This window comes from Rhinolophus ferrumequinum, chromosome 7 (genome assembly GCF_004115265.2).
Source record: "Rhinolophus ferrumequinum isolate MPI-CBG mRhiFer1 chromosome 7, mRhiFer1_v1.p, whole genome shotgun sequence".
In the NCBI taxonomy this organism is placed as follows: domain Eukaryota; kingdom Metazoa; phylum Chordata; class Mammalia; order Chiroptera; family Rhinolophidae; genus Rhinolophus; species Rhinolophus ferrumequinum.
Window position 1 is genome coordinate 30,665,152 of NC_046290.1, and position 72,089 is coordinate 30,737,240.

Sequence of the window (72,089 nt, forward strand, 5' to 3'; positions counted from 1 at the left end):
TTAGATATTGAGCCAGTTATGGACACGGGAAACCAGGTATTAAGTCAAAGATGCTGGGAAACCATGAACCACAGAAGCATCCTTGTAGCAGTGCTGTATTATGACTGTATGGACCTGCACCCTACATTATTACTAGACATAACAAGAAATCCAAAACCCATGGCTTTTTAAAAAAAAAACCATACTCTACATAAAAGACTAAGAATCACTTTAGACTGATATATGGGAAAGCAGTGGAGATGAGTGGAATAAAGATTGGGAAATTTGCTTTTGTGGTGATGGAGCTATGAGGCAAGTTGCATGGTTTTATTTCCTTAAGCCAGTACTTTTTGCAGGAAAACGGAAAACTATGTTTTTCTTGTGGAGATTGTAGAGACTGACCATCGATATCAAAGGCAGAAAGCAAGTGTTCATTTCCTAGTAAAGCCACACATTTTTTTCAATATGACAGAAGAATGAACTTCACATGAAAATTATTACAAATACTTCTATATATAGTAAGCATGCTTGGGAAAAAAAAACTTTTAAAGATAAATAGCAAAGACTTCCTTTTTCATGAATTCTTTGGTTATAAACAGGTCTTGAGCGACATTAGCTCTATGAACTATTAACTGGTTTTGCTGGTGTCTGTTCTGTGTGCCTCTTGAGGACCAGGATGAAATTAATTATCCTGGGTTATAGCCCACAGAACATATTTAATACAGTTTACCTTGCTTTCGTGTAAAGTAATTACAAAATGAACATAACATCTTTAGATCTGAGATAGCATATATTATTTACAAAGCTACTGCTGAGCATGTTGCATCAACTTTTTCTTCTTCTAAAAATAAAAACGCAGATGTTCTTAATAGGAAGCATAACAAAGCAGAAATAGAAACTCTTTGTCCATCTTCCCATGACTCTGGACATGATGCTTCTCATTCATTGGCCCACAGATTCCTGAGTTAAATGAAACATCGTGAAACATAATTAGCATCTCCTGGTTATTCTGTAATGACTTATGATCAATTTAGCAAAGCAAAAATTGCTGAGAAGGGGTGATCCAAACTACTGTTAAAACCAACCTTATTCTAAATACTCAGGAAAAATATGCCGATGAACTATGAAAATGTTGATTCTAATCAGTAAAGAAAATAAGCCAATATGGACCAAATACATGGGAATATATGAGAATAAAATAGGTGAATCCAGAAAAATTGAGAGAAGGGAATAGTAAGACCACATGAAAAGTTATAAAAGAAACTAACCCGTGGTGACAAAAGAAAAAAAATACATAGGCAGTGCAATAGATTTACTTGTAGATTGGTTGCTACCTGTTTTCTGGTGGAAAAAAGATGACATTTATTTTTGTATAAGTATATGTTTTCTCCTGTAATATTGTAAACAAGCATATTCAAGTACATAATGATGGACTAGGTCTTTTATGAAACAAAAAAAGTAGCTGGATTGATAGACAGCCTATGTATATTGGACTTCACTGTTTATTTGGAATAACATTTGGAAGTAACTTACATTTTTTCTGTGCCTGGAGGCATTATTTTCTATACCATTGCTGTCGTCTGATTTCCTGTATGGAAAATAAAAAGGAAAATAACTAGATGTTTACATTGCATAAAATTAAGTCAGTATACCATCTACATCATGGCTCTCGGGTTAATGTGAAAAGGCAACCTAGACAGAATTCACTCTTTCTAAAAATGTTTTACTCATAATGTTGATTTATTTATTTTTCATTTTTTATTGTGTGTGTGTGGGTGTGTGTGTGTGTGCGCGTGCCATTGCTTGGAGAGGAACTGTTACCCCAGTTGCTTCTCCCTAAGCATGTGTGGGGGTTTGGGTATATGGCTGTACTTGTGTGTTGTTTTGACACATGCAAGACAATAACCAATCAGGATCTCAGCCAGTATGCTAGATAACAAGTGCTGTAATTTGACATGTTATTACATTGAATTAGAGGCTAAACATGGTTTTTATCTACCTAATATGCATCAAAGCAAAAATACAAAGCTGGCCTTCAGATTCTTAAGACAAGAGTGACTAAACTACATAATAAGGGTATATAACTAATGACCTTCTAGGTTAGGGGCAGCTTAAGCCCATTAAGCTATTATCACCAGAGGATAAATTCAACCACCTATTCAACTATCAGTTAAGTCAAAATTTGGGGGAGGAGGGCAGGTAGGTGAGATTTTATGGATTATATATTTGAGTGGATGAGATCATGAGTGAGCTTCTTGTTGAACAATTTGAAGTGAGTAGCTTGTTTTGATGTTATACATTTAATACTATTTGTAAGAATCATTTTCACCAAGAAACTGTGAATTGCTGATATCTAAACACATATATAAACATTATATATAAACTATATTAATAAATTGCATTTATTCTCTGTCAAGAAAAATTCATCTCCTAACTAACAAATCTAAAGTAGCATAGGTAAAAGGTTTGTGTAAATGCATTCAAATACCCTTGATACTTGTATGAAATCTAAAAATATTGCTGAATAATTAAAGATGAGAAAACTGAAACACTCTCAGTGATCTCTGCAGAGTAGTATAGGATGGAGAAAATGATGTACAATATCCAAATTTTCCAAAAATAAAAAAGTTAATTCATTATACTAGAGATTGAATCTGTTTGACATTGCTCCTAAGGTATTCTAGAAAAAAATATTTTAAAAATATATTTTTAAAATAAAGTAAGCTACATAAATGAAAATTAAATTATTAAGAATTGACAGTCTGCTCCATATTGTTCTGGCACCATCCTTTCAGAGTGTGTTTTTAACAAGCCAGGGTGCACTGAGACCAGACCAACTCCCAACCAAATGTGACAGCAAGAAAATGGTTGGAAACACTGGGGAGGCGAAGCTGGGAGAATAGGAGAATCAGGCAAGGCTGTCATTGTTTCAACTATTGGAATGACTGTCACGTATTTTATAAGGACTCCATACATGGGAACCAGACAGATAAAAAATTCAAATCAATATAAATAAGGTGTCCAAGCTGTCCAGAAAGAGGTGCAACTGTGATAGTCTGTGATTCTGAGACAGCACTGTGTTTTTCCTATCTGGGGTTATGGAACTCCTGTGGAAGCTCCTATTGTGTTGATTTATTTTACCCGCCATATGTGAACTGAGTAAACTAATTATTTTGAATAATGTCTACAAACATCTAAATGACACCTGTGCACCCCAGTCCTGCTTTTTAACCGTGGCTATAGCACTCACACTTCACAGCTCCTGTTGGAGGATAAAGATAAACTTAATTGCCATGTTTCGTTGGAGCAGTTTTGCTCAGGCCTCCAATTTCCTAGTTTTCTCTTGGCTGCTTTCATCTGTCCTTATGTTCCTGGTCCCCAACCCTTGGCTCTGTTATTCAGATATTTGTTTTTCTGAAGTATCACTGACATAGAATGTTATATTAGTCTCAGGTGTACAACATAGTGATTCAACATTTGTATACCTTACAATGTGATCACCACAATAAGCCTAGTAACCATCTGTCATCATACAAAGTTATATTGCTGACTATTTTCCCTATGCTACACATTATATCCCGTGGCTTATTTATGGATATTATGTTAAATAAAATAAGTCAGACAGAAAAAGACAAATACCAAATTATTTCATTTATATGGGAATCTGAAAAAAACACACACAAAATAAAACAAAACAAATGAACAAACAAAACAGAAACAGATTCATAGATACAGAGAACAGATGGTTGCCCCGAAGGGTGGATGAAAACGATGAAGGGGAGTACGTGCAAACTCCCGGGTATAAAGTAAATGTTACTCAGATATTAATCCCAGTCTTGGCCACCTCCACCACTGGACTCCACACTCTGTTCTCTAGTTTGAAAGAACTAGCATCTCCCAGCTTCACCAAAACAAATTGCATCCCTGGTAATTTCCTTCCCAGCCCTCCTCGTGCTCAACTCTAAACAAAGGTGGGGCGGGAGCTATAAGAGAACTAGTGACACAATTTGTGTGCTTTCAAAAATAATGACTAAAACGAATTCTGGGCCAGTGATTTTCAACATAACACAGAATCAGAATCAGTGATAGACATTTTGAAGAAATACAGATGGCCACGCACCAATCCCAGAGGTTCTAACCCAGAGATCCACTAAGGTCTGAGTAACTGTATTTTTAAGGAGCATCCTAAGTGATCAAAAATATAGCCAGGGTTAAGAATCAGTGCTTTACACAAATTATACTTCCTTATGGTACTGAACACCTTCTGTGCATCAAAGCCCATGCTAAGCATTTTTGCATATATAATATCATTTAATCCAAAAGCCTTATGTCATACGTACTATCCCATTTTTTGAGAAAACTGAAGCACAGAGAAGTAAAAGTAGTACGTGATGGTGGGAGACTCCCACGCGGGCAGGCAAACTCCGGATGCTTTCACCACAATATGGACATGTACAGAAAATAACACATAATATACTCTCATGATTATTTTCCCTAAATGTAAACATTTTATTCTATTTTATTTTTATCTGTATTTTACTCAAATGAAAATTAATTTGTAGAAACTAATACTTACAGCTGTTCAATTTGTTCAAACTCTTTCCCATCATCTGTGTAACAAAAGAAGAATATAAATATTAAGATTGGTTTATGATTCTTACAGAGCATATATGTTCGGTTCAACTTTCCCCGAGTTAAGAATTCACTGTGATGTTTCCCCTTTTTGGAAGGAAAGAGAGACGTGCTACATTAGACAGCTGCACCTCCATCACATCTTCTCCTGCTCTCCAGACCTTACCTACAATTTCAATCAAGCATAGTCTAGTGCCTGGAATTTTCACAAACAGGATTGACTTAATGGTTACAAAATTACTTAAGTTATAAGTAACCAAAGTCAGAAGAGAATACAGAATTTAAGATAAGTTTTCCTAAGGGAACCATTGGTTTCTCAACCCATAATCCATCAGGTACAAGCTATTAATATAAAAACAGGAAACTGACAGGACAATGTCTCTTTTACGAGAACTCCAGAATGTTTTATAAAATATTTTTTGAATGAGTTATCAAAGTGAAATAATAACTGTTTGCCTTTAAAATCTTTTATATTAAGCTGTAACAGAATTTTCCCATATTCTAGTACAAAGCATATATTAATTGGTGTATCAGTACCAGTAACACAGAAGAAGAGGGGAGGGGAGATCTAGTTTAGTAAGTTGAAATAGAAAGACCATCCATAGAAACTCATAGCTCACTGTAACCATTGAAATTAACATAAATACCACTCCAAATAACAAAGACTAGATTTTCCCCCACAACTCTAAAGTCCCTGTAATGTAGAATCATAACATGAGAATGTTATCTAAAAAAACAAATGATACCTGGCTGCTTCTTCTTCTGGAAGTACATTTCACAAAGCAGAATAATAGTCACTAAAAGAACAACCTCAGCAGCAATTGCAAGAAATGGTTTGAGGGGCACCAAATAACTCAGCACAACCAGTTCAACATGATCTTCACTCTCGCCTAACTGGAATATCGCATGGCACCAGTAAGAGCCCTGATCTTCCTCTGAAAGATGCATTATCTTCAGCCTTGTTTCATTATGTTTTCCACTGATCACGTACTTATCCTTCATTTGAACATCAAGAGGAACCTAATATAAGGAGACATGAAAATCCTGTCATATCGCATAAAAGATGTATGTCATAAATGAGCTACAGTTTTGAGTGAAAGCTGTAAAAAAGTTAGTGCCAAGAAAACTGCTTACCAGGAAAAGGCATATTAAAATTTGTGAAGCCTTATACATAACAGAGCTCAAGTCTTACAAGAGTTTGATCTCCCAGAGGTAGTAAACAGAGGAAAAGTGTACTTTGCTTTCAGTACTTAACACTGAACGTTTGAAACTACAGCATGTAGGTCATTGTGGATAAATATTATATGAGAATTAAACATACAAAAAAAGTCCAGCCATCTGTGTTTCATAATTCCTTATTAGCTGTTCAAGAACTTCCTTGTTCACAAGCACAGGCCTACATTAAATCAACTATTAAATTAATGACGCTATTAAATCTGATCACTCTTATAAAGGAAGATCACTAAATCCTGACATTGCAAGTTTCTTTGACTGGAACGGAAGATGAAATCTTCAGGCCTTTGAAGCTGATGTCAAAGGAACGGCAGAAATCCCCAGTGAGCCTCGTGTATGTGGTCGTCTGCCCACCTTCTGTCTTCTCATATCTGAATTTCTCTCTCTCTCAGGCAAGCGGGCTTCTGAGATTTATTCAGTGTGGTTCTCAGGAACCATACTAAGCTATTTGGAGGCTTATTTATTTAATCCATTTAAATTAAATTTTATTCTCAGGCCATTTGTTGCCTTCACTGTTCTATCACTCAACTGCAATGCTCAATAAATGCTAATCTGCATACAAATATTCTCAGAGGTTATCTGATAATGAATAATGCCTATTACAAATGTACCCTTTCTAACTCAAGAGCTGATCAATTGAAGTACTGCATGGTTAATAGGCATCCCCGGTGATTCTGATGCAGATGGTTGATCTACATTTTGAAAAAACCCTTGACCTGAAGTTTTGACCTGCACTCCCTTCCCTGCACTTTTCTCACTTCCTAATATTACCCATGCTTAAGGCGAAAGTATGAGAAAATTGGTAGCAAATGGAGAGAAGCACAGACTACATTCTAAAAAGTTTAATATAAATTAGATTTAGGCTATTTTTTCTCTAGTATCACATATGCATAAATAAATTATTTCAAATGCTACAGTTGATATATTTCTCCAAATTAATGTGTTTTAAAGAATATTTACATACACAAAATTATCCCCTTTCCTAATCAATAAGAAGATAAGCAGAAATATTAATGGTTTAAGTCTACTCCTAAATGATTTTGAGCTACTTCTTTGAAAACAATCACAGAATCAGTCACTCTCCCTTTTAAGTCCTTCGTCTGTTTCCTTCAACAGTCTATGATAGCATCAATTTTGTCTAAGAAGTAATTTAATATTTCATTGTGAGATGTACACCGTCTCATCCCCGTTCCTTTTAGAATTACAGCTTGCCTTTACGGGACTTTAATTACAATGATGATTAGCACCAGGGCAATAGAAAGGTTTCCCCGAAAGGGCAATTTCCTAAATTTCCCTGCTATTAGAGGCTGTTTGGGAGGAGGACAGAGAGCCGGAAATGAATTCTTGAATACTCATGTTTTTCTTAATATCAGCTCTTTAAATAGTTATTAAATCCTTAATAGGAATTTTAAGTATTTGGCGTTCCTTAAGTCTCTGGAAGGCCAAAAGAGGCCAATGACACTTACTAAGAGAACATAAGACCTAAGTTTAAATTACCAAATTTTCATTCTTCTCTCAAATGGTGCCATTGTATTGCATCCTATCAAAATGTTTCCAGAGGCAGAAGCAAAAAACTTTTTTTCCAGTTACTTTCATGCAACTGTAGGAAAAAAAGAATCTTTTTTTGTTGGGGTTATTTCTAAACTCACCCACTAAAAATGAATTGTAACTTCTTTTCAAAGAATTTAAATAAATTGCTAAATCTAAAAAACAAAGTACCAGCTAATGAAACATTAAGAGTATCTTCAGATGTATAATATGCTAAAATCATCAAATGACAACTTCATTTATTACTGTTCTTCATGAAGACATACTAAAGAACAAAATAACAGAAGTACAAATAGTCCTAGGAATTCTGAGTCTGTTATAATCTTATTATTTATGAATTTTGTTTTCTTCAAATCAAATATGATCTTACCTGTACACTCTCATTACTACTGTACCAGGTCCAATTTAAAGGAAAACACTCTTCACATTTACATGTCAAGACAGTTGAATCCCCCACATAAGTGATCAATGGTTTGTTTTTTCCATGAAGTTCAGGGACTAAGAAAAATTTGGAGAAATGTATATTAATGAAGGAGTCTGAATAGGGGAGGATGTATTCAAGTTGATAATATTTTCTTTCAGTTTCTCATTAACATATGATATTACGTAGTTTTAGTTTAGTTCTATACAATTTATAGTAGGATGCATAGCAGTAACAGTAATAGTAGTAGATAGCTCAATATAATTGTCTGTAATGTAGACATAGATAAATGATGTTCTGTTATTCAAACTAATATAATAGCAATTACAAGGATTGTAATAAACTGTTACATACTTTGGATAAGATAATTTACATTTTAGGACTATTTCTTCCCACCTACTAAGTTACTTTAGTACTCTTTTTCCCAAACTTTTGCCCTTAGATGGCATTTGAGTGAGGAGACATATTTTAAGGATATAAATTCTTTAGTCAATACAGATTTATGAAAAGCCATCAAAGAGTTGGAGAAGGTGGGAACGTGAGTAGGGAATATACAAAAATTAAGAGGAGGAAAACAGAGCAGGAAAGAAAATGATATAAAAAAACCTTCATGTGGTTTTGTAAAAACTCATATTAATAATCATTACAATAAATTTATTTAGAAAGTTTGAAGTAGGTACCATTAGTAACAAAATTAAAATGAGCACTGAATTTAGAAAAATTAAGTTTTAAGGATGTGACTAATTTGGTCAATAAATTAAAACATAAAGAACATAAGCAAAGTAATAAAAAGCCAACCAAAAGCTTCCATGGTGAAACCAGTTTCTTCTGATTGACTCAAAGGACATATGTATCTACTTTTACATTCAAGATACAGATTGATCAACAAAGATTACTTTTGTTGATTTCGTTTCTTTTACTAACTTTAGCAGGTTTTTGGTTTCATATTTTTTTGTTGTTTTATTTGCCAACAGGGAGGATGTATGAAATAATTTTTAATACTATGTTGACAAATTTTATAGATATTATTTGATATTCACTTATCCTATTTTTAGATTTTATTTTTGAGAGGGTCAGATTGGGGAATGAAAAGATCGATTTTTATTACTAAAACTAGGTTTCTAGATTAAATGCATTTTCTAAATGTTCTTGGCTTTCTACTACCCAAAGATAACTAAGCATTTGCTGAACATATGAATTTAAAGATGAGGAAGGGGGAAATAATTGGTAATAACTAGAATTGCTAAATAACTAGAATAATTGTATAACTACCAGAGAAGGGGAAAAAATAGAGTTGGAGAATATTTCTTTATGGGTTCTGTCCTTAGGTGATTATTACAATGATGAGCGTGGGGAGTCTTCTTTTCTCCTTATTGTTTAAAGTAGACTTAAATATAATTACACATATCACCCTGTCCGTCATCAGGACTTTGGAGCAACAGAGTGTTGAGTGAGGCACTGTTAATAATAAAGAGATGCAAGTAAGACGAAAGCATGTCACCCATGAAAGCATAAATGCTGCGAGGGATCATAAGATGACAGAGCAATCTGTAAGTCAATGGTTCTCACACTTTTCGTAACTTTATCAAAACATGTTTTGATAAAATTGAATGGTCTACAATTTTACATCAACCAAAGATGTTAATTGCCAAGCAGCATTTATAATCACCCCACTAATAGTTTATGAAAACCTGGTAAGGTACCACGAGGGTGCTCCTGAGGGAAGAGAGAGATGAGTACAAGGGACAAGCTTGACTGAAGTCATCCAGCCAGAAGAAACTGGTGAGCTCACTTTGCCAGAGGTGTTCTGAGCGCTCCTTTTGAGAGGCTATTAGTGTCCCACCTTCTATTGGTCACCATTAGGCTGAGGGACATTAAGGGACATGTAGTTAATATGTGTCTATTTCAAAGGCCAGATCATATGTGTTTGAAAGAGACAGCACAGTGTGACAATGATGTAACAAAGATAAGATTTGGGTCCAAGAAATATTTGGATTAGAATTATAGCTTCAGTGTTACTGATACTGAGGACAAAGGCAGGTTATACCCATCCTACAGTGTTGCTGTAAAGAACTAAATACAAGAACATAATACATAACGTGCTTGGTGCAGAGTAAACATCACAAAGTTCAAATTTTCGTTGTGATCATGTAATGATACTGCTTTTTTTAACTGAGCCATTTGTAACGCACGTGGTCTTTCTCCATAGTGGTCGTTAGCCAGTTTTATTAGGTGGATTATCATCATATGCAAGAATGACTAGGCCAGCTGTCCAGGTGAAACAGAGAAGAAATAAGACCAGCTCAATATCGCTTTCTAATCACATTTCATTCTGATACACCCAACACCTGGCGTAGTTTTATTATTAAGTGAAGTATATGTTGGGTATAGTTTTATTATTATATGAAGTATGAGAACATAGAAGTACCTGAAAGATAAAGGCCCACTTGGAAAGATCAACCACACTTTAGGAGAGGCCTCAATTAAAGACCTGCAGAATCAGCAGAGACTGAGCTTGGCTAAAATAGGAATTCTTTTCCAAAACTACAAGGTTCCTTCTAAACCTCAGATGGAGCAGAGCCACACCGGCGTACCACTTGGAGAGGTACAATATGAACATACTTGGCACTGCTCTTTAATAATGCAGCTGTGATGCAGTTACTTCTAGAGCCAGGCTAGGCTCACCGTAAAACAAACACTGCTTTGGAGGCAGACTTTGAAACTTGTAGTGTTGGGCACTAGTCAAGGGCACAGTTTCTGTTTTCTCATTTTGCTGATCTCCCAGATACCAACCCTACATCTCAATCTCAGCATACTTCTTTCTGGAAATAAATTAGGTCATGTGTTAGCTGGAAAATATGTGTTGAAATATGTCCAAATTTTGAAATTTATTCAAACAGACTAAGAATCAAAAGTGGATGAAAAGCAACATTTGGGGGAAAACATGGCAGAAGACAGACACACTGTTTCTCAGTAAGCCTCTAGGAGGCACAGACTTGAAAAGCATAACTGCTCCCTGAAAGGGACTTTTCAAGAAAATCATGGCTATTTTTTGAGGTTTGGGTGGGGGACACATATCTATGCTATTAAAGCATCTCAGTTAAATGTTAAGATCAGGGTATAGACTGCAGATAGCTGACAGTGACAGTGATGCCAGAGGGAAATAAAACCCAATTCTATTTTCCTTTCATCTCTTCTGTTTTCTTTTTTTCATTTTGTTTTTGGGTTGCTTTTTTTTTTTTTACTATCTCCTAGATTAATGGCCAAGATGACATGAACCACTGCTCTGCTATGCTTTATATGGCTGATAAATTATAAAATGCACTATGTTCAGGGAAGATCAATTTGTTTGAACTGCTCCAGAGGTCATCGTTGGTTCTGGGCTGCTGCTTATGTTTGGAAGTATTTATGACTAGAAGGACAGTGATACAACATTATAATGTGTCCTGTTGACCTTTTGGAACTTTGGATAAAGCAGGACACGTGAGAGTCTTGGGACTGGAAGAATCCATATTTGAAGATGGTGAAATTGCTGATTCAGACTAGTGTCTAGGAAAGTGTCTAGGATCTACCCAATGAAAGTGAAAGTCCTTTGTAGGTAAGATTGGAGCTTTCTATCTGCATATCCAGGGACTAGAAAAAAATCAACCTGTGTCATTTTTGGTTCAAGAATATTTATGTGTTTTCAAATTAAAGAAAATATTCTTCCATATGGTCAAAGACAGCTAACTTCAACACCTGGGTTTGAAGCTGAAGTTCCAACTGATTCTATGATGTTGCACTTCCATACTTTGACTCCTTAGGTACCTCCCAATGAAGACAGATGGCTGGGCCAAAACAGATTTCATAGACTTGTTACTATCAAAATCTCACCATGATTTCCCAAAAGTCCTATGTCCTATTACTTGTGCTTTACTAACCACATTTCTGCTAAGATATTTTAACATTGATGAATAGTGTAGTTTTTAGCAACTACCTCAGAATATTTGACTCACTACCGAGAAATACTGTAGACTATCACTTGTCTTTCTTGGATGAAAAGTATTCACCCACACATTGCTCAGTCGCAAGCTTCCAGTGTGACTTTTGCTATCTCCTCTGTTACTGGCATCAATAGCCAAACACACAGTCAGCAGGTTTCTTTGCATCGTATTAATCAGTTACGTGGAGGCCCTTTTACAATCTTGTAGTAATAAATCAACCAGCTTCCACAAAGGCAAAAGCAGGAACTTTGCTGATGAATTGTTCTAAGAACTCAGGCTCATGCACTATAATTGACTCATATAGTCAATAGCAGACTTTTTTTTTTCTTTTTGCTCAATTTAAAATAGAGGATAAAACAGGCTTTTCATCCACACTCAGTTATAGTACTGCTAAGGAAAGATAATCCTTCTCCTTCGGAAAAACCACAAGCAACCTATATGGAGAAAGAGTATAATAGGATATTGGAAAAAATATATACCATTCTATAAGCCCTACAGATCTAATCATATAACTATAATATGAGTTGTTCTGCAGATGCCAAACGTCTTTAAATTGTAATCAAACAAAATTGTTTCTCCAAACAACGTTCAATTTCAATGAATTACAAAGAATTATTTTACTAAAAAAGATCTGGAAGAGCCCAATTTATTAATTTTATAAATATCTTCCCAATATTATACATACTTAAAAGTTACAATAATGTTAAGCAGGGTTGGAGGGAGAAAGAGAAAAAGAGAAGGAAAAGAAAAAAAAAGAAATGGAAGGAAAGGAATAAAGAAAGGAATTGTATATGGTGTATCTATACTTCACTAAGTTAAATTAGGCAAATGGAGGAGAGAAGGTTAAGAGAAAATGTACATGATCGAAATAATCAAAGAATGATAATAGTTTCTGCCTTTTCAGAGACCAAATTGCGTAAACACAAGGATTTATTATATTTACCAAGAGGAACATTTGTAAAACCACATGAAGGAAACGAGTCTGAGTGTAGAGGGAACATGGGAGAGATATAGGAGCTAACAATCTTAAATCATGGCAATGATGAAGTAGGCCATTCTGCTATGGGGCTTTGGGGCAGTATCCATATTTTGTCAGAATAGCTAGCCAGAGTTCACAATTTTCAGGAAAAGAAGAGCATGATTTCTCATGTACCCTGCGAAACTGATGTGAAGCAAAGCCCAAAATAGTTAATATGGCAATTGACCTCACTTCTCAAAGAGCATTACAAAGCTTGTGGTTCGGTAATCTATCGCAGAATATGAGTTTTTCCAGGAAGATAATCATCCAACTTGAATGATTAGTCTTTACTATGAGAGTGAGACCTTTAAAGTTTTGATTTAATGATGGTAAGAGTGAAATACTTTGATTAGTTTGTTTCCACAAGGGAGAGCTATGGATTATATTCTGGTGTTTTGTCCTTACTTGATGAGATCAAAAGCAGGCAACCCTTTGTTTCTCCATATTATTTTTAAATGTGATGTATCCCTAACATCCCAAATCCTGGAGCCACTGACACAGAACATAAAGCATATTCTCACAGTCTAGGAGTGCAATAACTCAGACACCTAGAGGACTATTATGATAGCTCTGAGTTTACAGAGAGAGAGAGAGAGAGAGAGAGAGAGAGAGAGAGAGAGAGATGATAGATGATAGAGAGATAAAACAGGTTGCTATGATCTACAAAGAACCCGGAAGCCTGGTCTTTGAAACTAAAACCTATGTTTTAAACTAGGGGAGGAAGGCAAGAGTGGGCATGGATTGGGAAATACAAATTCTATCACTGGGAAGACATTAGGAAGCATTATTTTCAAGGTTATTGGAAGCATATGATTTTCTTTCAACTGCATTATGTTTAGTATTATGATAAAAATTTTAAATTTGGGGGATTTAGAATTTTAATATAATACTGAAGTTATTAGTCTACCAATTATTAGTACTGACCTTTAAAATTAAATGTGCCCCTTTGTTCCTTTTCCTCTTGAAAGAAACAAGAGTAACTTCCCATTTGTTCACTATTAATGATGGTGAACCTAAAGATAATGTTATTAATATAGGTATAGTTCTCAAAACACTCATTAATGAAAATGAAGACTTAGCTATTAATCAAAATTTTAAAATAGAAAAAAAAAATTCTTGAAATATGCAAATTAGAATATTAGCATAACATTCATGTGACAGCAAAGGGAAGAATGCCAGTCAGCAAAAATATTTCGAATTTCACTAGTAATTTCATCTAGCCACACAGATTAAAATTTGGTATACTCACATGTACCGGGTATACAGGATGCTTCCTGTTGCATTGATGAGATAATTATTCTCAAGTAGTTCATCACCTTTTTTCCAAGTCACATTTACTGAATGCACATCCCCCGATGTTGTGAACTGGCATGTGAGTTCTATATTAGAAGGTCTTTGTAAAGTGATATTTTTTTCTACTGGAACATCAGAATGTTCTATTAGCCACAAAAGAAAACAACAACGAAACAGATGTAAAAGTTATATTTAGGGGAAATCCAATATATAAAAACAGTTTAAATCATCAACAATAGCACTCTACTGACAGTTTCTTAATGTAACATTCCTTTCAAGAATGATTTTTCTGTCAACATAGATTTGGTTCCCTTTATTCTTTCACAAACACAGCTGAAGAAAAGTTTTATTAAAACATTAACAGAATCACAAAAGCCTAATTTTAGTCTCTTAAAATCTCTAGTTGACACGAATATAAGGGAAAGAGAGCAGTATAGACATAATGCCATATGCACTGACAGTATAGAAACAGTGCAACTATAAAAACAAACAAACAAAAGCTAATGGGGAGAGAATGGAATGACTATGTTAAGTCCTTTCAGTAATCATGTTATTAGTAGTTAGTACAAGAATGTTTTGTGTATATTGTAGGTTTGTGTGATACACTAATTCTGTCATTCCCAGTTTTCTTAACTCCTTAAGAACTTGGAGGAATTGGGTAAAGATACAGATGTAAGAAGAATTTAAATAAAAATCCTGTAGTTTTGAATTTTTACTAAAAGTGAAATATCAGTATAAAGCCATGAGGTGATATATCTATATATATATGTATATAGATATAAATATACCACTTATGAAGGAAGCATAGACCCAACTTTTTTTTTCCAAACAGTGGTAAATAAAAAAAAGAAAAATCAAGCAAGTACATGCTCTTCCTATACTAAATGTACCACCGGTAACAAATAATAGAGAAGGAAAATTTTATAGAATTTCAGCAAACAAGTGAAGAAATGTAGTACAATGATGTTATAACCTCTAATAAATCATGGAGCTAGACATTTTGCATCAACTGCTACAAACATCTCGGAAACAGAATCGTGTGTTTTTTGAGAAGGAACATCCCACTACCTAAGAAGTAATCTGGCAGTAAAGGTCAGGGGTTCCTGAAACTAAGTCTCTAGATCCAATTGCTAGTTTACAGGGCATACAGAGGGTGGGGAAACATATGAAACTACATCCTATGAAAGCAATCAGCAAAATCCAGATTATGAGAAAACTGTAAGATAAATGATCTGGTTTTTCAACAGCTAAATTAGAAAAGGGAGAGAAATAAGCCTAAAAATATTAAGATATTTTTAAAACATGCCCTTTAAAAAAAAGTTAAAAGCAAATTATAATATTTAGAATGCATACCTGGGTAATAAAACAATTTCAAAAAGCAAGGACGTGACTATACAGAAATCAGCATAGCGACGGTTACTCTGAAGGGGAAGGAAAGAGCTGTTCTGGGGAGAATGACTTCATTGTATAAACACATTTCTCAACCTTGTGCACAATGGTATGGTATCATGAAAAGCAGAATGCAGAGCCAAAATGTACAAAGGAAAAAAAACCAGAACTTAAACAAAATAGTATCACTTTTGATTACATTCAAAATTTTACAAAAATGCTTCCGTAAGCAATGACCAGGTGCAAAGTTTGCAGACAGTTAAGTACAGCTAAGTGTGAAGTGCTTTGTGAGCACATGCTTGAAATAACTGTTCCATTAACTCCAAAATTGCTAAATTGATTTTATGCACAAAAAGAAAAAAAAGAAATACCTTAGGTATAGCAAGACCATAAGATACAATTATATGGGGAAAAAATTGAGTCAATAAAACTAAAAGGGTATATACATTTCAGTATATTTTCTGAGCATCTACTACATGTCAGAAATTATAGTAGGTACTAGTTATAGGAGAAAATGTCTCAAAATTTACTATATTTAGTCCTGAGTTTGTTTTCTGTCAATTTTCCTCACTTTACCTTTAGCTCTGGAGTACCATTAAAAAGGTAGTCCTGTCTCTCTGTCAAAGAAATGTACTTCCTTAGTCAATTTCATGAAGGAGTTCTCTACACACAGTCTCTGTCTTCACCCATGTTCTCATTTCAATATAGCATATTTTGGTATCTTACCATGTTACAGAAAGTGCTTTTTCCAGACATTGCCACAGACTACCTACTCCTTGAAATACCCTTAACTTTGCTTCTGTTTCATGTCTAACATTTTGTTAGTTACACTAACTCTTCCAACTACCTGTAAATGTTGATGTCTCTTTGGACTTTCTCTCTCTCTCTCTCTCTCTCTCTCTTTCTCTCTCTCTCTCTCTCTCTCTATCCTCCCCCCCTTTTTACTTTTCAATTTCACACCCCCATGTTGGATTCAGTGGTTATCTCTTATATCCTTTGTTTGTAAACCTCTTGGCTCCATTCAAGACTTCCTTCCTTCTCGATCCCCAGGTCTAGAGCTCCAGGTGTCTACTGAGTATCTAAACCTAGATATCCCACAGGTACTTCAATCTCAATATATCCAAGGGAGATGCATTAGACCTCTCTTCCCCTAGTCACATGCAGTAGAATTGTTGATTTTACCTCTGAAATGTGAAACCAATTCACCCAGTTTCAGGTCACACTACCCCCCAAATATGTCACCTTGGCATATTGAATGTTTTAAACTGAAGGAATTTGAGAAAACGGCAAAAGCAGAAAGGTCCATCTGACACCCCTCATCATTCTCCCCTGAAACAGGACATAAAACCCTCAGGTGAGAGGTACTTTCCTATACTTGGAGGAAAGAAGCATCCTTATCTCAGAAGACAAAAAGACACAGAGAAGAATCCTAACAAACAGGCCTTGCTAAGTTTCCCCCAGTTTATTACACTAATCTCATACTCTCTGACCTATCATATGCCTTCACAGCTGTCCACTCTTCATCAAACCTACCAAAAAAGACTCACGTCTGTTTATTTGGGTCTTCATTTCCTTATGAAGGATCCTGTGTTACATAAAACATATTAAATAAATTTGTATGTTTTTCTCCTGTTAATCCGTCTTTGTCAGTTTAATTTTCAGACCCAAGCAGGGACCCTAAGAGGATCTAGGAGAACTTTTTCCACCCTCACCTTCACTATCTTTCACCAGGACCAGACAATGACCTCCTAGCTTCTCTCGGCTACAGTTTTTCCTCATCTTCATATTTTCTATAACAACACCAAAGTTGTCCTTCTAAAGCAAAACTCAGATTAGGTTATTTCGCTGTCCTGATTACATACTTTTCATTTACAAATAAAGTATCTTTGTTCTTTTTTTTTTTAATTGTGGTAAGAACACTTAACATGAGTTCTATGATCTTGACATATTTTTAAGTGTACGATACAGTTTTCTTATCAGTGAACATATGTACAGATCTCTAGAACTTATTCATCTTGTACAACTGCGCCTTAGTACCTTTGACTAACATCTCCCCATTCCATCACCTCCCCTACCTCACCCCTACAGTTCCTGGTAACCACCATTCTACTCTTTGCTTCTATGAGTTTGACTATCATAGATACCTCATATGACAATAGCGAAGACTTGGAAACAATGCAAAGGACCGCTGATGGATGAATGGCCTGCAAAAATGTGGTAACATACACACAATGGAACATCATTCAGCCTTAAAAAATAAGGAAGTATGGCAACATGGAACAACATGGATGAACCCTAAGGACACCATTACAAGGGCAATAAGCCAGCCAGAGAAGGACAACCACACAATTCCACCCATATGGAGAGGTCTGCATGTCTGCAGTCTCTGCTCATAATAGTTCCTGTCTTTGTTGCTACTACATGGATCCTTGGAAGGCTGAACTGGTTTGATTTATCACTCTGCTGGTATGTAAAGGGAAATCTTAACTTACAGGGAAGAAAGGGGTCTCAGGAGCTCAAAATGTCTAAGACATGTCCACCAAAGTCTCCAGGAAACTCTTTGACATCCTGCAAAACTCAGCATGGACACTGTTTCAGGGGCAAAGTCTTTGGAGACTTCTGTGAGTCTTTTCCCCAGGTCCTATCTGATCGTCACTCATTACTGCTGGTTTCTGCTCAGCCTGAGTCTATTCTACCAGGACCACGGGACTCAGAATGAGGAGAATCGGGCCTCACTGCAGGCCCTGGACGTGTAGGAGGCTGTGGAGGCTGGAACACCCAGAAAAGACTACTTTGACTCTAGTTTTGATTATCTGGCACTTTCTAGAGCTGATGACAAACTATCTTTCTTGAGGGAGGACTGGCAAGGAGACGTGGCAGCATTATCACTCTTAGCAGGAGGCATTATAGACATATTTACATTCCAGAAGGTGATACCAGGGCATCATGCTCTTTTTGGTTAATGTGGGTCATTGAAGCCTCCTAACATAGCAGGAAGTTAGGATATGAATTATTAATATTACCCCTATTTCACAAGGGAGCAGCCCAATAGCTGAGGTTCTTTACCTGAGGCTATTCACAGGGCAAAACAACGTATCTTTATGTTGGACACTTCATTCTTTTCGTTTGTAAAATGGGACAATACATATTCATGAGACTGTAGAAAGGATTAGATGAGCTATCATAAGGGAAGTTTCAGTAATATATTAATTGCTGAATAATTACCACTTATTTCTTCTCACCATTTCTCTCACTGGCGAATGTAACAAAAGATATCACATATATTGCTAATAGTTATGTAGTGATTATATCACTTATTCTTCACAGCAGTTCTATAAGTACCATTATTATCATTCCTACTTCACGGATGAGGAAGCTGAGACAGAGAGGTTGACTATCTTGTGTCAGATCATATATCAAGATAAAGACAGAGGCGAATCTCAAATTTAGGTGAGGCTGAGCCCAGATTCTCATAACCAACAGTATATACCAACGCTCAAAGATGTGAAATTCTCCTGACAATGGAATTAACTTCATCACTTACAAACTATTGAATCAAGACTTTAAATGAAAGAAAATATTAATAGAAGATGAAATGAATGTATAATGCAGCAATCTAGCAATGTGATGATAGATGAATGGTATGATCAACATATTTTAAACATTCACACTTGCACCTAGATGCTTCTATTAGAACTGCAATGGAGCCTTTCTTTGTGACAGGCCTGATTGTTATCTCACTGTTTCTTATAATATTTTGCAGGTGTTTCTACAGCTTGCTTTCTTTCCTATCAGGAAATCACAAGCATCAAAATATGTAAATGTTTTACCTAGAACTTTAAAATATTTTATGGTTAGCCAACAAACTAATATGTCAGTTGAACTCAGTGTACAATGTTTCAACTTCCCCAAAACACCACAACTGCAGGGCATTTCTGCTTTTTCAGAGTGTTGCAAGAATATCCATGACATCTACATTTCCAAGACTATACATATTTGCTTAGTTACTGAACTATATTTTTAAAAGACTGTTCTTAAAATCATACAGTAATTTACATATCTATATATTCTCTTATTTTTATAATTAAATTTTTAAGCAGTTTGTTATTTTCAGAGAAATGACAACAAGTCGACCTTAATGGGTCCATTTAGGAATCATATCATGTGTAATAAAAGTCTAATTTGTTATTTTATAAAAAAATTTTAAAAATGGAAAAAGCCAATTAAAATTTCTTCCATAGGACAGTGTTTCCAAACATGCTTTAAAAGCAGAAACTCTTATTTAAAAGAGTTAAGTGCACTACAACATATAAAGCTGGTAAAATGGGACGACTCTAAGCAGAAGAGACAGGAAATAATTTTAATAATTTATTTAATAATTTCCTTCATTTTACCATGGAAGTCAATGAGGTCCCATATTACATCCTAAAATATAGATGGAACATCCAGAATGCTTACAGAAACAGTCAGAAGGCCCTTCTGACGTGGGGGCAACACCCTTTTAAAAATCGAAGCAATCAATCCCATTTTTAACATGCTATGGCTCCATTTATGTGATGTTTCTTACCATATGGAGTTGCACTGACTTTATAAAATAACTCCTCTAAGTAAGAATAAAACACAGTATCTTAAACTTCATATTTAATTTTTGTAAAATAACACAGGAACATCACTCCTTGATTCTTGTCATTTAGTACCACCTTCCCAAATTAAATCTCATATTGAAGCAAGAATCATGATCATTTCTTTTCACTGAATCTGTCAACAAGTTATTTATATCAGCCATCTAATCAATACTCATGTGATACAATCTAAAATACATGTGGCTCCTGAATTCTATACCATAAGCTTAAAAAGTAAAACTACCAACGTGCAGAGAAACTCAGAAGGATGTTAAGTCCCACTTGAGTACAAAAGTATATGATTAAGAAATTATTTTATACATACATACATATATATATACATATATATATGTGTGTATATATATATGTGTGTGTGTGTGTATATATATATATATATATATATATATATATATATATATATATATTCCCCGTCCCCCCGCCGCCTCCAAGTTCTGTATTTGGAAGCCCTCAAGACTCATGGACTATATGGCTGGTGTTATATAAGCACAGCTTATTCTCAAACTTTTGGGAATTTTATGCAGGCATCCTTAAAAATAAAGGGCAATAGTAGAAAATGTGGATGGGTTCTACACAAATGAAGCCAAGTTTACCAAACATAATTCATCAAAGATTCAGAAATATTATGGAAAATGTACTAAAATTAGCCAACAAAAGATGTTGGCTGAATTTTATTAGACCAAGTTCCTATGGTCACTGTTTCCCTCCACTTCGATCAGTACTAGCGATAATGGTTATTTCTCTACTTTCTAAACGGTTTTAAGATCATTGTAAAGAAAAAATTTAAAAGGTACATGGTTCCATTTGAATTTAAGGAAGGCATATTTCTTCTCACCTTCAACAATGTAATATAGATACAGGATTGAGTAATAATCCAACAATTAAATCCATTTTTCCACAGCATAAAGAACAGGACAGTAGTGCAACTACTGTTTACATCAATTATAGAGAAACTATAGCAAATGGTGAAACTGTGTTAGTAATCAAATAGGTTACTATTACTTTCAAATAATTAACACAAAGTTAATCCAACACTGCAGCAGTGGGTTATTATATTTTGGGTAGCCAGAATCCGAACACCCTTCCCCTCTGTAAATTGTGGTGAGAGGCAAAGCCCCCTCACTCACTGTGGACACTGAAAAGCCAGATATTCCTTCTCCTTCCCCATCTGAGAGTGAGGGCATGGCCATTTGACTAATCATATCCTCTCACCCAGGACTTTAAAGTAGGAGGAAGTGCTTTAGGCAGCATTGAGAAATTAATCACCATAGCAATGGCATATGTCTAACAATTATAGAACATCATTTATTCATTTACCCATTCATTCAACATTTATTTACTAAACACCTACTACATGCCTTTCATTCAAACATTCATTCAGTTTTACTAAAAATTTACTATGTACTTTTATTCTAGGCACTGATATTAAGAGTCCAGTGCTACTATCAATATCTTAACCAGACTATTTCAGGGTTCCTTGCTCTCTATCCTCCTTAGATCTTCGGCATATTCCAGAACTTGGTTTCCATCCTAACCATAAACTATTAGAAGAACACAGGGGAAAAGCTTCTTGACATTGGTCTGGGCAATTATTTTTTTGATATGACCCAAAAAGCACAGGCAACAAAAACAAAAATTAACAAGTGTGGGACTACCTCAAACTAAAAAGTTTGTGCACAGCAAAGGAAACACCACTGTGAAGAGAGAACCTACAGAATGGGAGAAAATATTTGCAATCTATCATCTGATAAGGGGTTAATATCCAAACAACTCAATAGCAACGAAACAAATAATTTTTAAAAATGGGCAAATGACCTGAATAGACATTTCTCAGAAGAAGAAATACAAATGGACAACAGATATGTGAAAAGGTGCTTAATGTCACTAATCATCAGGGAAATGCAAATCAAAACCACAGTGAGACATCACCTCACACCTGTTAAAATGGCTGTTATCAAAAAGACATAAGATAACAAGTGTTGGTGAGGATGTGGAGAAAAGGGAATTCCTGAACACTGTTGGTGGGAATGTAAATTGGTGCAGCCATTATGGAAGTACAGAGAGTCCTCAAAAAATTAAAAATAGAACTTCCATATGATCCAGCAATCCCATTTCTGGGTACTTACCTAAAGGGAATGAAATCAGAATCTCAAAGAGATATCAGCACTGCCATGCTCATTGCAGCATAGTCACAATAGCCAAGATATGGAGACAACCTGTGTCAATCAATAGAATAATGAATAAAGATGTCACACACACACACACACACACACACACACACACACAAACAGGAATATTACTCATCCATGACAAAGAAGGAAATCCTGCCTTTTATAGTAACATGGATGAAACTGGAGGCCATTATGCTGAATGAAATAAGCCAGACAGAGAAAGACAAATACTGTATTTCACTTACATGTGAAATCTGGAAAAAAAAAAAAAAAAAAAGTTGAACTCAGAGAAACAGAGAGTAGAAGTGTAGGTCACCAGTGACTGGGGGAGTGGGAGGAATGAGGCAATGTTTGTCAAAGGTACAAAGTTTCAGTTATAGGATAAAAAATAGAGAGCTAATGTACAAGCATGAAGACCATGCCTAATATTCTATTGAACACTGGAAATATACTCAGAGAGTAGATTTCAGGTGCACTCATCACATACAAAAATAACTATGAGTGAATAGGGTATGTTAATTAGTTTGGCTATATAGTAACATTTATATATATATATAAAATCATGTTAAGCATTTACACCTTAAGTACGTACAATTTTAATTTTAAAAATATATTTTAAAAAGGAAAAAAAAATTTGTGGAACCTGATTCCAAAAAAATCTATATGAAAGAGTAAAAGTCCAGGAAACAGGGAAACCTATTTTAAAAAAAAAAAAAAGTACAAAGATATAAAGCTATATCAAATGTTTCAAAAAGTTAATATTTATATTAATGATGCGAGAAAACTCCAGGGGACGAATAGAATAAAATAGGCAAAATTTTTTCAGATTTCAAGTCAGAAACTATTTGTGAGTCAGGAAGTCAATGTAATAGTTACCACCAGATTTTTTTTAATGTATTGGAGGAGAAGAGAAATTATCAGAGTGTTAACATACCTATTGGGGTGGGTGTTGCTTGATGAACATTTTATTTTGCGTGCATGCATGCATGGGTGGTGCATCAGGTTACAGGATAAATTCTTTGGCTAGCATTATAAAACGTTTGAAAAACATTGAAACAATACAGAAACAGAATAGCATATGGAAACCTGGAATATGATTAGGTTAGTATTTCAAAGCTGTAGGAAAAAGGAGAACCATTCAGTAAGGGTGTTGAGACATTAGTTAGCTATATATCTCAAAATAGTAATAAAGTTAGTGCCCTATCACACACAGTAAATAATACTATTTCAAATGGGTTAAAAACTAAAGGGTAAAGAACTATGAAAATAATAGAAGAAAAAGACTAAAGGAAACTTCTTCACAATAAAGAACACCAAACAGTTTAAAGACAAGTGGGAGACAATATTTGCAACTTCTATAAAAAGTACAGATTAGTATTCAAAATGTATAGCTCTCTAATTTACTTACATCAATTTAAAAATATATAAACCCAATAGGAAAATGGATAAAGGATATTAACAAACATGCACACATATATAAGTATGTCCAATTCCAAAATGCAAATTAAACCAACCATGATATAGCTTTTCACACTCATGCTGGCAAGGAGAAAAAAGTTTAATAATATCAAGTGCTGGTCAAGATCTAGAAAAAATTATACCCAAATATGCAGGTGGGAGGAAGGGATAAATTGTTAAGATGCTTTGGAGGGGCATTTCCAAGTATCTATTTTATGCACAGAATTTCTAATTCAGCAATTTTACTTTGTGGTATTTATCCAGGAAAACACACAATCATGCCCAGAGAGAGATATGTACAAGTGTTCATTGCTGCATGGTTTACAATAGAAAAAAGTTAAACAAATTAGAGTCCATGAAGAGAAAAATATCTAAGTAAGCTGATAAACTGTGTACACAAGTAAACGAAACATACTAGTTTTGTGTAATTTGGCTAGAGCTCCAAGAACTAACGTCGGATGATAACAAAAAGCAATTTTCAGAACAACAATATGGGTTGATACCACTCATATTAAAGAATGCAAAACAACACTATGTAGTACTATATAGTTTCTAAAGATACATACACACATTGAACACAATAAAAGAGAGAGAGCTGGAAGAGAGAGAGAGCACGCGGAGACATAAGTGGTGGGTAGTCCAAGGAGGTTTGACTTCCTCTGACAAGTTTAGTTTTTACCCCCAGAACTTCTAGTTGGCTATTTTTCAAACGTGTTTTATCCTTTTTTTTTTAATAGAATTTTCTTTTCTCATGTTTTACTATTTCATTTTTATGTCCCTATCTAGTATTTCTGCAGTCTGAAATTCTAGACTGTCTAATCCTACTGCTCCTTAGCTCACTCTCAGTGTTCGGGGCTGCTTCACCGCTTTCTATATGTCTGTCTTGTAAGCTGGTCCTTAGTAGAGATTGCATAGCCAGAGTGCACAATGCATCCTTCCATAGGTGTTTTTCATTTACTTTCCTGCGGACGCATCGCCTTCTATGGTCATTTTTGTTATCAGCTTGGAAGTTCCTGGATAATGCAGGTAATGTGAATTTGTGATCCAAACCTCCTTCAGCGCAGGCCCTTGTCATTGAACACTCAGGAGTTTTTGTTTTTGATGCAGAGGAAGGCTGAAACTGAAAATCCAACTTCTCATCGCCTTGAGCTGGTCAGCTAATTTTTTACCCCTAGGTCAAACCTTTCACTGTATTTATAGCTTAGGAAAGATCAGCTTTCTGGGAGTTTTCAGTTCCATCTCCCCTCTGCCTACATTCAAGGCTTTGTCCTTACCTCTGTGGCTCTTGAAACTCAAGTGCCTTGGCAACCAACACAAGGGAACCGAACAGGACATCAGTTCACTGACCTGATGTGTTGGTTACCAGTTTGGGTTCGTGGAAATTGTCTTTACTTTTTTGTATATTTAGCTATATATTTAAAAGAGATTTGCTGCGTTTTAGATTTTCTAGGTAAGGCAGGAGGATTTTCGGATTCTCTGATTTACTGTATTGCTGAAAATAAAATAATATTTCAGTATTTTTAATGAACTCATTTTTACTTATGCAATTAAAAATTAATAAAATATGCTAAATACATATCAGAGGAACAGAAACATTACTTCTCTATATGTACTTTATTGAAGATGTAGCTTTTGACTTAACTCTCAAAGATTGGAAAGGTTTGAACGTCAGTAGGAGGGGAGGAAAAAGATGGGATTATAACCCACCAGGTTCCCTGTGCCACTTATGCTAGGAGGTCCCATGTCTCCTACTCAGCACCATCATCTAACTTTTTGGTGAGACTCTTCATTAAATGTTAACAACCATGTGATTATTAAATCATTTGTCTTCCCATGTTGAGGGGCTGGGGCAGTCACACAGCTCTTCTTTTTTATTTGTAGAGCAGTGGTTCCCAACTGGGGTTATTTTTGCCCCCCAGAGGACATGTGGTAATATCTGGAAATGTGCTTAGTTGTCACAACTTTGTGGGTGCTACTTACCCCTAGTGGGTAGAGGCCAGGGATGCTGCTGAACACCTACAATACCCCCAAACACTCCCCCCAGAACAAAGATTTATCCAGCCCAAAATTTCAATATTCCTGCTAATGAGAAACCTTGGTGAAAAACAAAAGTTAATTGCAACTATTGCCACTTGTGTTACTACAATGGATCCATCTTCTATCTTCTCTCTCTCTCACTCTCTGTGAATGTTAGCACTCATTTTTTAGTCTGCCTCTGAAAAACATCATAAACATTTGCGCTCTGTGTGAATCATTCTAGGACCTTCTCTGCAGCAAAATATCTGAGCAGCCAAATGTAGGGGACTCTCGCTTCTTGTTTTTCTCAATCTCATTGACCAGTCATCTAGCCCTGGAGTCTGAGCGATCCTCACTCAGGCCGGTGGCCTGGCTGGCGCCAAGGCAACATGGCTACCTTTCCTGACCCCGACTCGTCTTCCCAAAGTTTACTCCGTACCTTAGTCTACATATCTGTACATCTAGTGACTGCTTTATCTACTTCTATGTATCACCAGGACGAACTCAGGCCAGCTGCTCACATGTCAACATGATAAATAAAATGTGCCATTGGGGAAAGCCTACACTGGCACCGCCAGGGTTGTCAAGAAAACTGCCAGCAGATGTTTGGATTTTAATTTCTTTGGTTAAATTATAACACACTGAACGTATCGAGATACCAAACAGTATAATATGCAGAGGAAGTGCAAAAAAAAAAAAGTAACAATAACGAAACACTCTACTGCTATAACACATAAAATGAATTCCAAATATTGACAATGGGAAACTTAGTACAGTGATATAGAAATAGTCCATTATCAAAAGATCAGGTTTAAAAGTCCAGTGATATCAGAAAGGAAAAAATAATTTTAGTTAAGTCAATTATACCTTCACAATATATTCATTCTCTCAGCAAATGCAATTTCTAACACAAAACTACTTAGAAATAAGGCAATTAAAATAGCTTTGTTTTCATTGTTTTTTGAAACTTACATAGTTTCAAACTAATGTAACTTTCCTTAAAATAGGTATAATTGTTTTAATGATGCTTTTGAAAGGAATTAGTAATTGGACATTAAGAAAGGCTGCATAATATAAGGGTTAATAACATGGCCCCCGTGCCAGACTACCTGGCTTCAAAACTGAATTCCTTGCCACCTGTGACCTTTATTGGTTCTCTTAACTCTTTTTGTGCCTCTTTTCCCTCATCTGCAAGTTAAAATAATAATAATACCCATTGCATAGGGTTGTTATGAGGATTATGTTAACTTTTATTTAGAAAGACATAGTCACGTACCACATAGTGAGTTTTCGGTCAATGATAGACTGCATGTACAATGGTGGTATGCCACATAGCCTGGGTGTGGAGTAGGGTACCATCTTAAGTTTGTGTCAGTGCACAAACTTAAGATCCACAATGTTCATATAACGATGAAATCTCCTAACCAGGGATTTCTCAGAACGTATCCCAGTCGTTGTCATGCAGGACTATACATGGTACATCGTCAACACCATGTGTCTATTCAGTAAATAATTAGCAACATTTTAAAAACATACTATAATAAACAACCAGGAATTCATGAATCAAAGGTCATGTATTTCATTCTCCCAGGCACAGGATCCTGTGCTTCCCAGTCTCAAGCATCTTTAAGGAAGTTAAGTATATGCTAAGAAATGGGACAATGTTGTCATGTTGGTCTAAAATTTGCCACTAATTCATTACATTTGAATTTCTCGATAAGGAAAGTTTTATCCTAAAAGAGAGATCAACTTCTAAAATGGCTAGAGAGAAAGAGAAAATAAATTAAGTGACACCACAGAAATGTTGTAAGCGTCACCTACAGATGAACTTGACTGATGATATAATTAATATTGGCACAAACCAAATAAACAATGATATGTCAAGAAAACGTTCCATTCATAAATTGGGTTAAAAGTCCTAGGGATAGCAATGAGATGAAAGCCTGTGGTTCCTAATAATCATAAATACATCTTCATATTTAACTTCTATATTTTAGTAAAGGCAGTTCCTAAAACCAAAATTTTTCATGAGAAGGCAAGCAGCAGAACAACCACCTACATGAAAATGCAACCATCTAGGTCACAGATCAGAAATCCAATATTTCAAAATTAATGTCAAATCTTTCTTTCGTCAGCTAAAAACAAATCCAGCCTTAAATAAGGAGAAACTTCATTCAAAAAGTTTATTACAATAGAGAAAATATTCCAAACTTTGGATCTGCAAGCATCTCAAAATCAGACATAGGCCTTTTATAGGGAAGGGTAAGCAGTCTGGCAGGAACATTTGAGAAAAAATTGGGCAAACTAGTGGATGGAAACAGACAGCTTGAGTGGTCAGACCTGTGACAAGCAGAAGTTCAGGGGCTTGGGAGGAAGAGAAAAGCCTGACTAACGTTGGATCAGGCCAACGCAAAGGTAAGAAAGCAGTGAACAGTTGTGAACACTTGATCTCTTCATAACAGTAGAAATACTGGCTTTAATAGCAGTCATAGAATAAAAGCATAGTTAGGAGTTAAACTCTCCAAACAGATTAAGTAAGTATAATAAATAACCAGCCTAACATCAACTAAAAAGTCCGTGTCTTGCTCTAGGCCTGTCTTGCTCTAACCCTTTTTTCGCCCCAGGCTCCAACTGTACTGGGGAAATGAGGGGTGTGCTGCTGCCAACACCACCAGGCTGGTCAAAGGATTTGTAAACTTGTGTTATCACACGAGTCCTTCTTCCATATTGCATCCTAACAGAGAAAACCGACAGCGAGAACATGCAGAAAATAAAAGAAAAAATAACACAGGAGCGTTATAATTAATTTTTACAAGGAAGAATAAATTCCAACTATTAGCATGGGGTCAGTTGGGGAAAATTTGGAGTTGCACAATGTCATAAAAATGTTCTATCAGAAACAGTTTGGGAGACAATGAGGAAAAACTGAGGGTTGCTAGATGGGCGGGAGGGGTGGGGGGTGGGGGGGAGGGTGAGGGGATTGGAGGGCAGTCGGTGACCACAGGATGGCCACGGGGTTTGAAAATTAATCTGGGGAACGTAATTTGGTGGTTACCAGAGCGTAAGGGGGTTGGGGGGTGGGAGATGAGGGTGAGGGGGATCAAATGTATGGTGATGGAAGGGGAGCTGACTCTGGGTGGTGAACACACAGTGTGATTTATGGATGATGTGATACAGAATTGCACACCTGAAATCTATGTACTTCTACTAACAATTGTCACCCCAATAAATTAAAAATAAATTAATAAAAAAAAAAAAAAGCTCAATGCAAACATTTCATTGGTATCAGATTGGGGAAGGAAAAGCACACCTTTTGTTCCTACTAAACAGAAATACAGAAGCAGTTCATCAGACAAAAAGACATTTAAAGACTGGACATATAATTGGATAAAACTTGTTATTGACTTAATAAACAGGTTTAAAATATTTTAAATGCTAATTAAGCCTTGAATTATGGTTACTAAAACAGATAACTACTCTTCCTCATTTAAAGATCTCTTGGCTTACTTTTGAAACACTGGAATCCAAAACTGTGAAGAGAGAAAGCAAAACTGAATTTCAGAATTCTTTACTGGTGTTTCTATAGCACTGTCTTTGACGCATTGATAGCATCTTTAATTTCTCTGCCTAAGTGTCTTCCACTAGATATATGAATTGTCCTCTCAGTGCACAGTGATTTGAATGGATGACCAGTAAGAACTGATAAAAAAAGAAATAAGAGTATCTACAAATCAAAATAAACACTCCTCCCCTCCAGGTATCCCTTTTCTAGAGAGCCTTCTTTAGCCCTCCCATATCTAGACTAGCTGCTTCCTCCATAACTACAGAATACACCATCCTCGTGGCATTATACTTCCATGTTCTACATTATATAGTACAAGGTACTATATATAACATACATATGAGGTCTGACAATTATGTTCGCGAACTTGTTACAATGATGTTGCTAACATTTTTTTTATATCGGAGGGATTATTCATTATGAATTTGTACCAACTGGACAAACAGTTCACCAAGTTTACTATTTGGAAGTGCTGAAAAGGCTACATGAAAAAGTTAGATAACCTGAACTTTTCATCAACAGTTCATGGCTTTTGTGTCACGACAATACACAGCACTGTCTATGAGGGAGTTTTCAGCCAGTGAACAAATAACTGTATTGGAACACCCTCCCTACTCACCTGATCTGGCCCCCAGTGACTTCCTTTTTTACCAGAAAATGAAGGAAATGTTGAAAGGAAGACATTTTGATGACATTCAGGACATCAAGGGTAATATGACGAAAGCTCTGATGGCTATTCCAGAAAAAGAGTTCCAAAATTGCTTTGAAGGGTGGATTAGGTGCTGGTGTCAGTGCATAGCTTCCGAAGAGGAGTACTGCAGAGGTGACCGTAGTGATATTCAGCAATGAGGTAGGTAGCACTTGTTCTAGGATGAGTTCGCGAACTTAATTGTCATATCTCATATACTAAAATTGCATAAGGGACTGGTGTGTTTCTCCCACAAGACCATGAGCAGGTACTTCATGATGTAAAATGCAGTGGCTTACTTAAAAATAAAAACTTATGTTGGCATAGTATTAATTGAAATATGATATATTTACCAGTCAGTGATATGTTATGACTCTCCAAGGAAATGTTAGAATATTTTGCCAGCATTTCTTCTTGGACAGGTAGACTTGTAAAAGTTAAAGCTGTAAGAAAAAGAACATATGATTACATACTCTTACCAAGATTCAATGACTATCTAAATGCTGGTTTACAACAGCTAAAATGTTATTGTATGCTTTTAATGAAAAGTAATATTTTTCAGGAAGATCTGATTAACTAGGTCTGATATGCTTCACAGATATTCAGAAATATATTGGGCTAAAAAAAAATTGTGACCCAATTTCCAATTTTTCCTATGTTGTTTTTCTACTGAAAAGTCCCTGTTTATTTATATTAAGTGGCTTTTTTAAAACTTTTTTTTTTTAAGAAGTTAGAAAGTTTATTTAAGAGAAGCGCTGGGAGAGGAGTTGCCAGGGGCAGAGTCCAGAGCAGAAAACTTATTTTCTTATCCTACAATTTGTGGTTTCTTTATAAAACACAAATGAAAACATTGAGGAACTACAGTGGTAGAAAAAAAGAAAGGCATGAAGAGGAAGACAGAAGATGAGAGAATAAAGAGAGACAGAGACACCATAATAAAGGGCATAAAAAAGGAACAAAATAGAGAGCACTGAACACTAGAAGACAGAGACGATAAAATGGACGCACAGTAAGAATTTGGGCTGCTATTCCTTTTCCAGCTCTGGTGACAGTACAGTGTGTGCTCTACCAAACTGACTTTTGATTTTCCTCTGTCATTTATATCTTCTTTTGAAAACTTTTATCAGAGAAACAAGGTCTGCATTTCCACCTTTCTCACTCTCCTCAGAGCTTCATTTTGTTACATTGGCTACTATTTCTCTGACTTTAGGGCCCCAAACCTTAGCTCCCACAAAACATACCGCAACTCTATCAAACAAGTGAGAGAAGAAAAAAAAAAAGATTATTGTCAGTTTGGCTGAATTCCTTAAACCTGGCCTTTTCTTATTTCACATTTTTTTATGTTCCACTCAAAAAGCTATTCTTAGCTGTAATGACAAGTGGGGAAAAGAAAGGGGAGAACACACGCTAGAGTGGGATTAATTTATTTATTTAGCAATATCTAATCAATTTATTTAGCATTATGCAATAGAAAAAGACAAAGAATGTGCTAATGACAGAAAGTAAAGGTGGTTAAGACTAAACTATATACGTTGATAACAATGTCATGTCAAAGGAGTACACATACACCTAAGTTTAAGAGATCTCAATATATATTTACTACCATTGTTTCCCTCAAAATAAGACCTAGCTGGACAGTCAGCTCTACTGCGTCTTTTGGAGCAAAAATTAATATAAGACCCGGTATTATATTTTACATTTTATATTATATTATATTACATTATATTATACTATACCTGGCCTTATATTATATAAGACCCGATCTTGTATTATAGTAAAATAAGACCAGGTCTTATATTAATTTTTGCTCCAAAAGACACATTAGAGCTGATTGTCTGGCTAGGCCTTATTTTCGGGGGAAAACGGTATTGATCAAAAATCACTTGGCTAAATACACAAATAACATCAGTAAGGAGTATCCAAAAGCAGTAATAAGCTTTATAAGATAGTAACTATTACAGTAGATGCCAAAATCTCACAAAACCGGGGAGGGACAGCACTGGAAAAGTCATAAATCAAAACCTTGCCAGGTCTATAGCTGAGAGAAACTCAGGCGGCTCCCACAGCACTGCTTGCTAGTTTCCAAGAATGTTGCTGCTGTTGCCTTTGTTGTTGCTGCTGGAAGTTAGGACATCTTCTGATGTCGCAAGCTGCATACAAGCTTCTAAAATGCTAATAAGTTCTCAAGAAGGCTAACCATGGGGAACAACACTGGAGAGGTCGGGAACCAGCCAGACCTCACCAAGTCGGTGGCTGGAAGTCAGGACATCTCCCGGTGTTGTAAGCTGCATGTTACTGAAAGTCTCCAAAATGTTAAAATGATGAAGAATCACCAATGACAAATGACCAAATGGCGAACTTTACACTGCCAACTGAGGTCTGTCTTATATATTTTCTCAGATGTACCTTAGAGCCAATTTTCTTGTTCCTGCCTCCCCCTCAGGGAATAGCCAGTTCCAGGAGGGTCCTGTAGTCAATGATAAAAATATTGTTTATCCAGCTGAAGGGCTAGTTCATCCGGACGAGCCACATCTACTGTTCCTGCTTGGGACCATCAGCACAAGTTCTTCCAAAGCCTGGCAACGCACCTGTCATGTCGTCCTGATATAACCTAGCTACTTCTTCACTTCATCTGCTGATGCGGGCGAAACAGACAGAAAGCAACATTATGGGGGAATTTACTCAACCCATAATCACAGCACAGACAGAAAAGCAACCTCATCTCACACAGAAAGCAACATCATCTCATATCTCCCCTGCTCGGGAGAATGAGACCAAACGGGGAATTTACTCAACCCCTAATCACAGCACAGAATTCTTTTAACCCTAAGCTAACCATCACCTCACATGCAGTAACAGATAAAAGCTAGTAGCCAAAAGCTCACATCAACCAATGAAGGCAAATTTTCCTCAACATCTTCCCTACACTAGTGCAAGATGAGATTTCCAGTTATTTCCATTTCTTTTTGTATGAAAAATGTTATCAAAAGGTAGTGATTGCTTTTGTCACTTCAGCTTACACATAGCTTTTATAATTTTGCCTAATAAATGAAATATACCTAGCAGAACCTAATTCTCCAGCAAGTTGTGTTCCAAAGGCTTGATCACTTCTAATTCAGCTTTGGAAGGTAGAATGAATGCACTTTCCCATAAAATAATCCTTTAACAAATTCAATACCTAATTCACAGTACCCTCTGACAGTATGGAGAAAATATGCCTGAGTTTCTTACGAGGTTATTAAGGAATACAAAACTGTTCCTCCACCCACATCTAATATTCATTCATTCTCTCGGCTTCTAACACACACACACACACACACACACACACACACACACCACTGCCAAAAGGCTCTTATCAACATTCTTCTCCTAATGAAAATTCTTTTTTTCCCATTCTTGGGCATAGTTCCCTCAGAGGTAGTATTAAAAAGAAGCTATCTCAGGAAGTCAAGGCAGCTGCTGTTCACTTATGGATAGGAAGCCAGGAGGGTGCAAATGGAGAGGAAGGAAGGAAAGAAGGAAGAAAGGGAGGGAGGAAGGGAGAGAGGGAACTGTTCTATCATCTGTTCTTTGCTAGCTTTGCTTCCTTGCTAGGGAGGTCTCCTTTCTTGGCCTAGCCTATTGAAACATAGAATGCAATCTTGAGGGTTCTTACCTTTGAAACAAGCCCATAATCTTTTTGAGATGATCTGACATCATTTATTATTATTATTATTATTATTATTATTATTATTATTATTATTATTATTATTATATTCACCCTATCCACAACAATAAGACAGTCACATAATATACAGATCACCAGGCACTTGCTTGACGCTGATGAGGAGTTTGAAGCAGAGTAAACTCAGTCCCTAAAGGGCTACATAAATCATCATAGTATCAGTTTGGGCCCACAAAAATCTGTGATTGAGTCATTAGAATTTAGAGTAGCGCCCATTCATAGTGTGCACTCTAACTAGCCTGTGTATTTTATACGAGTTGGCATGTGAGCTAGAGTATGAAGCCTGCTCTACATCTTTGAGGGACTCTGGAATAGAGACGGACATAAGGCCAAAGAGATGAGCTCTGAAGCTGGGGTCTTTCCCATTACGCATTATCAGGATCTGGAAAGGCTCACGAGGTCCTGCATTAGCACAAGGAGAGAACAGAGGTCTAGACTTGGCTTGGGCAAAATCTAAACTTGTGGAAGTTGAAGGAATAGGAGGAAGAGGAATAAAACCAAGCTTCAGGAGTAGGGAAGTATGAGTGGTTCCAGAATATTCTTGCTGTTGTGACCACTTCCAATTGCCAGTTCATATATTAAAAATACAATCAGACACCTATAAAGCAGCTATGACCCGTTTCCTAACTTCGTATTCCCTTTAAAGCATTCATCTTGGTCAGGCTCCAGATTCTACTGAACAAGGCCCGAGTAAAAAAGAACATGTATATCTGTTGTGATCATTGTCTTCGGAAAAATCCCTTTAAGAGGCAAATATATACAAGCATCCTGAGTGTCAAAGCAGGGCAGTCTAGAGAAGGTGTTAGAATAGTAAAAGTGAGAAGTTCTTTGTTTAGCCAAGATATTTTTTAATCAAAAAAGTGAGACTGTAAACCTTATTGCTTTCTGTAGGACGGCTGGCAGGAGGCTGATTCAGCTGATGTTGGTGTTTAAAGGAAATTGGCAAGAAATTCAGGCAGATGTGGTTTAAATACTTCCCTGAAAGGATTAGGCTGAGTCACAAAAAGCAACACAAAATGGAGAGGCAGGAGTTTTGTATCGTAATCCAAGTTCTGCCACTGACTTGTTGCTTGGGGTTTCATTTCATGGAGAAAGAAGGGAGGGTAAGAAAAGGGATATAATACTGAGTGAGGGTGCAATGACTAGAACACACAGCCTCAAGTTATCACACTCACCCTTTTCTTAATCATTGCTGAAAATTTTCCATGTGGTATTCTTTTACAGGTAGTGGCAAAAATGCCAGCATAGAGGAGTAACATCTCATAGTTGTTCCAGAGATTAAAAGATTTGCTTTTCTCCCTCTTCAGGGTAGACGGGGCATGAGGATGTTGTATCAAAGAACTAAATAACATCCTAATTGTCACCTATTATTATTTCATGTGAAATATCTACTTAAATATCTTTCATATATTACATTTAAAAATAGACATTGTTAGAGCGACTTATTATGTATGCTACTGATATTTTCAAATGAAACGAACATGCTGTAATTTCTACTTAAGGTAACATTTTCACATATTTAACTTTGGGTCCCCATTTCATTGAAGTAAATTGGGTAGGAAAGAAAGAGGATGAGTAACACTGGAAAATTGCATTGCATTTTAAGATTTGCTTTTATTTAAATCAGAAAATAAGTCCAACTATACCTCTGTTTAAGAATTAGAATTTTCTCTAACTTGCCATTTCCCCTGCCCCCAAATTTTTAAATATTTTAAAATCTTGGAAGAGTCTAGACCTCATTTAGAGAAAAGTGTAAGAAAAAAACCTATTATTCGGATATCATTCTCTCATTCACACAATGTATCAATTCCTATCAATATGCACAATTAAAATTATTTTAATAAATCTTAATTTTAGCATTCTGATATATAGCATTATAAATGTGCAACCCAATTACAGGAACACTGTGACATAGGAATGGATACTATTTATAAAACATAGTTTTGGAAATCAAAATATATTTCCTCATGGAAGCAACTATATATATAATCATCCCAAATGGTAAAAGCCACTTAAATCGTGATATGGCTGAACTAAAGCATTAAAATATCGAATTACCAATATTTCCTATAAAGAACTTAGAGTTCTACTTCTGGGTTCTGGGAATATTAGTATTCCCATCCCATGGATAACTGCAGTAGTAGAAAGAAGAAAAGGGGGAATAAGGCTACCCTGATTCCCAAACACTATACTCGAGAGAGAGGTTGTCTAAAAAATAAGAGAAAAGAAGATTTGGCAAGAAAATAAATTCCTGATGGGGACATTTATAAGTCAGATCAAGTCAGGGACAGAAAACAGTCCAGACAGGAAAATCAAGTTTGTGTGTGTGTGTGTGTGTGTGTTTATCTGTTTGTTTGTTTGTTTTACATAATATGGTAACTGTTGGACAAGAAGGCCATTTTTAGAATAATTAAAAAAAATAAACAATCAAAAAGCCTAATGGCAAGAGCAATATATGCTTTCACTCAGCCTTGTAAAAATATTTTTAAAACTTGGTCATATAGGAATATAAATAAATTGATCTTTTCTTTAAAATATGACTTTTGCAGTAAAATATATGTTGAAGTACAGTATGGAAACTCTTATGTTTCAAACTACCTCTGCATGGGTCATGAAGATATTTTAACAGTGAAATCTATGCTAAATAAAACTCTTAAAAAATAAAAACCCTAAAGTTTGACTAGAATTTCTGCTCTTTCTAGACAGTAGGTTTTTTAATTGTTTCACCCAGTAAGTTATACTTTGGTAAGATTTAAGTTGTATTCACTTCTCACCTGGGGGTGTTTTTGCCCCACCCCCCACCCCCCACCTCAGGGAGCAATGCCTGGAGATATTTTAGTTGTCAAACTTGGGGAAGGTTATTACTTGTATCTAGAAGATTATATTAGTTTCCTGGGGCTGCCATGCATATGGTGGCTTACGTAAAACAACCAAAGTTTATTCTCTCCTAGTCTGGAGGCTAAAAGCCTGAAATCAAGGTTCAGGGCCTTGCTCTCTCTGAAGGCTCTAGGGAAGAATCTTCCTTGACTCTTCCTAGCTTCTATCGGTTGCCAGAAATCCTTGGTGTTCCTTGACTCTCCGCTACATCATTCAATTTCTACCTCTGTCTTTACAGGGTCATCTTTCCTCTGTGTGTGTGTCTCTGTATCCAAATCTCCTTCTCCTTTCTTTCCTGAAGACCACAGTCATTGAGTTAAGGGCCTATCCTAATTTAGTATGACCTCATTTTATTTCGATTACATCTGCAAAGACCCTACTCTCAAATAATGTCCCTCTCACAGATACCAAGGGTGAGGACTGGACTGTTGTTTTTTGTGGACCACAACTCACCCACTACATAAGCAGAGGCCAGGGATTCTGCTAAGCATCTTACCATGACAGCCCCCAACAAGAGAGAATTATCCAGCCCCAAATGTCAATAATGCCAAGATTGAGAAACCCTCATTTCAAAACAGGTACATCCTCAACTCTGATTCTTCAATGTGATATTTAATAATCTTCCATGGCCCTGTCACCCTGAGGTCCTGTTCTTACATAGCTTAGGTGCAGTTATTTTAAAACATGGACATTTCTTGCATCCTTTCCCTGCTAACCACACCCTCCTGCCAGGAGCCTACCTTGAGGACCTTTTACGAAGAAGCACCAGTTACTGGATGGGTTTTGAAACACTAACCAGGAAACAAGTTATAGCTATTAGCTAGCTCGAGGCTCTTAGCTACATCACAGAAGCACTTTAGGCTTCAAGATCAATCAAATATTACATCTCAATTCCCTTTCAGGATCTCAGAACTATGTAATTATAAGAGTGTAAAAAAAAGATTCTGTCTTGAGAGAAAGGATACATTAGTAATGACATAACCACAATAACTTTAAAAGTGCTAGAAAAATATAATTTTTCAATTAAAAGAATAACACCATTTTTAAAGATAACATCTATTATTCCTCTACTAATAATATATTATTTGAGATGTTTTGTTATGCATGAATAGTGACTATGAATAGTGACTATGTCTCATTAGGGATAGAGAGTTTCTTTTAATAAAATATAAGGGTTTTTTTTTCCTTCGATGTCAATGTGTGTAGGTCCTAAGTTGTTTATTTCTATGGTTCATGTATTATTGTGAAATACGGGAGGCCAGCTATACAAAAGTAACTTCAAAGATGACAGGTTAGGACGAACAACCTTGATACATAATGTTACTATTTGAGAACAAATACTCCTTTCGAAAATGGTACCTAATTATTATAAATACACTCAGGACCATTTCTCAACTATTCCTTGTGGTTTAATGTCTATGTTAACGCAGACTTTCTCAGTTGAAATTCTTTTTGTTTCTTTTCAAACAATCTAGAACTAACAGAAAAGTTTCAAGTACGGAATAAAGAATTTTCCGCTGAACCATTTGAGAATAAGTTCATGACCTGATGACTCATTTCCAGCTAAAACATTACTGTATATTTACTACAAAGGACATAACCCCACATCACCCCAATACTGACATTACAATAGGGAACTAAGCGTTTATGCATTACCATCTCATCCTACACCTCATCTGAGTTTCGACAAAAGTCCTTTTGTTGAAATGTACTTTTTTCAGCAAAAGGTTCTAGCTCAGAATCCCATGTTGCCATTAGCTGCCATATCCCTCTTTTCTCCTTCACTCTGAAAAACTTTAGTTTTTCTGACTGATACTTGTAAAAGTCCCAGGAGAGTTATGTTGTAATATGTTTAGACTCAGAGTAGACATCTTTGGCAGGGATATCAGAGGTGATTGTGTTCTTCTCATTGCATCCTATCAGATGGCATACAATTTTTATTTCTCTCTTTACTGATAATTTTCACTTCGATCATTTGATTCAAGTGCTATCTGGCAGGCTTCTCCACCGTAAAGTTACTCTTTTTCCCTTTTCATTAGTAAAAATTTTGTGTGAAGTTACTTTAAAACTATGTAATATTCTGTGCCTTATCAAACTTTTAATTGATTCATTTAATTAATTTATACAGTATATACTCATGAATACCAATGTTATTCAATGGATATTATTCAGTGGATACTAATGAATACTAGTCCATTAGTATTATTATTTATTCTGTCCCAGATTTGTCTAGTGGAAGCCCCTTCACTCTGGGCTCCTGTATCCTTTTGACATTACCCATCATTCTTTGAGTACTTCATTGCTTTCTGGCACAAGATGTTCCTGGCTTATCTTATACTTTCACCATCTCAGGCCCAAAATCAGCCATTTCTCCAATAAGTCCTAGTCATTATTAGTAAAGAATAGTGTTTTGAATTAAGATTTGGGTGCTAAGCATACTTATCATTATTGGGAAATCACTGCTCCATCTCCGTGGACAGAGTTAAGAATACATGCGTGCATATTCATACACACACACATACAACATACAAACAAGGTGTGACCACAAAATACAGCAAGTGTTTTAAAAACGTTATTACAGTAAAAGACACATTGCCATTAATCCCCCTCAAAATACTCCCTCTTGCTCTGAACACACTTATCCCATCGTTCTTGCCACTTTCTGAAGCAATTCTGGAAGTCCTCTTTCATGAGTGTCTTTAGTTGTGCTGTCGTGGCTGCCTTGATGTCCTGAATTGATTCAAAACATTTACCTTTCATGGTCATTTTGACTTTGGGGAAGAGCCAGAAGTCAAATGGTACCAGATCCGGTGGATGAGGACTCACCGTAATGTTTTTATTTGACAGAAATTTATTTGACCAGAAGCAATGTGTGACAGAGAGCATTGTTATGATGGAGGATGAAGTAAGGAAACGCATGAAAGAGGACTTCCAGAACTGCTTCAGAAAGTGGAAAGAATGAGGGGATAAGTGTGTTCAAAGCGAGGGGAGTATTTTGAGGGGGATTAATGGCAATATGTCTTTTACTGCAATAAATGTTTTATTTAAACATTCACCATATTGTTTGATCACACTATATATACATATACATACATATATTTATATACATTAGTACTATACCCATTATGTAAATAAATATATGCCATATGCCTCATACATATAGTTACACATATACACATTTATATCTATATATCTGTTTATACAGATGTAAATATAAGAGTGGAAAAGACAGATATTTAAAGTCATGAATTCACACTAAGGCTGCAAATTACAATCTAACACCACAAGGTTCATTCTAGTTGTCCGCCTTTATTTTCTTCTTTACTGCTGAAAAACCTGTATCTTATTATCCTTACTAGCTTTATTGAATTGCGCAAACACCCTATATATAACTCATCTCCCTTTGCCGCTGCCACACCTGACCCCAAAGATGTCTTGCTCACTCAGGCTCCAACACCCTGCGCTGTCTACTCTCCTGCATGCTTTACCTCCATCCCCTGATCAGCATTAGACACTACATGTCCTGCAGGCCCTGCGCTTAAGGCCTAGTCACTCTGCTGAGCTCTGAAGCCCAGCACCAGGCCAGTCTTCTGCAGGAGCGCCCACCTCCCTGTGCTCAGGCTCAAACACTACAACAGGGCTACTCTCCTCCTGGACACCATCCTGACCCGGCACAGCTTCTAATTCCCTGATCTGGGCCCCTCTGGCTCCCACCCTCCAACACAGGAGGATACCCACTTCCTGGCTATAGGCCTCATTCTGGGAAGGAAAAGAAAAGGGACAAGAGGCGGGGACAGAAGACCAGGAAAAGGAAGAGACAGTTGAACCAAATCTTTAAAAATGTTTACATAATGTAATTTTAAATATGATAAACTTAGTATCACTATTTTAATGTATCAGATACAACCCTATTAAATATAGGCTTATGTCAACCTGTTCCTTTGGACATATTAAACACATTGAAAGGTTAAAAACTGCTGAAGTTCTACTTAGATATAGACTGACACAATATCAGGCACATCTAGGTGCTCAAATAATATTTATTCCAATAAATATTTCTTATTAGGCAGTTGTTCTGGGGTGGGGGGGCATATAGAAAGGATGGGGGTTGATAAAGCATGTAGGCCATGTCACTCTAGAAGTTAAAAATGATCATTTCAAATGACTCCCCTGCAAACATTTTTCAAAAGATAAACACAAGCCAGTCTCTCAATTTGTTCCACGTAATAGTAAAAGCAAAGATGTTTGAATATTCCCACTTAAGTCATATTTCTCCTTACAGAGATATTTTACTATTCTTATTTAACTGAAACAGCCTGAAAGAGTTAAGGTGAGTCCTGTGCCTCACTGTATTGCAGGACTCACACTGTGTCAGCATGTCCTTCAGCTCAAATCAAGCATTTAGCTTCACAACTGCGCTCTTTGTCAGTGGTTCCAAACTTTCATAGACATCCAATTATCTCGGAGACAACTGAGTATTGTGTTTAAGAAGACAGGCTCAGGGGTTGGATTGAACAATGCTAAATTTCCTGCTCTACTGCTTAATTAATTATGTGTACTTAGGCGATCATTTAACCTCCCTAAATTCCAATTTCCTCATCTCAAAGTCAGGGCCAATAAGAGCTAACCCATAGGGCTATCAACTGCATAATGCAGTGTGTAGGCAATGCACATAATTATATAGTAAATGTGAAAAATTATAACCATTTTTATGAAAATTTGGCCAATAGTCTTAGGTTTCTAGAACATCTGTATCTAAGTTCAAAGCATCTAGATAAAAAGTAGCAGTAAACTTCACAATGTCCTTTAGCAAAGAGAAAATTGAGTCTCACAGAGATCAATACAGAATCTATAAAACAAGATGAAGTTGTCTGACAATTTTTAATTCTCCCTTAAAATTGGATGCTAACTTCATGCCTTTTATATGGCATATTATTCCATATTAAGTGAAGCTAATAGGACAGGACTTTTATACACACACACACACACACACACACACACACACATATATACATATATATATACAATGTCTGTGTATGTATATATATGTGTATATATATACACACAGACATTTGCCATAATACATACACCATCCCATTTAATTACAACTTTGTTAATTTATTCCACTTTTACTTGTTTCCTACTTTCTCTCTAGAAGTCTGCTCTGAATGTCAAATTGAACCTGACTCTGATGCCAACAGAATAAATATCCACCCAACGGTGCATTCTCTAGGCCATATCATTTTAAAGTACAGGTTTTCAACCTGCATAGGATCACATGATTAAAATAACAAGGCAATTAAAAAATCTCTTGATGTCCAGGCTGAATCCCAGGCCAACTGAATCAGAATTTTTGAAGGCAGGATCCAGGTAGTATTTTTAAACTCCCTAGTAATTCTAACATACAGCCAAATAGAGAACCAACGTTCTAGGACTAACCCAGAATGCATTGGTCCTCACAACTGCAATATTTTGAGGTGAAGGATGGGTGAATCAGGGATAGAAGAATTAAGGATAGCTTGAAGAGGAAAACTGTGCTGGACAATTCTTTTAAGTGGTACGAATAAAGAAGAGATGTGGAGCAAGGAAATTTGGAAACTGAAGCAGCCCAAAAGTGTTTTGTCCAAGTTGTGAACGAGGCCTTTTAAAGGACATTTATTTAAAAAAATAATAATAATAATCGTATCTTTGATTATCTTTCCATCTTTTATAGATTATGAAGAATCCACATGCTATAAACTCATAAAAATGAATTCCTATGAAAAGTTGAAAGCCTTGTGTAGAACAATATCCCAATTTTAGTTAACTGATGGGCAATGTTTGCCAACTTGTGAGGCGGTGTATTATCCTAACTGGCTGCTAACACTGAAATTCATAACGCAGGAATGTGTATTAGAAAGTAGATTAGATGGAACACTTTCATCATAAAAAGTAACTATAAACACGTGAAGCTAGAATGGCAAATTCGCTTTTGGTTTTGATAATGTTCTGCACATAAATACCACTTTCAAAGTGTCTTTAACGAAACAACCACCACGGAAAACTTCATTGTCAAAGAGCATGGTGTAAAAAAAGATACACAATCCAATGAGTTGTGGGCTTTGTTTGGTTGCTTGGTTGTCGTTGTTAAGTTGTTGTTTCACATTCCCAAAGCCAATCTACCCGCTAGGAAGAAGAGGAGGTGATATTTAAGCCTTACTATCAATTCAGATGAAGAGCGTCGGCCTTGGAGACTATGGCTTTCGGAATACTGCCCCTTTCGCAGAGGCCATTCGCGGCCAGCGCCCGCCGGCACCCACACACCCTACCGCCCTCTCCTTAGGAGCACCCTGACACTGCCCTACTCCCAACTCCCAGGCACTGTTGTTTCCAAATTCAGGAGCCGGGGCGGAGGAACACGAGCCTCCCAGTCCCCTCTTCCAGCTTAGGTAACCCACGCGTGGCCAGTGGGAGGGAGAAGGCGGCCGCCCGGGTCCACCTGCGGCCGCCAGCATCCTCGCGCCTCTCACCAACACCCCCCGCCTGGGTGCGCCGGCCAGCCCTCCGCTAGCGGGGACGCACCTCCCGCGCCCCTTCCTTCCCGCCCTCAGTCCCCTCCTCCGTCCTGCACCCGTCACACCTGGGGCATGGCCGTCCGCCAAGCTCGGGCGCGCAGCGGCCAGGAAGCACAGGAGGACCAGCGGCAGGGGCGGAGGCGCCGGGGGTCCCCGCCGGCAAGGGAAGGTGCGCATGGTTGTCGGTGAGTCCGCCGCTCTTCTCACCCAGGCGGCTCCCTCGGCAAACCAGTGTCGGTGCCTGGAGTCCCTGCGCATACTCGCTGGTGGCCCGGCGCCCGATGCCAGTTCCAGGGACGCGACACGCGAGAAAAGGCGAAGTAGGAGGGGCCCGGCTGCCCTGCCCTGCTCCCTGGAGACACTCTCACCGCGTCCAAGGCCGACCCAGAACTGCGCCCGGCCCCCCATCAATTATGCAGCGCGCTGTCCGCTGCAGGCGCGCCCGGATGTGCGGTGGCCACATCCGAGCGGCATCCTCTCCAGCCTCTGCCATCTGGGCTCTGGCAGGTCTGAGACGGAGCCTGCTAAGGACGCGGGGCACTTGCTGTCTAATTGATCTCCTGTGGGAGGGGTTGAAACTATATCGTATATATATAATGTTTATATGTCTGCAGACTATCCTTTGCAGTTCATTTGCAGCAGGGTTCACTTATTTACTTTGATGGGACAAATGAGAGGAGAACACTCTTCGCAACCCCCTCCCCTGACACCCCTGGGTTATTAAGGAGACAAGTTTGCGTTACATCCTGGACTAATGTTTCTTTGCTCTGTGTACCAAGTACCAATTGCACACACCCTCGCCTCCAGTCTCTGAAGGCTTAACCGGTTCTCTCCAGATGAAGGTTTCAGAGTCCCAAGGCCCTACAGTGTGTGTGTTTTCTTTTCCTTTTGTTTCTTGGCCTAACAGGTTTTGAGGAACCCCTAGAGCTCAACAAACAAAAACTACCGAATATAACTACTATGTAAACTGCACAAACCTGTGGACCTGAGTCGAACTTGAAGACTGTTTACAATGCTATTCCTTACCCAGTGAGGCTGTAGCTTGGAGTTTTCAGTGCTCTTGACCAAATAAAATAAAACAACTAAAAGCTATTGCTTTGTCAGAGCAGGGAGGAAGAATCTCCATTATAACAAAAGAGTAAGATCTGATGATTCCCCAGGAAGTTATAACACTTGAAAAGGTGTTTGTTTTGTTTTTGATTATTTATCCTGAGCTTTGTTTTCTTTCTCTTTGTTTTTTGAACATCAGGTTCAGATATTCATAAATTCGAAATATATCTGTGTCCAGAAAAAGAGGGTTGAAAGCAAATGTTACATACAAATTTTAAAAATTGAAGTGCTGCACGAGAGGTACACTCAGTTCAGGCAGGAATATTTACTTTTTATTTGGTATGCGTTACTAAGATATTCTACTGTTTCTGGTTCGACAATGGAAAAGAGTGTAGATTATTTCAATCAGTGTTGAGAGACTGTGAGTAATACAATTCATTAACCCATATAAAATATCTACCACGTTGCAAGCACTGTGTTCAAAATAGGCTGCATGTACTGCAAGAAACACACACACATGCACTCACACACACACACACACAGTAATTAATCTAGAGAGCTATTTATCTATAACTGCAAATCTAAGAAAAGCCTCCTCTTCTCAGTCAGAAAATTATGGTTATAATGAGTAAGCCTTTCTGAACAAAGCCTTATGAGACCTTGAAGAACTAAACATTTTACCTGACGGCGCCCTCAGGACCTTGGCCCAACTTGCTAAACCCAAATTGCCTGATCATTGGTTGCTAAATCACACCTGTTTGCTGTGCTGCATCGTGTCACAGAAAAAACTACAAACATTTGCCAATGCCTGCAGAGAGTTTTAATGGTAAGCACTTCTCAAAACAAACTGAACTGTAACAGATCTCCCCCATTTAGTCCTGTATAATCTTGACTCTCAAATTCACCTTTCTTCAAATAAGCTGACCTCATTTAAAGGACCTCATTTATCTTTCCAGTTGAATTTGTCTGCGTATGAACTGGAAAAAATGACTTGCCCAAGTTGAGGCTAATTCCCACTATCACTTTTGTTGTTAGAGCAGAATAAGTTGAGAAATATAATTCTTGTTTCACTAAGCATCTTGAAAGTCTTTTTCCCATCGATACTATTTATACGTAGATATTGACAGTTTTAGCTTTATCCCCACTCATTTCAAATGCTCCATATCCTTTCAAACCAGTTTATATAATAGCTTCCCTGTATGGCTTTTTCTGATCTTTCCAAACTGAAATTTCCCTTCATGGTGAATTAAATGTGGTCACAAATGCTTTGACATTCTCCTCATCATGAGGTGTGCTGAGGAAGGAGAGTCCTGTGTTTCCTCCCCTCAGGATGGGTGGACTCTGTGACCTATTGAATATTGCTGAAGTAACACTGAGTTTCCAAATCCAAACCACAACAGCACCCACTTCCTTTCTCCTCACTCTGACAAGACAACTGCCAGGAAAGAAATATGACTATCATATTTCTGTAAGAAGCCCAAACCACATAGAGCACCCAGAACAATGAGATGCCATGTGGAAAGAGAGCAGCCGGCCAAGGAGCAGTAGGTGCTAGATTTGTAGCACCTACTGCTCCTTGGAGCCTTTAGACAAGGCCAGCCAAGCACCTCTTGATGATCCCAGGTGATGCTCCTTGGAGCAGAAGAATTGCCTGGGTGATCCCTGCTTGAACTCTTGGCCCGCTCAGTTGTGAGGTATAATAACACTGTTGTTTGAAGCCACTAAATGTTGGGGTAGTTTGAGTCACCACAAGAAATAACCCAAACACTCTCCTCTGAACTCATACTGTCCCTAGGATTAATTTGACAATTAATAATTTACAGACTTGTGACTTGGCCTTCATTCTTGGCTTGAATTTCCATTTAAATATTTTATTGGTATTCAACTTGTTACGTGATTCCATCTTCTTTCCCAATTACATTATAACTTTTCAGTACCTGGAAATGATTCTATAATTCTTTATATTTTCTACAGTGTCTTAAAATAGTACTTGTAGTGTGCTCTCTTTTTACTTATTAGAAAATTAGTATAGGAAAAACGTTTTTTTTTTATAAACTTATGTTTATAAAATAATGCTATAATTGTTTTTTCTTTTAAGATATAAGCTGTCATTGAGTGAAAAGTGTGTGACAGTTTCCTGGGAAGGTGTGAAAGTGAGAATGAGAATGTGGATATAGGTTACTGCTTATTGAAAAATAATATTTTACTTAAATAATATTGGAGGAAAGCATTATATCAGACAGTAATATGTAAAGTACTAAAAATGAAGACAAAAATTTGCTACTGATGATTACTAGAAAATAAACAAAAACCCAAAAGTACAAACACAAGTCATAGGTTATGGTAGCTAAAATTCTGCAATGCCCCCAAGATTCCTGTCCCCCTGGTTGTGTGCCCTGGCTGCCCTTGAAGGTGGGCAGGCTTGTGAATATGATGGAGTAGTCACTGCCTTGAGTAGGTGACATTATAGCAGGCTGAAATATTCCTAGGGAGAAAGATGCCCTCATGCTTATCTGGAAGAAACAGTCACATTGTGAACTAGCTGACTGTTGAGAGGAACGACCTCCAGGAGCTGAGCATGTCAGTCCTACAACCCCAAGGAATTGAATTCTGCCAACAACCAGTGAGCTTGGAAAAAGCTCCAAATCCTTATAGGAGATTGCTGCCCCAGCCAACACCTTGATTGCAGCCTGGTGAGACCTGAATAGAGTACCCAGGACTTCTGACCCACGGAATCTGTGAAATAATAAATTTGTGTTAAACAACTAAGTTTGTTGTGTAGGGAATTTGTTATGTAGCAATAAAAAACTGATGCAGGGGAGCACATCAGATTTGATTCTAGTCACACTACAAGAAAATAATTATATATATTTGAACAAGATAAGATGTGGATATGGAAGGAAAAAGAAGAAAGTACTCTACTCACCTCTGTATACTAAAAAGGATAAATGAAAAGTTCCAGAGCTACTCAGAAGGTTGTATCATTTCTAAATTGGAACCTGTGACCAACTGATAGTCATTTTCTCTCCTCTGGAAGGAAAATATATATGTGTATGCATGTGTATTTGTGTATTTACATGCATGTACATGTATATACACACATATATAGTGTGTACATATACATGTATATATTTTTAATTAAATTATTTACCAACATAGGGAGATCCGTTGATCTCAGGGATATAAGTCCTCCACCTCATCCCAGGAGATAAATCATAATTGGTCTGAAGCAATGAGTATAATCTCACTCCCCTTAGCAACGGTATGTCTAAGGGGAAGCATAGCTAAATGAGATAAAAATAGCAAATCTATGGAGGCCTCCTGTCATCAAAGAGATCATCAAAGAGATCAAAATCCTTAAACAGAGAAAGATTTTTGCCACATCCTTTTGACACCTTCTTTCAACCTTGAATATAGCCTTGATGCCAGGATTGGCAGTGGTAACTCTGCAATTATGTGGTGACCAGCTAACTTTTCCAAAAGTAGCGGAGGAAAGAAAAAAGAAACCTGGCTTCTTGGTGATATCACCGAGCTGCTGCACCAGCCCTGAGATACCTACCTCCTGACCTGTGTAAAACAAGAACTATTAGTGACAGCACTATTGTTTGGATTTTCAGTTAAATGGCAGCTGATGACATTCCTGTCTTCCAGAACTTTCTGTACCTTGCCTTAATTTAAATAAAAGCCTTATACTGTTTCCATACGAGATTCTCCTTCTACGTCCTCATTTAATAACTCACCTTTGCTTTGGGGATAATATGCAATATCTAAGGCTTTTTATGATCTGGCCCTTATTGAACTCTAACTTACCTTTCAACATCTTCCCTCACCCGAACTCTATTCATGATAAATACTTGAAATATGCCCAACGTCAGCTGTCCCGTGTGCATCATTGACTTTACGTCTCATTATTTTTTCTATTTATTTTTATTTTTCAATTACAGATGAAATGCAATTATTTTATATTAGTTTCAGGTGTATAGCATGGTGGTTAGACATTTATATAATTTGCAAAGTGACCCCCTGGTAAGCCTAGTACCCACCTGGCATCATATGTAGTTGTTACAGTATTATTGACTATATTCCCTATGCTGTACTTTACATCTCCATGATTATTTTGTAACTACTAATTTATACTTCTTAATCCTTTCACCTTTTTCACCCACCTACCAACCCCTCTCCAATTTGGCAACCTCTTTTACTCTCCCCTCTCCTCCTCTGACCTGCCCTGCCCTTTTTTTCTGTTGACTTTTGGAATAGTATTGCCTATAGCTCTACTGCCTAATCCTCACTTGAATTTCTGTGTGCCCTTTTCTCCAGAAAATTCTCTGATTATCCCTCTTTAAGAACTTCTTCTCGGGCTCCCACACATCTTCTGTACCCTCTTATCCCAATTTTTTGTGGATGATGCTATAATCATCTGTTTTATTTCCATTGTTTAGTTTCCTAAATGCTGAAACAGTGCCTGGTTTCCATTTGCATCCTATGTGCCCCAGCACACCATTGAAGAATGAAAGAATGAAACTCAAAAGCTACAAATGGATATTCTTTGAAAAGTAACCATCTCCTGGAGTGTCCCCCACCCACCCTCCCTTCCCAGGGATGACGGGTATCCATTGCTGCCTTCTTCCAGGGATATTCTAAATCTATGCAAAATGTTTCTGGGTACCTGTGCCTTCCACACGGAAGACGGCATCCTGTGCTCACTGTCCCACACCCAGCTTTTCTTCTTCTGTAGTATATCTCCTTCTTCCATTTAGAGCTTTCCCCTTTAAACAGCTAAATATTATTCCTTTCTGTGGATGTTCAACCAGGTATTTACCAGGTCTCAATTGACTACATTTATATTGTTTGGCCCTTTCCCATTTACAAAGAATTCAAAACTTAATATTATTGTGTGTTTCTTTAGTAGTTCAGAAAAAAAGTATACATGGTGACTATAATCTGGAAAATAATATTGCTTCATCAAAAGCTATTTGTGTTTTCAACTTTGATAGATGTTGCCCCACTACTTTCCTTTTAAATTGTATTAGTTTATTTTCTCACCAACAGTGAGCAGACTGGTTTCCCTATTAATGCCACCTAGCCAAATTCTTGATCTTTGTTAATCTGACAGTTAAAAAAATGGCATCCTTTTACAGTTTAATTGTATTTTTTTAAATTCTAAATCAGGGTAAGCATTTTTTATATGTTAAAATGTGATATACAAATGTTGTAAACAGCAAAATCCAGTCTAGCTAGTTTAACAACAACAACAAAAAAATCTCTTAAAGATTATTAGGTAATACAGGATTTGGGATTGTTGAAGAAACAGACTCAAGAATTAGCTTCCAGGAACACCGAAAAGCACACGGTAGACTGGCCTGATACAGATAACACTGATGCTTCATCCATCAAACATGAAATGCCCAGGACACAATGCCCCACACCCACTGCTGCCTCCATGCCTGATGCTGTGTATGCATCAGAACTCATTGTTGTAATCCTGCTGCCACCTACACCAGCCAAATGGGAGCACTGCTATGCATAAATGGGAGTGCCACTCTGCTCATCTCTGAATCACTCTCATTCACCTGGGTGTGTCGAAAGCTAGGGCACCTGCCTGAGCGCTCGCTGCACAAGGGGCTGAGCATTTGACCTCTGGCCTCAATGGGGGAAGGCAGGATTCATAATGAGAAAATTTTCCCAAATGTAGAAGGGTTTTCACGATATGATAAGAGGTCCTGACAATGTCACATGTCCATTCCAGTCATCCCCGTGATTGGCAGGCAGCCTTTCTTCATACTTATTCTTTGAATGAGTTTAGATGCCCCCAGCTTCATACAGCTTCTATTCATTTCAATTGCAGACATTCCGTCTAATTCCAGAAAGAGGACGGTCTCATTAGAAGGGGAAGTTGGGCCCCTGACTCATACACATGCTTTCTAAAGCCCAGGGACAGGAGCTAGTAACATGTTCATTTTCCATTCTTTTCGTAAAATTTGCTAAATTAAGCTACTTTGAACTGGAACTACTTAATATGACCATTCATTTCTACTCCAATTTCTCTTGTATCACACTCTCCCTCATGTCAGATGGCATGCTGTAAATGTTTTTTTGATCCTATGTGTTTGTAGACCCTTGGTACAGGGACAGATCATTGCTAACTTCCCAGTCTAGAAATGGCTTAAAATATACAGACTTTCTGCTGTGTGGCTCCCCCAGCACTGAGTTGACTCTATGGTCATCCCAACATAAAGATGACAAGTACAAGACCAATCTTGATACCCTATTGTCACTTGACACTAGAAGTAAGTTGATACTGGGGAGACAGGGTGCCTTTTACAGATCAAAGGTGTTGTGGACTGAATTGTGCCCCCCCTCAATTTGTATATTGGGAAGCTCTAACCCCCCAGCACCTTAGAATGTGACTGTATTTGAGATGATGTCTTTAAAGAGCTAAGTGAGATTAAATGCAGTCATATGGGTGGGCCAAAAATCTAATTTGACTAATCTTAGACCTATCACATATGGAGTCCTTACAAGAAGAGAAATAGACACCAAGCATGCACGCACGTAGAGAAAAGGCCACGTGAGGACACAGAGAGAAGGCAGCCACCTACAGGCCAGGAAAAGAGGCCTCAGGAGAAATGAAACCTGCTTAGACCATTTGTCACTGTCTATTTAGTTTTAGGTAACAACTTTGTCCAGTATGCCTCTTGTCTTGCGATGTTATCACCAAAAATTATTTGTTCCGCAGTCAGATTAACCATTCTTTAAAAAAAAAGGCTTCTGTTTTTGAACAATGCCACTTAATCTTTTTGTGAACTTGAGAATAATCACTTAATCACTCCAAGGTTCAGTTTCCTTTCCTATAAAATAGGGAAATAACATATATCTGCCAATGTTATAAAGATAAAGATAAATGTTTTGGCAGTACTGCAAACTATAAAACAAAATATGTGAATGTCTGTTGTAGTGATTTTGCTGTTTTCATTATTATTATAGATTTCACAAAAGTAATATATTTTTCTTGAGACAGTTTTGTGCAAAATGCATCCATTTGGAGCTGTGCCTTGTTGTGCGCTGGAGCTCAGAAAGAATGCTACCAAGTCACTCTAATGGGTTAAGAAACAGGTTTTACTTGGGTAACTTATAAGGTGTGTGGTCACCAGAAAGAAAGGCACAGGTTCCCCCACACCCCCACCCCGTACATCCCCCATCACACAGTCATGCGAGAGCCAAGATGTTCCACTGGACACACAAGGCAGATTTAACATTCAGAGGAAGGACCTTACCCCACTGTTGATAAAGAGCAACATTTTTCATGGAGGAATAAAAGACTGCTTATCAACAAGCAGTCTAGATTTGGGTGGCCAGACACATGCAGGAATAGTAGAGAAAAATCAGCTGCCAGCTTGAAAGCATGGGACCTTAATGCCCATGGAAAGCTAGATTTAGGCACAGCTACTTTCTGAGAGAGAGAGAGAGAGAGAGAGAGAGAGAGAGAGAGAAAGAGAGAGAGAGAGAGAGAGAGAGAGAGAGAGAGAATGCTAGAGAATTGTGTAAAGTCCAACTTAGAAACAGTTAGTTCCCTAGATCCCCACCAGAATTGTATATTGTTGTCAAATGCCCTTCTTCCACTGTCAGAGAAAAGTGGAGAGAGCAAACTGAGGGTCTGTGGTCTTGGATCTACAGACCAGGGGGTGTGGGTACCAGGACGGGGTACATAATTTGTGGAGCCCAGAGCAACATCAAGACGCAGGCCCATTGTTCAAAAATTACTAATTTTAAGATGACCACAGTAGAGAATTAAACCAAATGTGGGCCCTTTCTCAGGGCTTGGTGTGACTGTACAAACTGGTTCTGGCCCCATATAGCTGGCCACCTGGGTACTTTACGGGAAATACTTTACGGGAAATAGGAAGATCAGTATCCATACATATACTAAATGCTGGATGCTGAGAGCTCTTTACAAATGGGACATTACCTTTACTCGCCAGATAGGGTATTAAAATAATATTTTCAGTTATATATATGACCAGCCCAAGAGTCCCCAAAAACATATTTAAACTAATATCAAGTGAAGCTCAAAGTCACAAAAGTCCCATACACATGCTCAGAGTGATTAAAATAAACTTTTAATCTCCACAATCTTAAATAAGTATAAGCCAAACATACAAGGAAAATATTTAACATGGAAACAGAAACCAAAACAGAAGACACATAATTTATAAGTAAAAAATATACAAAGAAAAGAAATTTCAATGGAAATTTATCATTAAAATTCTCAGATTAAGAGATGATATCACATCTATGAAAAACTGAACAAACTATTATGAAAAGAAACATTTAGGAAAGAAAAAGATCAGATTTAAAAACACGATAGAAGAAATGAAAGAAGTATTAGAAAATAAAGTTGAGAAATATCTCAGAGAAAGTAGAGCAAAAGGACAGAGAGATGGCTGTAAGAAGAGAAAAATGATACTATTAAATGATTAGTCCAGGAGGCCCAACAACCAAATAGCAGAAAGATAGAACAGAGAAAACAGAGGAAGGCAATCAATAATGAAATAATTCAAAAATTAACTAGACCACAGGATGGTCACAGGGTTTGAAAATTAATCTGGGGAACGTAATTTAGTGGTTACCAGAGGGTAAGGGGGTTGGTGGGTGGGAGATGAGGGTAAGGGGATCAAATATATGGTGATGGAAGGAGAACTGTCTCTGGGTGGTGAACACACAATGTAATTTATAGATGATGTGATACAGAATTGCACACCTGAAATCTATGTAATTTTACTAACAATTGTCACCCCAATAAATTTAAAAAATTAAAAAATTAAACTAAAACCGAAGATAATACAGGCTGAAGGATTATACCAAGTCCCCAAATTAATGAAAATAGACCCCCCACAGAGACACATCAAATTTCAGAACACTTTGGACAAAGAGAAAATTCTATAGATGCCGTAGAAGGAGGAAAGGATATGGAACTGTTTAGAAAATAGAATGGCTATGACACTCTTAGCAGAAAATGACTCCAAAATTCTGAAGGAAAATGTTTCCAACCTAGAATTCTATGACCTGTTGAAATGTCAATTAAATAGGAAGATGAATAAAACCATGTTAAAGAATGCACTGTCTCAAAAAATGCATAGTTTTGCTCAACAAGATGATGAAGAAGGTCCTCCTCAAAATCAAGAGTAAATCAAATTAAAGGGGGGAAATGTGAGACCAGAAATCAACAGGCTGACATTGAAGGAAGATCCTAGGATGCTAAACAGGTACCAGCATAGAGCATGGTCAGCTCAGATTGGAGTGTGACCTGTTGAGGGCTCTCATCCCCCGTGCGGCTGCAGTCAATCAAATAAGAGGAAGATGGGGGCCATAAGCAGACACAAGCCAGAAGGAAGGCAAAGGGAATCCAAAATCTGAAGAAAAAGGAAAGTCCTAGAATGGCAGTTGTGCTTCAGGCCCAGAGTGCAATCAGCCCAGACAAAAAAAGAGGATTTTTTTTTTTGCGGGGGTAGCTTTTTCCAGGAAAATAATGGAAATATCTAAGATTATTTGATATGATTGACCTTGTTGAAAATTGTACTTAAGCTACTGATAAATGATCAAGGGAAATAGCAATGGTTACACACACACACGAAAGAGAGAGAGAGAGAGAGAGAGAGAGAGAGAGAGAGAGAAAGGAGGAGAAAATAAAAATAATCAATACACTAAAATTATCAGCTGTGAAATAAATATCTAGGCCTAATAATATAAATATTGAATATTGATTTAGCAATAATACTGCAAGGTCAAATGAGGTATATTTTGAAGTATAAGAATAATTCAACATTAGGAAATCTCATGTAATTTACTATTTTATATTCGTGGAAAATATACAAATATATATATATATATATATGTATATGTATATATGCTCAAAAGGAATTTGATAAAAATTCAACATCAATTTTTTTATTAAAATGTAAACTGGGCCGGCCCGGTGGCTCAGGAGGTTGGAGCTCCATGCTCCTAACTCCGAAGGCTGCTGGTTCGATTCCCACATGGGCCAGTGGGCTCTCAACCACAAGGCTGCCAGTTTGACTCCAGCAAGGGATGGTGGGCTGTGCCCCCTGCGACTGGCAGCGGCGACTGTACCTGGAGCTGAGCTGTGCCCTCCACAACTAAGACTGAAAGGACAACAACTTGAAGGTGAACGGCACCCTCCACAACTGGGATTGAAAGGACAACAACTTGACTTGGAAAAAAAAAAAGTCCTGGAAGTGCACACTGTTCCCCAATAAAGTCCTGTTCCCCTTCCCAATAAAAAAATCTTTAAAAAAAAAAAAAAAGGTAAACTTATAGTAAGCTAGGAATAGAAGGAACTCTTGAATAATTATGGGTATCTATCAGCAACAAAAAGTGCATTAAACAGCAAAATACTGTAGGAATTTCAGTTAAGGTAAGAAAGAAAATAAAGCACACTTTCATTGCCATTATTCAGTATGTCTTGATGAATATGACTTTTTTTTTTTTTTTTTTTTTGGTAATTTTTTTCCTGCCTGACTTCTAAACCCCAATTCTATGATTTGGAAAATTCCCACTGATTGAGGAACTGGAAACTGTCAAGAAACATGCCTTTCCCAACTTTGCTTGCCACTGTAGACTGTGCATGTGACACAGGCTTCACCAATCAGAACCAGAGACACTCAAACAAAACCTTGAATCAGAAATTAATGTAATGAAGCAAAGGCAGATGAGAAGCCACTCTGGCTTCCCAAGGAACAAGATGACAGTGGTATCAGTGGAAATGCCCAGTGTCCAGGACTGTCTGGGCTGGTAAGGCCTGCTATGGTTGCACAGTTCAGTAGCAACAGCCGTAGTGTGTCCACCAAATGGATTTATTTTGCATTTGATTCTGGCTGCTTCTCTGACCTGTTTTCCAAATATGATTCTGTAGTGTTCCCTTGAAAACTTTTTTTTTTTTTTTTTTTTTTTTTTTTACCAAAATTAACCAGAGTCTGTCTGGTTTATTCTGCTCTTTGAAATTAAATACCATAGTCATTATGTCAATTCTAATAAGTGTGATGAAACAAAAAATTAAATAAGAGAAATAAATATTAGAAAAAAAGAAACCAAAACCCTCATTACATGGTTGCAACTTGTATGATTTTTCTACATAGAAAATCATGGAAAGTCAACAGAAAAACTGTTAGACTGAATAGATAATTTAGTAAAGTGGCCAATTATAAGATAATATATGTTAATACCTTTTTAATTTACAGAGGTGACAAATTACAAACATTTGTTTGAAAATGCCCTTGACAAAGACAAAAATGAAAACAAAACAATGATATGCTTATGAATATATTCAGCTAAAATTGTGTAAACCTACATGCATGAAGGAAAAGTTAAAATTTTCCAAGACTCAATGCAATGGAGAGGTATAACAAAATGGGGAGGACTCAGCATTGCAAAGGTGCCAAACTTTCCCATATTAATCTACAAATTCAATGCCATTTCTGTTTAAATTCTACTTTTAAAAGTAACTGATCATAAATAGTTGATTCAGAAGTATCCATGAAGTGTAAATCAGAACAATAACCAAAGAAATTTTTAAGACAACTGAAGAATTTGTCCTATTAGCTATCACAATATAATATGAAGCTATAATAACTTAAATAGTGTGATATTAGTACAGGAAAAGACAAATAGTCTACTGAAGAAGAATAGATGGACAAAAGAAGACATATTCATATTTGGTATACAGCAAATATAATATTTTTATATAGTGAGAAAGGGAAAGATAATCCAATAAATTTAAGGCCAATATGTTATTCATTTTTATGAATAAATTTATAGCTCTATCTTACACATCATATTAAACAGTAAATTCCAGGTTGATTAGAGTTAAAGATAAAACTACAAAATTTTTGAAAAGCTATATCAAAATTTGAACATTATTCTGGGGATAGAAAAGGCCTTCGTTGGTATGTGTAACATTTCAGAATATAAAAAAAGACTGTAATTTTTGACTACATAAAATTTAAAATTTATACATGATGAAAGACACTGCAACATTTTAAAAAACACAGATTAGGAGAAAATACGTGCAGTGTATCATCTACAAAGGGTTAATAACCTTAATATTAAAAGAACACCAGTAAATCAGTACAAAAGATAAAGTCGCCACTTGAGAAAAAAAATGTGAAATGAAATGCATTGGGGGTAACATACAGATCAATTAGGCTTAGTCTTTAAAATCTGGGTAATAAAGTAGAGTCTGTTACAGTTTCTCAGTTCTCCTTGCTAAGTTCTAAACACCATAAATCTCAGTTCATCATGGCTTCTATAATAAGCTCCCACATGGACCAGAAATAAAAAGGATAGAACCCTTCAGCAAAGTCGTTGGCGCAGAGACAGCCTGAAAAGTAAGCAGCAAGTTCATTCAGATCATGGGGTCCGTGGGGAAGCCAGGTGCAGAGCAACTGCTGCAGGATCTCAGCACCTTCCAGACCTTTGAGGGGATGAATTGCATTCTCCATCTGTTTGTAGCTGGGCAGGGCTCCATGGCCAAGGAAAAAGAGCTCTGTTGTCTTGGCAATGCTTTGAGAAAAACATTTTAGAGATGCTGGCCCCTTTGTTGACGAAGCAAGTCAAAAGGGCAGGCCAGCGCCTGATGTGAGTCTGAGTGAGTTGGCCCCCAAGAAGCTGGCAGAAGGGATCTGGAGAGGGTTGCCACAACGGTGGAGGCAGAAAGTGTAGTCAAGTATCCGCTACAGCCCCTAGAAGACAGGGTCACTAACCTCTCTGCCTCTGTGATATCCTCTCCAGGACCTCAATAAATAAGGCAGAGATCGCTCCACAATTTGCAGGATCTGGTGCAGGATGCAATTGTAGGTCCCCTTGTTCCAAAAGCAGAAAGAAGTTCCATTACAAGTACTAAACTATAAAGCTTTTACCTCTCTCTTCTATGGTCTCTCTCTCAACTAGTCATGTCTTTTTTATTTGCTATATAATGCTCTAAGTAAACAAAAAATTTGTAATTATTAGAAAGGATTTTACCATTCATCTTTATAATGTGCAATACCAGCTTAAATGCAAATATATAAGAGCATTTAACTCATATGCAGAATCCCTGAAATTACTGTATTCATATTTCACAGCTTCTACATACACATGTATTTTGTTCTTACAAAATAAGTGGAAATACTGCACAAAAGTAACTCAACGGTTTATATTTTGCTTCTTGACACCGGTGCATTCTCCCAACACTCTCTACCTGCTGCTTAGTGTGATGAATAAGGAAGCACTAAAAGGGAAAGGAACTAAGGGTTGCCCTATCTTTCCTTCTGTCATTTTTCAGTGTAAGATGAGGATTAACAGTTTACATATATGACAGTTTACATGTATTAATAGTTTACATGTTGTTTCTCTCAGCATTTGTTAACGATTACTTGATAGATTAAATCTTTAAAAGATTATAATGTGTGTACAATAAATATGCATTGTATTTCAATATTTATTTTTTCTGAATAGATATGACTCAAAAGATCTTAAAGGAACGTATTAATAAAAATTACTCATGGGTAGAGAATAATATGCCGATGAATGATTGATGTCATATACATGAGAATGAGTACTAAAAAAAAATACAGACATTCTGGATATGCAGGTGGACACACACACACACACACACATACACACACACTTACTTTTTCAACTTTTCCTCCAAAATTGAAAATGAATGCATTTTGCAAGACTAATTTAAGTTCCTCATAGGTTGGTTGGCAGGGCTAAATTTTATTTTCTGTTTATGACTATTATATGTGTTATCTATAAAACACTATCATTTCATTACACAATATTTTATTTTTAGTAAGGATTATACACTATAATAAAATTTTAGAAACTATAAAGAAAAACTTAAATGAGCACTTTTACTTTAAAACATTGTCAGAAATAGCTCTATAACTATATAGCAAATATTTGTTTTAGCCCCTATCTCATATTAAATGCCATAGTATTTTGCAATTTCCGTAGTATTTTCAAATAACTCATTGTACCCATCAGTGGCCTTACACGACCTATGTTTCCTATTTCAGCAAAACCTTTTGAAGTGGAGTAGTTTGAGATCAGTATCACTCATTACTCCTCAGGGAACTGAAATTCTAGACATTTGTCTTTCAGTTTCACTTCTCTAATCGACTCGAGTTTATAGATGGGAAGATGGACAACATCTTCTATATACAGAGAAAGAGAAAAGCAGAAGAGAAGATAGACCCTTACCAGTCTGTTACTAAACAAATTCCTTGAATTGCTTCCCTCCACGATTTCAGCTATTCCACTAACTTCATATACATTTCCATTAGAGTTAGTGTTTGACTGGGTTAGCATCTCTACCATTGGAGTTATTGTTTATTTGACAGAAATCGATACATTTTTCTCTAAAATTTAAATTGCCCAACGTTCCAAATAGAGTCTGGTCCGAAATATGTATAGTTGTGTGTGTGTGAATAATGTACATATGTACCTTTACTAAACATATGTACATGTGTGTATATATGTCATTACTGATTACTATCTATTAGTAGGATGTGTGCCTTATATACCTAACACCAAGTTCAAGGAGAGTAAATGCAAAACTATTTAACTAAAATCATAATATTTAACTTTTCAATATTACAAATATTCATCAGATAGCTATATGCGTCTACATTCTGTATTGCATATAAATGGACTTGGAATATAAAATGATATTTTTCTCTATATTCACATCTGATGGGGAATTTCATCAACATTAAACTACATTATAATAATTTCATACCATTGACATCAGCTTTTAGTATTATTTCTAGTTATCTATTTAATACACTTTACTGGTCTAAATTATAATTAACCATCTAAGTACCTGTTAAATACTTTGTCGAAAGTATTTTCCTCAATTCTATTTATCTGCAGAAAGAATATTAAGGGGCCGGCCCAGTGGCTCAGGCGGCTAGAGCTCCATGCTCCTAACTCCAAAGGCTGCCGGTTTGATTCCCACATGGGCCAGTGGGTTCTCCACCACAAGGTTGCCAGTTCAATTCCTCAAGTCCCGCAAGGGATGGTGGATTGCGCCCCCTGCAACTAGTAACGGCAACTGGACCTGGAGCTGAGCTGCGCCCTCCACAACTAAGATTGAAAGGACAACAACTTGAAGGTGAATGGCACCCTCCACAACTAAGACTGAAAGGACAAAAACTTGACTTGGAAAAAAGTCCTGGAAGTACACATTGTTCCCCAATAAAGTCCTGTTCCCCTTCCCCAATAAAATCTTAAAAAAAAAAAAAAAGAATATTAAGAGATTCTCAAATAACAAAACAGTAGTGCCCTCAGGAAATGGAAGCACAGGAGATGGCCTTAAAATACATAAATTCAGTTTCTGTCTCTCTCTCTCCCCGCATCTATCTTCAAATATATTATTTCAAATTCATATACATGACAAAATTTTCAGTTTAGTAAATCTATATCCCTAAGAAATGTGGTTATAAAAGTCAAATATTTGACAAAAGTCCAAATTCTCTTTGAAAAAGCAAAATTCAATGTGTATTACTCTAAAATATGAAGCTATGTACAAGTATGCAATTTATACATTATCAGAACTTTTTTGTATATAAGCTGATTAGTGGTGCTAAAACAGCAACACAGTCCTGTCAAATAGCAGTGTCTGTTTCATGTAAACTCCAACTTTCTCAGTCTTGGATGAAACCTAAACTTATTTCAACCCCTATCTTCTCAAATCAAGCTCAAATATATTAAAAAAGACAAAAATACACTGTAGTTTCAAAACTACACGTTAGTGGAGCACTGATACTGGTTGATTTTTAAAGATATTTTACTAGAAATAATTTTAAACCACTTAAAATAAAGGTGTCTCAAAATATACCCATTGCAGCAAAGCACAGTTTTAACGTTATAATCAATTATAGTTCATTTGGTTTAAAAATCAGGGCTATGGATATGTAATGTCCTCCTTTAATGATTCTATACTGTATTCAAATCAGCATGGACTTGGACATTTTTTATGGCTTTATATTCTGGGTAGTTGTTTTTCTTAGTCTTCTCCAATTTCCAGTATTTTGTTATTGAATAATTTGGAATAATTTGGAATAATAAGGTGATCCTTAATGTGAGAAAGCGCTTAAAAGAGATGAGCTTCTATCAGGTTGGTGCAAAAGTAATCGTGGTTTTTGCAATTATTTTCAACCTTTTAAACTGCAATTACTTTTGCACTAACTAATAATTTTGAGTCATCTCTTTTGCCCTTGGAGACCCTTCCTGTCATAATCTACCATTCCCACCCAGTCTCCACAATTGGTTTTCTCTTACAGGCAACCCCTGTTGCTATATTTCTCTCATGTATACTATTGAATTTATAAACCTATAATCTAATTAATACAGAAGATAATTAGATCAATAGAGATATAATTGAAAAACTCTCATGCCTCAAAATTGTTCTAATTACAAATGCAACTATGTATTGTGAAACTCTGCAAATAAGATAGCAACATCTTTTCAAGGAAATGGTCAGTTTGTTGCACATGAATCAAGTCAGAAATTTTATTAGTGCTTGACTTCCCGCAGATCCAGAGAGACAGCAGTAATGTGGTCCAGAAGCAGGGGAGGTATTTTTGATGCAATCCTGACTGTCAGTATGACTAATATTAATAGTGGATCAGTAGCTTACACTATACTCACATTATAGATAGTATTTTGTGGCTGTGTGTTCCTTTTGTCTATCAGTTATCATATCCCTTAGAGAGTGGTTCTCAAACCTAATTACACATCACCATCAATTCTGGAAATGTCTACAAGTACAGTTTTACAGTACAGTCCAATTCAAATCTGCTGAATCAGAATCTTTGGAAAAAAATCTATAAACCCCTCCCTCCTTTCTTTCTTCTCTCCCTTCCTCCCTCCCTGTCTTTCCATCCTGTCCTATAGCCCTCTCCTTCCCTCCTCTTCTCTCTCTCCCTCCAACCATATTACAAGGACAAAAACCGTTTATGTAAGATGAAAGAGAGAAACAAAGAAATAATGAAGAAAAAATCAGTATCAAAAAAGTCTGGCTTAAGAGAACAAAGCAAATATTCAAATATCTTTGCTCTGAGTTTCTTTTTCAAAAGAAAAATATGATGGCTCATTTAGCTCATTTAAAAGTCGCACCACACTGTTCAAAACAGATGTAAGACCAGAAGAGACAGACCCCCATTTTATGCCTTTTTAAAATAAAAGTGTTTCTTTTGAGAGTCAGTGGTCCCCACTATCATTTTCCTATAATATTTTTTGAAACTTGTGGAGATGCTTCAGCTGAAGGCCCAATCTGAGGTTTGGTTTATTTGCCTATGTTTCTATAATATGAATTCCTTAAAGGAAATTTAGCAGTACCAAGCTTGTCCCTAATTTTGCCCCGTTTAGTTTGCCCATTTCTTGCATGCACTGCCTAAAACATCCCTTCCCACTTTATTCATACCTTGAATTTCTATTTATCCTTCTAAATGAAGCTTGTACATTCAGTAAATAATTATTTAGTGTCTATTCAGTGCCAAGAATTGTTATTGCACAGAAAATACAAAATTGAATTAGGCTTTGTCCCCTCACAAGGATATTACTATCTAGCCAATGACAGTGATAAGTAAATAAGGTGTGGTAAGAATGATGCTGAAAACATTTTGGTAACACAGCAAAGCAACATAGGAATTGAATTACAAAACCATTCTAAAGTGAAATCCATATTAGCATGTATCTGTATCTTATCCATGAACCTCTCTTCTTACTATTTTTATCATTTGAGTAAAAACATAGAAAATATTCTTAGCAAGACTTGAGGGAAAACAAAGGGCAGCTTGGAAATCTAATATGCTAGAGAGCTGAACCAAGATCCGTACTAATGTCAGCAGTCTAGGTTGATGGTCCAACATCAGTGAGATCAGATTTAACAAGGGAAAAATATAGTATGGGATGAGAGACATCTATCTAGAAAATATTCTTTAGCCAAAATGTACAGATCTAAGTAAGTTTTAGAAGTCGTTTTTGTCATATGGCTGTCTAAAATTATGCTGTTTTAAGTTCAACACTTGGCAAAATTAAATAATATATACATTAACACTTTTTAAACTGCAAAGGAATGATAAGCATAAAATTCAGAACAGTGGTTACCTAAGAGAGGGGGCATATAGAGCAATGTAAGTGCAAGAGTGACCCAGGAGTAAAAGAAGTTGAACTTGGATCCAGGGCAAGCTAGAGCAGTTGCAGGCCCAGCTTTCTACTTACCCGCAAGGAGGTGAGTCAGCAGATGGGAAACAACATGTGTGAGCTACAAAAAAGCTGTTGCTTCTCCTCTGCCCTCCAAATCTCCCTGGTGTCTCCCCTGTGGTCCACCCTTATATATAGCCAAACTGACACATTACAAAGCCTAAACAATACTGACATACTGTTAACATACCAGGCTACTTTAGAATTACACTCCATCTATTTTCTCATAATTTAATAATTTTACTGCGATTGGTAGACAGTATCTACATTCAGTTCTGGGTATTGCATTTTAAGAGAGCATTGGAGAAAATGAAATGTGATATGAGGATATACTTATAATAACTGTATAAGGACGGTTCTGGTGATCCTTAAGATTTTTGAAGAGTTCTCATGTAGAAGGTAATAAGTTTGTTTTATTTGCTGCAGAGGATCAGCAGTTAAAATGTCACAGGAAGGTAGATTTTTTAATTCAATTTGAAGTCTAAATACCCCTCTAGACTGCAAGCTGTACAAAGGCAGGGAATAGTGTGTGTGTGTGTGTGTGTGTCTGTGTGTGTGTGTGTGTGTGTGTGTGTACTTTTAATTTCCAATGCTAAGTACCTATCTACATATGTGTAAAGTGATAAAAAATGTTTTTTAGAGTAATTGACAACTGGGACAGTTTTCTACCAAATGAAATTGAACAAGCTAACTATGAAATGGACTATATGTATTCCATAATTTCATTGTATCACAGCACAGTGAGCATACCATCTCTTCATAAGCATGTTCTTCAAAGGTTGTAAAAATCAGATGGGAAAGTTTAAAACACAAGCAGTCTTCATAAATGATTCATAGATCTCAGATCTTTGAGAAATTACAGTCTAATAAAATCATAAAAGTAGCACAATGAATAAAAATATTTTATATTTCCTTGGGGAGCTGGAACGTTATCTATTGAATTGTAAAACTAAATGAAGGGTAAATAAAGGTTTCCATTTTCCCTGTCTGTTAGTTCCATAAGAGATAATAGATCAAAATATGATTTCATGTTTTATTTACTTTCAGTGGCTTCGATGTCACCCTTCATTTGAATATGACTAATTCTGCTTCACAGATAAAAACCCTGAAGATACAAAATAGTGGTCACTTGTTTATGGTTTTGCATCTAGGCACCTGGCTTCCTTGGAGCAAATATATACATTATATATATATACATATAGCCAATATTTGCCTCACAGGAAGCCTGTGTCCCTCTCAGTGCCCTATGGATGCAATGAGAATACTGTCAGGGAGGGGAGAATTTGCCCGCTTTATCCTTCTTACGGTTTAACAGCTGGACTAATAATAAACTTGACATTAAAATCACATTATCAGGAGAAAAGAAAAATTTAATGTTGCACACAGGAGAGTCATCATTATGCTCAGAGAAATGATGACCCAGCCAGAATAGTACACTTTTTAGACAAAGAAACAATAAAACTGTGAAGAATTGACTGGACAAAAAAAGAAAAAAGAAAAACAAAAGTTAATGCTCTTTAGAAAGGACTCCAAGCAAGGATTGGGCTTGGGTAGTCCATTAGAAAAGAGGCAACAAGTTTTTTAGAGTAAAATTTATACAGACTCTTTGGCTCTGGAGCTCTTAGCTCTAGCAGTCAGCTTGTCTCTCTCAACCTTCCTGAAGCTGGGAGGGCACCTTTCACAGGAAGATTTGTTTCCTGCATTCAAGGAGACCAGAGGGTCAAGGCGCCCTTCCAGCACCGGCTGCTGGTCAAATAATTTTAGTTCAAAGTAATCAATATACCATTGTGGGATATTTTGGGGTGGCCTGTCCGGGGCCCTGACAATGCCAATCGATTCTCATAAAACTCAAAGATTTTGAAATGTTTTTCTTTCTTTTTTATTTTTAATGAATTAGTTCCTTCCCTTTTTTCCTACTCTTGATTTCCTCTTGTTAATTTTTCATATTTCAGTATATTGACGTAGAAATTGCATGTAGAAAAAGGCTTTTCCACAGTGTGTGCCATGCGCTCTGGCTTCCCACAGTCATACAAACCATCTTGCTCTTGGCTTATAATCTAAGGCCTCTTCTCCCCAGTACCTCAAATATAATTTTGTTTATTAAAATACACGAGAAAAATTTCCTATTCAAAGTACTTCCTTAATAGAAATAGATTTTTTCAAAATAAATTAAGATTCTCTATATTTGTAAACATAGCAATGTGAATTTATCATATATATGTGTGTATATATATATATATACACACATATATATGTGTATATATATATATATATATATATATATATATATTTTACTTTTAAAAACTTGGTTACAGAAATTGAGTTAATTTTACTCTGAAAGTATTGTCAGCACATACTTGACTTTTCTTAGTTCCTATTTGCTTTTCCCTTTTATCTCTGAGTCCTGTCTCCATCATCTTTCCCACCTCACTGCCTAAGCACTTTGCTGCATATCTGCTCTTAAATGTATGTAATAATCACTTGAAGGGTAGCAGAATCCACTCCAAAACATGCCACTTTAGCATAAGGATTATTTTGAGCTGAAGGAAACTGAGAAGAAACAGATACAAGGAAAGTGATCTGACTTTCCTCTATTTGCCTAAACGCAGGACAGAAATTTACAAAGGTGTTCCTCCCCCTCCACCCCCCACCGTTTCCTTTTACCAGGAAGAAAAGAAGTTAATCACAAAAGATAACTCTAAAGCCTTATCAGCCTGAAGACAGCAACAGAGAAATTTACATAACAAAACTTACTATAACTAGACTTTATCTACCATTAGTTTCCCCATATATTTGCCTTCCCACAATTTGCTCCTAGAAACTCAGTCCCTTCCTTTTGTCACTTCTCAAAAAAATGTGTTCTTTTGTTAAGATGCTATACAAAACCAAGTTCTAGACACTTCTGATTTACTCGTCACTGTGTGCTCCCACATGATTGTGCGATGCACTTGTCCATAAACTGTTTTCTCTTTCCAGTCTGTCTTTTGTTTGTCTAACATAGAGGCCCCCAGTCAATGAACCTAAGATGAGTAAAGGAAAAACAGTTTTTCCTCCCCTGTACTCTGCAAATTGTGTTGTATTTTGGGAGTGATGGTGTTTTGAATTTAATTAAATAGTTTAGCTGTTTTTTACTTTTTTCAGTCACATTATTTTAAAAATCTATCCATGTTCTTTTAGCTCAGCGCTTCTATATGCCACCCTAGTAGAACTAGTATGCTTTTTTTTTTTTTAATTAATTCTCCTGGTAAGGACAGTGAGGTTGTTAGTAACTTCTTTCTTGCTTTAAAATATATGGTAATGTACACATGTTTTGATACACGTTGCCTTATGGATCTGTGTAGAAGGTTCTCTGGGAAACACCCAGGAGTGGGATTGTCAGGGCATAAATTGTACAGCTTTAATTCTACCCTATGTGGTCACCTTGGTCTCCACAATGGCTATACAAGTTTACACTTCCTGTCTCACTTCTTAACCTATAATTGGTGATATCCAGCTGTCAACCTTTTGCCAGAGTAATGGGGGTAAAGTCGTATCTCATTGTTAATTTAATTTGCCCGCCTTTGAATAATACTGCACTGGTTATGTCATTATCATGATGTCTTTGTACTATATCTAGAAGGAGGTGTTCCCATTCTTTGCCTTTCTTTTGATAAAAGTAACTAAAGTATTCATGGATCTTCATTCTTTCATATATAGTTTTGAATACAATTGTTAAGTTCCTCCAAAAAAATGCCTGATTCAATTTTGATAGAAAATAAGAAAGCATCTCCTTAAAAATATTGACCATACATATGTTAGACCCTCATTCTCTCTATTAATCTTCTGACTTTAGCTTTCAGTTTATTGCCTTTCTTTTATAACACTGACATGACATGACATGACAGGCTCCTCATTTTTTCCTATGCGCTGGTTTTGGAGTATCAGCTACCTTGCCAAGTCATATGCACAGAGGCAGGGGTTAAAATTAAGGCCCTAACTTGTGCACAGCTGGTGAGTTTAGAAATGGGATGGGGTACGACCAGCTTGTGGTTTAACAGTCAGGGCTCAGCCATTCTTCTGTAATCCGCACCCTCCTTCTCACAGCGCCAGTGTAGCTGATAGACAAGCAGTGGTCTCTGGTCTTGCTACATCCGCAGAAGTGCCCAGCATTGCCCTGTATTTCTCCTCCGTGTTTCATTAATACAGCTACTCTTCCTTCCGCAGTCAGTCTCCCCTCACACCCATCCTTAAGGATGATACCATCACAGGTCCTGTTTATTAGTTCAGATAATCCAGAAAACAATACTGCTGGCGGTTTGCAGCGTTAATAAAACAGTTTGAAACTTTTGTTTCCCAAGGTGTGTGTAGATAGGACCACTCACAAAATTCTCAGTTTGTCAGGAGGGCAGTAGAGGCAAGTCAGGAAATTTTATTTAGAAACTTCTTGCTCTCTCTCCCAGTTCAGAGGCTAATTGTATATACTATTCTTTGTAATAAAGGTACACACAAATAAGAGTCGTCCTACAATGGGGAGAAGTAGTGACGACATCTACAGACCGAAGTCAAATTGTCTGCATTTGAATCCAGCACTGCCTTTTACTTTTTACATGACCTTGTGCTAATCATTTAACCTCAGTTTCCCCATCTACAAAATGGACATACTGATAGTACCTACCTCATAAGGTTCTTATGAAATTGAATGAGTGTATGTGTGTGTATTCCTTAAATATATATCTATATCTATCTATCGATCTATCTAGACATATATATAGATATGTATATCTATATATATATCTCTCTATATATATATGTCTAGATAGATAGATACATATTCCTTAAATGTAAATATATACATATATTCCTTAAAATTGGGCCTGGCACATAATAGGCACCTCATAAATGTTAACTGTTGTTACTATTACAGTTGTTTTCACAGGTTCCAGAAGCTTGAAAATTCTGATTCTAGAAACTCACTATTATTATTTATCATTTCCCCCCATTTTCTGCCCTCTAGTGGTCATTCTGCTTATGATTTCTTTGTTTGATTTTATATGAAATTCTTGTTCTTGCATATAAATGCACTTTGTTTCCCTGGTCTTATTATGTCCAAATTATTTTAAGTGTGATCTTACTATGTATGAATGCATGTAAATTGCAACCATTTTTTTGTGTGTGTGCATTTGGTAAGAAATAGCTTGGGGGTTGTTTTGTAAAAGGAATTTTCTCTTCGATGCCCATTTGGAATCATTTCTCTAAAAGAGCGCCTTTCAAAAGCAATCCTTTTACCTAGAAACAAGAACTCTTTCTTTACCTGACCTTAACTATGAGATCCCATCATAAGCCTTGTACAAGTAACAAAACACTTTTATATTAAAAAGGTATTACTTCCCTGCTTCCTCAAAAGTAAGCATTTACCTCCAAAAATAACAATGTTCCAATGATAGAATAGTAGCGTCCATAAGCTATTGAAAGCTTTAGTCAAAGAATAAGAAAAATACTTACTCGAAGCTATTTGTTGCCTTGAAAAAAAAATCTATCACCTTTTTTCCCTTTTAATACAATCTCCTTCTCAGTATACTTACAGACACTCTGAAGTTAGAGATAAAATAGACTATTCATTTTTCCAGCTTGTAAATATAATTGACATATAGCTTCTTGTAAGTGTAAGGTATGCATATGGTGATTTGATATACATATATATTGTGAAATGATAACCGTAATAAGGTTAGTTAACATCTTCATCACCTCACATAATTACCGTTTTTCTCAGTGTGGTGAGAACATTTAAATTCTGCTCTCTTAGCAACTTTCAAGTATATGAAACAGTTTTGTTAACAATTGTCACCAAGCTGTACATTAGATCCTTGGAACTCATTCATCTTACAACTGGAAGCTTGTGTCCTTTGACCAACACTTCCCCATTTCCACCCATACCATGCAACTACCTAGCAACGACCATTCTGCTCTCTAAAACAGATTATTCTTAACTCTTTTACGGTGAAGAGAGATATTGTCAAATGGTGTAGACAGTTGCCCATCCTGGTCCTCGTTTCTCTTGTTTCCCCGTATCAGAATATAAACGGTAGCAAAGACCTAACTGGCATCCTTCTTTTTCTTTTTCAAAGACTACTTTTTTAGGGCAGTTTTAGGTTTATAGCAAGATTGAGAGGAAGGTACAGAGATTCCCATATACCCCTTGCCCCACATATGCATAGACTCTCCCCTAACTGACAGTCTTTAGAACAGATCTTTGGTGCTTTTACAACATAGCTGTTTATAGAGAGTTTTAAAATGTCATCTTGGACCAGACAGCTTTAGCAAATAGACATATCATAAAGGGCTATATTAAACTGTAAGAAGTTAATTGAGTTATCTAAAAAACCTTGCATTTTTATTTATAAACCAGGAAATGGTAATAAACTACATGATTTAGTGAGTGAATCAAACATTCCAAAAAATCATCTTGAACTACTTAATTTATCCATGCATTGTTTTGCCCTTGATCAGGATAGGACCGTAAATGTAAGAGAAGGAAAGAACCTCCTGGCTTAATGGGTCTGTTCAGTTTGACTGATAACATTTATTTCATGCTCCCTAAAACTTCCTTCTTTGAGCTTGGAATGGAAAAATGCTTACTATAAAGAATGTTTTATTACCTTCCCTTTCTGAGTTAGTGAAATAATGAAGACATGTCCTTCTGATGTCAGAAATGTAAGATGTAAGATTGTAATCATTACCATAAGAGCAGAATAAAGGAGATCCTGATTATTGACTTCAGGAAAGAGATAGGAGAGTCATTCTCGGATTGGCCAGCAATGACGATTCAGGAATACTCATCAACCTGATACATGAGCAGCCATTATAGGAATCAGTATTAGAAATCAGGATTAGAAATCAATATCATGTTACCAATTCATTACTTTTTCTCAATTCCAGATTTACATGCACAATCAGTGCAAACTAATATAGCTGTGTTAAATTTATATTATATGTAAAGGTTTATTTAATACACTTAATTTACTTTCATTCCATTGGATGAAAGAGTTAGCAAAGGTAAAAGTAAAGTTACAAAAGGAGATTTTAGAAGTATTCAAAGAAGTAACCAAGGTTCTCTCCTTGACCGAACTCTAGCCAGGCTCCTCTGAGTGGGATCCTCCACCAGGACTCAGATTGGCCTATAAATACTTAAACAAACATTAGCACAGTTTGTAACAGATCAAGACCACATCCCTAGGATGACTCATCCCCCACCCCCTAAAGTGGCTACCTGAGAAAACTCAAAGCTGCCAAAAGAATTGACTGTTTCTTCTAGCACTTGAGGATAGAGCCCCTACGTCCCAGCCTCTGTGGGAGGAGAGGAACTTAACTTCTATAAGCCAGTAAGCGCCAGTTTGCAAGCCCAGATGGGCTTCACAGGGACCAACGCTTCCACCCACTTTTTGTAGTTTTACACTTCCCTGACTCTACCGAGACCCACATTCACTCATTCTCCTTTTAACACCTGGGGGTCACTTCTGTACAAATCAAAGTTGAGTTCACTTTACCCTAGACTGTCTTCTTTATGCAAGAGTGTGTTCCTGATTAAAATCTGTCCTTACCACTTTAGTGTCCAGCTTTGTTGATCTTTGAAATAGAAAAGAAAAAAGGGAGAAAGAAACCAAGTGGCCCAATCTAGTCAAACTAATGAAACTAAATGGAAACATAGCAACTCACCAATTCAAACATGTTTTCCTAGTGCTTAGTACAGCAAGGTACTATGCCAGAGTATTGGAGACAAAGTAGTGAACAAGAAATTCCTCCTGGTCAAACATGGCTGTACAGTGGGCCTCCCACTAAAAATAATGTGTAAGTACTTATGAAGGGGTCAAGAAAAGAGTTCTCCAGAGAACTCGCCTTGGAGAGCCAGTTAAGATTTATCTGTGAAAATAACATCTAAGATAAATCCTGAAGGATAAATGGGAATTAGGCAGAAGAAGAGTTGAGAAAAAGTGTTCCAGATGGAGGGAGGAACATGTGCAAATGCCAGGAAGCAAGAAACGAATCCACAAGTAGAAATCAATGAGCAGATTCCAGGAACTGAAAGAAGTTCAATACAGCTGGAGAGCAGGGTTATGAGGGCAGGGAAGAGAGTGATGGAAAATCCAAGATAAAGGAGGAAAACTGGAGCCAGACTCTACAGGTCTTCTAGGCTATGCTAAAGAGTTAATACCCTGTCACACAGGAGTAGAAAAGGTGAGGGAGTTTCAAATAAGGGTTAACGTGACTTTTTTGTGAAAAATAGATTGGAATAAAGAAAACAGGAGATGGAAAGAAATGGATTTACTCAAGAGTTATTTAAGAGACAGAATGTAAAGGAATCGTGGATTTCTTAACTGTGGAGTGTAAGAGAAGGGAAGACCCGAAAGCTGAAATTCCCACTTGGGTCACGAGCAATTCAGTGAGTGGTGCTGCTATGCTTCTAAAATAAGAGACACAGCAGGGATAGCTGGTTTGTTGGAAGAATGGGGCAGATGTGTTCTGTGATTAAAGATCCACGCCACCTTAATTTACAAATGAGGATACTGAAATCTTTGTTTTAATTGAATAAAAACACCACAGTTAAGATCTTCTTACATGCAAGGCTTTGGTCAATTAATTTACCAGAGGATAGGAGGTAGAGTATAAATTAAAATATTCAATACAGTTATTACAACTACATTTCTTGTGTACTAGAAACAAACAAAGAAAAGGAGGGAGGGACTATAGAAAAGAGGACTAAAAGCAACAACAAAGACATGAGAATTTCACTCCTTGTAGTAAGAAAGCAGATAAAGATGTTGTGGGGACAGAGCCCCAAAAAGCAGTTTCCAGGCTCTCAGCCTCACATAGAAAGGTGCTGGCTCAGGTAGTAAATGGCCATCGACTGTGATCAAATGGCCAGCAGCTGTGGCTAGTTGGCCGTCAGCTGTAACCATTGAGCCATTGGGCACTAATGCCGTGGCTACGCTAGCAAAGAAGGGGGGCTAGCAAGAAGATGGTGGCTGAGTCTGCAAGCGGCACAGTGAGGGTTGAGAATTGTGTTGCTCCTGGTTCCTGTGTCTCCAACCCAGCCGCCAGCGAGAGTATAGTGGTGTGACTCCCCTACCTATGGCTCCGTGGGTGTTCCTTTTTGGCCTCACCATGTCCTGCATTCTTGTGTGGGGAGCGGGACCAGAGACCCCGCCGGACGCCCCGTACGACAATGTCCAAGAAGTTAGATAATTAAGAAGTTAAAATATGAAAATAGGTAAGAAGTGGACAATTAGAATTCTTTCCCTTATTTTTCAAGAACTAAGTTAAAAGAAGTTTAGCAAGACAACTAGTAGGAAATACCAGATCTCAAAAATCTAACCACTGGACATACTCATGCAGTTTTTACTTGAGGTTTTTGTTTTTGTTTTAATTAGTATACTTCTTTCTCTGTACTTCAGTTGAATTTTTCAGTCATGTACATTTTAAACATATTTTACTTGTGTGATAATTCTGAAGTAGGAAAAATCTTTATTTTTTTTCCACCCAGGTTAAAAAAAAATGCTTGCTGTGAAACCTGCAAATTTATACAAAAGATGGGCAATGAGGACCTTCT

At 36.8% G+C, this 72,089-nt stretch overlaps 1 protein-coding gene across 2 annotated transcripts; it reads right to left on the minus strand.

Annotated features, from left to right (window-relative positions):
• Nucleotides 1-389: 389 nt before the first annotated feature.
• On the minus strand, nt 390-43,684 carry EMB (embigin). 2 transcript variants are annotated; one of them, XM_033111068.1, is made up of 9 exons: nt 43,252-43,684; nt 30,385-30,474; nt 14,064-14,232; nt 13,739-13,827; nt 7,763-7,890; nt 5,358-5,631; nt 4,556-4,589; nt 1,513-1,567; nt 390-939 (listed from the first exon to the last, which is right to left on the minus strand). In XM_033111068.1, exons 1-9 carry the CDS (start codon nt 43,592-43,594, stop codon nt 922-924), a joined length of 1,200 nt encoding a protein of 399 aa, XP_032966959.1. In that variant the 5' UTR covers nt 43,595-43,684; the 3' UTR covers nt 390-921. The 2 variants fall into 2 exon arrangements, with proteins under 2 accessions (XP_032966959.1, XP_032966958.1); XM_033111067.1 differs by having other exon boundaries at nt 14,064-14,250.
• Nucleotides 43,685-72,089: the final 28,405 nt, after the last annotated feature.

Coding starts and splice junctions, on each gene's coding strand:
- EMB (XM_033111067.1), bottom strand. CDS start 43,594: ATGGGGGGCCGGGCGCAGTTCTGGGTCGGCCTTGGACGCGGTGAGAGT. Junction 13,828..14,063: donor ATCCTGTATACCCGGTACAT/GTGAGTATACCA, acceptor CATTATCTTTAG/GTTCACCATCATTAATAGTG. Junction 5,632..7,762: donor GTAGTAATGAGAGTGTACAG/GTAAGATCATAT, acceptor TCCTTATATTAG/GTTCCTCTTGATGTTCAAAT.